At 44.0% G+C, this 71793-nt stretch overlaps 3 protein-coding genes across 4 annotated transcripts in view; 2 read left to right on the top strand and 1 right to left on the bottom strand.

Moving 5' to 3' along the window:
- LOC308142396 (uncharacterized protein) overlaps positions 1 to 27852 on the top strand; it is a 32222-nt gene extending 4370 nt beyond the window's left edge. For both annotated transcript variants that reach the window (XM_080512774.1, XM_080512775.1), the window contains exons 2-8: positions 6332 to 6632; positions 20934 to 21080; positions 21814 to 21857; positions 21963 to 22098; positions 22215 to 22325; positions 22458 to 26711; positions 26939 to 27852. In XM_080512774.1, the coding sequence (XP_080368900.1) occupies positions 6356 to 6632; positions 20934 to 21080; positions 21814 to 21857; positions 21963 to 22098; positions 22215 to 22325; positions 22458 to 26711; positions 26939 to 26997 (5028 nt within the window). In that variant the 5' untranslated portion in view covers positions 6332 to 6355 and the 3' untranslated portion in view covers positions 26998 to 27852. The remainder of the gene's footprint in view (positions 1 to 6331; positions 6633 to 20933; positions 21081 to 21813; positions 21858 to 21962; positions 22099 to 22214; positions 22326 to 22457; positions 26712 to 26938) is intronic.
- Positions 27853 to 32604: 4752 nt separating this feature from the next.
- On the bottom strand, positions 32605 to 46202 carry LOC308142733 (sodium-dependent lysophosphatidylcholine symporter 1-B-like). Its single transcript, XM_080513276.1, has 14 exons — positions 46050 to 46202; positions 44188 to 44316; positions 43511 to 43635; positions 40169 to 40292; positions 40006 to 40084; positions 39770 to 39921; positions 39577 to 39667; positions 38910 to 39028; positions 38108 to 38191; positions 36469 to 36552; positions 35763 to 35875; positions 35529 to 35672; positions 35136 to 35312; positions 32605 to 34486 (listed from the first exon to the last, which is right to left on the bottom strand). The coding sequence occupies exons 1-14, from the start codon at positions 46131 to 46133 to the stop codon at positions 34432 to 34434; spliced, it is 1560 nt and encodes a 519-aa protein (XP_080369402.1). The 5' UTR covers positions 46134 to 46202; the 3' UTR covers positions 32605 to 34431.
- Positions 46203 to 57346: 11144 nt separating this feature from the next.
- Positions 57347 to 60576, top strand: LOC308142160 (protein L-Myc-1b-like). The gene is made up of 3 exons (XM_080512488.1): positions 57347 to 57367; positions 57821 to 58446; positions 59148 to 60576. The coding sequence occupies exons 2-3, from the start codon at positions 57903 to 57905 to the stop codon at positions 59744 to 59746; spliced, it is 1143 nt and encodes a 380-aa protein (XP_080368614.1). The 5' UTR covers positions 57347 to 57367; positions 57821 to 57902; the 3' UTR covers positions 59747 to 60576.
- The last annotated feature ends 11217 nt before the right edge of the window (positions 60577 to 71793 follow it).

Here is a 71793-nt window from a genome sequence, read left to right as displayed (position 1 = left end):
AGCGTCTGCTCCGTCAGCTTCTCTGTGTGACTCACTGCAGAAGTTACAGTTCCTGCCCCCCCACCACCACCACACACACACACACACACACACACACGAACTTTTATTGCTCACATGCACCACAGAGACCAGAGGAAATATTCACGTGAATCCCTTTATGATTGTTTGCCGCGTCTGTGGGCGTCTATTTAGAGAGCTGGATTTCTGCAGATTTTGAAGCATGACCTTGCATTCCAACACATTTTAGTTGCTCCCATTTTTCAAGAAGATGCATATTTAATCGTCTTCTTTGGTGGAGCTTTTTCCTCTCGTGGACCCCCAAGCTGCGTCCAGGTCAAACGGCATGCCCCGTGATTATCCGATACCTTGATCTTACTGCAAACCTCGTCTTCTGATGGGTTGGTGGACCTATAATCATTTAACAGTCATGCAGAAAAGGGACAGGAAACCCATTGCTTTGACGTACACTGAATGTAGATTTCACAGGAGAGTATTCACAACAGCAATCACAAAGCTACACAAGTTGCAAACAGTTCATTTCAAGTTGTCGAGTCCAGATTGTTCACCTTTTCCTGCTGCAAGGACTTCCCTGTTAGTGCCACCAGCAGACATGACTTTTAAGAACACTGTGAATTGTCACATTGGTTACATCTTTGAGAGTGAAAATAAATATATGTGCAACTCGGCTGAAAGGCATATCAGCTTAGTTTGTGTACACATGGACTTTTAAGTGTTATTTTTAGATGCAACAGCAACTGGTGTTCCTTCTGTGTTTCACACAGGACTCTGTGGTCGAGAGGCTGAATAAAACAAAGTGTAAGAGGCGTCAGCCTGGATGTGTCGCATGAATGTATGTTCATGAAATATTCTCTACGGGTGAGGCAGGTGTTGTAGCCAGGGACATGTTGGCCAGCCGCTGTGACTGTGGAGCAAAGACCTAGATTTGCTGTGGAATTCATTTCCTGGAGCTTCTCGACATAAAGCTGTCAGAGCCACGCAGTCCAGATATGTTATTTCCAGGTATGCTGAGCCTCCCAGCTTATTTCCAGACGGTGCGTAAACTATTATCAGCACCCGTTCACCTCGTGCTGAAGTGTACACAACTGCTGCCAATGTCCAATAACCAGTCGGCGCGGCGGGTATTGACACAGCGGCGGCGAGGTTTGCAGTGTCGGAGTGGTATCTCCCGTTCAATACGAAGCCTGACGTCTTTTGTAAAGGATAAGTAAACAGCATGTTGGGACACATGCCTGCTCAGGCAGGATCGGGGCTGGGCTTGATAACCACAGCCGGTTTAGTGTGTGTGTGTGTGAGAAAAAGGCACATACACACTTTTCACATAGACGGTTAAAAAAAACTAAAAATATTTATTATTTTTTTAATCTGAAGAATAATATGGTACTCAGATGTGGTGGGTTGCAGATAATCCAGGACCACAATTAATGATGCAGAATTTCTCTGTGTGTATAGTTTGTGCATCACCCTTTTTTAAAAACTGAGAGGTGTGGTTAGGGGTTTGGTAATTACTGGAACAATGAGGCAGCTCTGTAATTAAGAGTCCCATGCTTTAGTTAGTTTCAGACTTATTTATAGAGCGAAGGCTCGTGACTCTTTATCTAAATAATTCCGCGAATCTGCAAATTGTTAAAAAGAAAATGACCTCAGGAAATACACAAAGCTGTGTTTTTCAGAGGGCCGGGGTTCAGGGCAGGGTGAGGACACTCCACTCTCTGCGTCATCTCATCACATTTGTTTGCAAAACTGAAAATTGCCGGTTGTTTGGCGCAACCACGGCAACAGTGGCATGAGTCAGCTTCTCGTGGCCAGACTGCGCAGACGGCGGTCCGCTGGGTGGTCCCCACCACATCCCAGAGATCTGAGCATCACTCCGGCCCCTTTTTGTGATGGAAGCAACACGGGGACGTGTCGCGCTCGCAGCAGCCCGCCAGCTATAAACAAATGAACCGGCCCTTCTTTCTTAACAGAGGCGTCTGATGATTGCCGGCTTACAGCAGATGCATGGATCTTACTCATGGCCAAATGACTGTTATTTGGAGCAGGAGAAACACGGGGCTAAGTGCAGGGAGGGGCTTCGTACCTCTCTCTCGCTCTCTCTCTCTCTCTCTCTCCAGAAGATGGATACTCAGTCTTGTTATTGTCCTTTCACTGCCACTCACTCCAACATCCTTTCACGTGTGCTGCAGTGCCAAACAAGTTCAGCTCGTCTACATTAAGATAACACACCACTTCAAAAACGACCCACATGTGTTTAAAGTTTGGGAAAAGTGTTTTAAGAGTTCAAGAACTCGTCTTTAGTCTGTCAGACAGCGCTGCGTACTCTAAACATGAACTTGGATGGAAACCTCTCCGTCTGGAGAGACCCCAAAGCTGATTTCTGACTGAAATATCTCCACAATCCTTCAATGGATTCCCAGAAGATGTGCTCATGAGTCACTTTTATTTATAAATCCAGAGTTATCGACGGGTCAGAGTATTGATGGTCGTTACAGTACAGGGAGGGTCGCTGTGTTGTACTCGAGACAGAAAAGTTTAAGACTCTGGGTTTACTTATCAATCTTTGTTTCTGGGAGTGTTTTCATCGCCATTTGTTTGTGTTCTTTACAGTATAACTCAAAGACTTTTGATAAAATATAAGAGATATTATGTAAAAGAAGACGTGATCAGCAGTGCACTTTAATTCCAAGTATAGCAGTGCTCCCTACAGCCATGTGCTGAGCAGGAAACTCTAAACAAATAACTCAAAAACTCACACATGAGCTTCACATGCTCATGTCACGTACTGACATTAGGTTCAGTGCTGAATTATCTGTCTTTTTCACAATGAAGGCTGTTGTTTGCTGTTGACATCGCGAATAAAAATAATTCCATATTGTGTGTAATTGGAGTCTGAGCGAGGCGTTTATATCAGCAAACTGCTCTCACACTTGTTACACTTTGACTTTACATAATGTATTTTCTTTTGCGTTTAACTGAAATAACCCATCACCTTTTACCTACTTTTACCTTTCTTGATATGATTTCTTCCCGTAATATACAGTTCTGATCAAAAAGCCTCACTTCAGAAAGGTAGGATAGTCTAGAACAGGGGTGTCGAGTATATTTTAGTTTAGGGGACACGTATAGTACTTCATAATTTCATCTTGAGGGAGGTGGACTGGTAAAGCAGTGCCATAATAACCTTTAAAATGAAACGTAGCTTTTCTTTGTTGTGGCTCAGAGTATACGTGATGAAAATGTCTATATTTTCACAAAAAACAAACAATTGGTCTGGAAAACGACCACAATAACAACAATTGAAGACAATTCTAAAGAAACGCTCTGGTGCAAAATGCAGTGAAATGTCCAATAAACGTCACCTATGGCTGTTGCATCATGTATGTTTTTTTTGCAAACTCACCCTGACGGCACGGCTCTGAGGCGAGTTTGCTGGCAACGGTGTCGCTTAGCTTTCATGAGCGCGTCACGGATATCTCAGCTGTTGTGTTGTATCCACTACTCTGTGTCAATTAGTTAAAAAAAAATAATCTGATGTTTTATTTGAAATTCTTACCATTCGCTTTATGTCTTGGCGGGCCGAATTAGAGCCTCTTGAAGACCAGCTGTGACTCTCCTGATGTAGTTGGTCTTAAACTTCATTCGTTTTAGTTGCTTAAAAACTTGTTTCCTTAATATATATATTTGTCATTTCATTTTTACTCTGTTTATTTGTCTTGGCTATTGATTGAAGAAACAGTGTAATTAGTAGCCTGTGGGCTGCATGTTCTGCCTCTGACTGTTCCAATTGTTCTCGCTACAAAACAAACCGAGTTGTCTGAATGTGTGTTCCTACAGGGTTTGATGATAATGAGCTGTTTTGGAGAAGTGTCATTTGTGATCCTCGCAGAACGTGACGCATTTCTTTGTGGTTCGCTTTCATGTCGCATCGCGGGACAGCAAAGTATTGTAGTACGAGAAATGCTTGGCAGTGTTGCTCACGCGTTGCTAAAATCTGCTGGCGCTGCTTTCCACGCATGACTGAAAAACACCATGGCAGCCAGAAAGGTTTATGGACTCTCTCAACAACACCAGGGAGTCGTACTCCCACCTCTCCTCGTCCTCTGACCTCTGTCATCCAAGGAGCTCGTTCCTGCTTTTAGCCGGCGATTTTTGGAGATAAGTATCTAATAAAGTTTTGCAGCTGGAAGAAGAATAGGCCAAGCTCTGGAGGTCCCCTGGAGTGGGGTGAGTAAATCTGCCTCAGAGAAGGCAACATGAACTGGGTGAGGTTTGTAGGAGGGAAGCAATAGGATGGTAACAAGCTCATTTGCTGAAAATTACCCCCCCCTCCAAAAAAATTAAACAAAAGGGGGAAGACAAAGAAAATGTGGCACTAATGCTACTACACGAATATTCGAATGGCAACACTTCAATAAGAAACGTCTCTGTGCACAATTGTTGCTATTTCAGTTCTCCATTCTTCTTCCTAATGTCCTGTAGTGCCTGTATGTGAAAGTGCACGAGCGTTCGGGTGCGGCTTGCCGAGTTATGACTCCATGTTGTGGAATGAAGGGAGCGGTGCCAGTTCCTCCTTTGCAGATCTATTGAGTTTGGTTTTTGGAGGAAGGGGTGGGTGCTGTGTGCAGCACCCGCAAACGTATAGACCAGGCCAAAGAATTAAAATGCAACGATATTAAATCTATCGACACATACGTGATTTATTTGTCAAGCGTTCATGGTGTTTTATGAGAAACACTTTTTAGTCTAAGTTTAGACCTGAAGGAGCAACAAGCTTGAGGATAGTGAGCTTCGGTCATTGTTGTCAGGACACTGATTTCAGCAGCTTTTTGAGTCAAAAGGTTTCTTTTCTTGCAGATATCTAAAGGCCGGCACAAACTACAGGATAATCGGGCCGATTTCAGTCCCGATCTCCCCGTCCCGTCCAGAGCATCGGGAGCACAGGCCTGATTGTTGGATGTCGGCACAAAAAAAAATCGTGTCTGATTGTCCTGTGGTGTGGGGAGTGTAAAGAGTGATTTTGTCGGGTCCGATCGGCTCGGATGGTCTCGGAAGCAGAGAGCGGCGATAATGAACATATTCAATATTCAACATAATAATAATGTGCGTTCGAGCCGAGCAGCGGGGGGTCATGACGTCATGAGCACTGGTATGAAAGATAACCAGGCTGAGAGCGTCACTGTTGCTGCAGCCAAAGCCAGAAAGTTACAGACTAGTTAACACCTGACTTCATGAATCTATACGATATTAATTCATAGGACAGTATAAGCCGACCTGCACTGCATGTGATCACTCAGTTTCACTTCCTCATTCCTATACTGCTCTTCTTTAACTTTATATTTTCCATATCTTTGTTTTGAAGCAGCTTCCCCGCTGTGAATGCATTTTGTGTCGGGATATTAATTCCTCACCGTGACGGCAGAGGAGATGTGCGTTCCATAAATCCACGTTTCTGTAGTTCTGTCAGACGTGACCATTATTATTAAGCTTATTATTACAAATCAACCCTCATGGAGCTAAACAGACTTGGAGCAAGTCAAGAACATCCTTCAAAGCCTCAGTGACGGGGATTTGTTTTATTCCATCATAAAGATCGCTCTGAACACTCCGTCTCCACTCCGCTGCGCTCTAATATTCCACAATCCAATACAATCCACGTGCTAATCAGGATATTGTAATCATAGGCAGGTAATATTCCAAGAGATCTGATTCTTCTTTCTCTGCTCTGGAGGAAAACATCAAGAGTGCCGGGGTGATTTATCCTGAAGAAAATACGGAAATCCCAGGGTTAATCAAGAAAATCCCAAGTTGTAACATAGGCATGTTTGTTTACATCGAGACGCAGTATTTTAGACTGAAATCATGTTTGACTATGTGAGATTTGGAATATTGAGCGTGAAGATCATAGACCTATATATATGTAGTGTTATAGAAGTCTATGTTGCAGAGCCTGATACACTGCCGATTAATGGTCTGGGAAGGTTTTAAAAAATCGTGTAGTGTGTGCCAGGCTTTAGATTCTGTAATTTCCATGATCACAATAACATGGTTTGGTTTTCTTAAATATCCCAGATTATGCACAATGGCTGGGATAAGTTACACTTGTCCGACTTCTCCCTGATGGCTGGATTACCTCATTCTGGCCTCAAATTTCCTTACAATACTTTTGATACTTGGCTGGAGTTGTATACAAATGTCAATCACTCCTTGAATATTACTACTCATTGAGCTTGAGTATACACGTGGCTTTAAATGAGCACTGACATTTCATTCTGCCTCTCCTCTCCTCTCTGCTCTGTTTATCTTGTTTTTCCAGGGCGTAGCTCCAGTGTGAGGTGGCATGTCAAACCGGGACTCGCTAGGCTTTGGGGACATGGTTCCCCAGGATGTGGTTGACATCTTTGCCCATGAGAAACCAGGGAAAAATGGGCGGAAAAAGCGTAGTCGCTCCCTGGGCCGGGCTCTGGGCTGGTTGAAGGGTAAGAGGAGGAAGGATCACGAGTCCAACCGGCATGGCCCCAGTCCTTCTCTGGACCTGGCCTTGGACCTGCACCCTGCCGGGCATAAAGGGGGACATAGGTCTGGAAAGCAGGCCCACGGAACGGGAAACAGCCATGGTAAGAGCTCACAGCACATTATACTTTCTGCAATTTAACAAATAAATCCATTGCCTGTTGCCGTCTAATCTCTAATTAACTCCATACTATAGAATTAAAATAGAATGTACACATTTGATATTTAATTTACTGCTGAAGTGGTGATTATTATAACCCTTATGTCACTGCATGAAGTTTAGCATTTTCACTGCAATGTTTCGAAAGCGATGTCCTTTTACTGAAATGATCGAAACATTGAAAACTATGTCTTTGGCATGTTAGGACACAAGTTGGCACCGTTGTTTGTATTTGTAATGTATTTTGTAACGAAACCACACTGTTTTCAGTGGCTCTGAGCACCACTGTCGCATAATCGGACAAGAAAAGCCCGTCGTCGCGTGAAACTATTTGTAAGTGGGGCCTAACCTTTAGTAGTTTTAGTAAATGGTGCCTCAGTTGGGAGCAGTGAGGCGTCATCGCAGGTGAACAGGGAGAAAGTGCCAGGAACCAGTTGAAAACCCTGCTTCTTGGCTCCCAGGCATGTGTGTTTGTTCACTGGGGAGACGTTTGAACGCACCGACTCACCTTTTTGACCTGCAGCTCACTTTGCTGTGAAGAAAAAAAAAAAAAAAAAAAAAGAAATCTGTCCGTCCGGTTGGGTGATACCGTCTCCGGCCTGCGTGGTCTTCAAGTTACACACGAGGTGCAGGTCTGCACCGTGGTCACCTTTCACAGAGATAATGCTGTCTTTTTTTTACTTGTGTGCACAGACCTACACCCACACAGTCAACAGCTTAAGTCAAAGCCAACTCCTCTACAAAGAGAGCGAGAGAGAGAGGGAGAGGGAGGAAAAAAAAAATCACACTCTCCCAAGAAAGTTGAAGCACGTCTCTGACTTTTCCCAGCGTTGTGCTCCGCGGATCTTGTTAGAGCTTGCAGAGGCACACTCGTATATCAACATGCTTGTTGTTGACGGTTTTGTTTTCCAGAGTGGCTCGGTGTGAACTGGATGTACCTTAGTTTTCTACTGAGCTTAATCACACCTAGACTAGCATTAACCCCCGAAACACAAACACACAAACCCTTGTTTTAGTGCGTGGGCTTTGGCGAACACACAAGAGTACAAACGGTGTTTCATTGCTCAGGGGTTGTTTTATGTGTGTTTGTTTGGCAGCACTTAAGCAGTCTTGGCTAATTACTTGACACACAGACGTGGCTCCTCCCGTTTCTTTTGCCGCCCGATCTGTTGCTTCAGAAGGAAAGCTGCCGGGGATTTCCGCGGGATTCATCCCCTCGTCGTCAAGCCGAACCCCTCAACACCAGATGTATATGCATAGACATGTTTTCAGACAGATCCGCGGTTTAGGGGAGCGGTGACCGCGCGAGGAAAACGCGTCGGTAATGAGGAGGGCCTGTGTTTGGTGCGCTACATCCTTCTCTGCAGTTATTGTCGTTGCCCGTAGCGGTTTTGGAGAGAGGCTTTTGTTTGAGAATGTAAAATCTGAAGCAACGGGTCCTTCGCCTTTACTTTGAGTGCCTGCGCTTCATTACAATAGAGAACAAAAAATGCACAATTCTGGCAGTCACAGCTAATATAACATTTGATTGTATACGAGATGCCTCAAGGCGGCCACCCTTCAGGCTACCAGAGTAATATAACCTGTGATTTTACAAGCCAAGGAATAAACGCGTTGTGTATGCTGTACAGATTATTGGTGCTGGCAACGAGGCGGAGGTGGGAAATTCACAAAATGTGTCCATAAGAGGTTCGATCACGGCAGCGGGATGTAGCCCCCTCGCCGAGGAAGTCGAATAACTCCAGCTTAAGCCTCCTGATGATGAGGATGATGATGGTGATGATGATCTGCACTGATGCCAGAGGGGCCTCCTGCCCAGTAACTGCCTGGTATGACGGGCCTGGTGCCAGTTCATTAAAAGCCATGCCAGGACTGTTGCAGTGAGGGACGAACAAGGGGTTCTGTTTTTCTGACCCCTCCACTTGTACTGGTTCACATTTCACTGGTACACAAGGAGGCCATGATGGCGCAGGTATGAGGACAGGATGTAAAGCTGAGACTGGGGACATTAATGACATGCCGGTCAAAGAGAGCGGCACTGGACCTTTTATTTGTTGTTGGTTTTTTTTTTTTAAATGCATGTCAAAACAAGCCTAATGTTACTTCATGTATTTTCCATATGTGATGATAATAAGCTGATATTTAGTTTCTGTCCTTGTCTCATGAAAAGGGAAGCTTGATTATTGTCATCTCAGTTAATTTCGTCTTCTTTGTCTCTCTCTCCACCGTTTTTGTCTTGATCTCCTCCATTGTCGTCTTTCATCTTCTTTTTTTTTTTTTTTTGCATCTTCATCTTCATTGTCATCTCCATCTTTGTCTTCTAACTTTGTCATCCATGTCTGTGCATTTGTCTTCATCTTGGTCTTCGTCTAATTCATCTTTGTCGTCTTCTTGATAATCTCTTGTTTTGTTTTGTTTTTGTCTTCGTCTTCATCTTGGCCTTCTTCATCGTAATTGTCGTCTTTTTCTTCTCCATCTTCACCGTCTTTGTCGTCTTGGTCTTTGTTCTATTTGTCTTCTACTTTGTCTATCTTGTAGTTGCAAAGTTGGACAAAAGAGATTTTGTATTTCGAAGGACTACTACTGTTTCTCTCTAGGATTTTAACTGAAAAATATGAGATTTGTGTGAAAAAAGAGCGGTAGACCTTGAATACATTACAATGTGCCCTTTTCCTGTGAGTTATTAGTTTCTTACTCCCAAGATCAACTCACAATAATGTTTTTTTTCCTGAAGAACAAAAATGAGACGTGGAAAAACATCTATTTATTGCATGTTACCAGATGTTCGTCCAGTCAACTGCGATTGCTTTCACACCAGATTCTGGCTGCACTTGAGCTGGACTGCAGCCGAGATCGTCTCTTTACGACTCTTTCAGAGCGGCCTATCGTTTGGTTTCGCTTTCACACCAGCACAGTCGCATGTCACTCGAATTGAAAGCTCAACTCGTATGACCTGAATACAGCCGGTGTGTGAATCCACTGGTGGAGTTTTGTTTTTGTTTTTGTTTTTTTAGCTGGTGAAAAGTTGTTGTCTCCCCATGTCATGGGGACGACACATCCTTTTGCAGACCTCTTTTTTTTGTGGATGGAATGGAATTAATTTACGGAGCCCCCGAAGGGACATGGAGAGAAAAAAAAGAAACCATCTCGGGATCTCGCAATAACTTTTGCGAGATTTCGCAAAAGCATGTCCTTTCACTAAGCACTGCTTGAAGTTCTTTATATTTTAGACCCATTTAAAAATAAAACTCAATAAAACTCTCCTGCGGGTGGTTGTCCTCCATTAGCTTTAGCTTCTCTAAACAACACTGGGGTGCACGGTGTCTCTGAAAGGATAAACTTAGTCAATCACATACACGATGCGCATATATAACAATATAGTTTTGCGAGATCTCGCAAAAGTTATTCTGAGATCCCAAGATTTTTTTTTCCTCTTCTTTTTTTCCTCCATGTCCCTTCTGGGGCTCCGTATTAATTCAACCGGCTCTGCAGACATTACTCGCTCCACTCTGAAGCTTGTTTGCCGTTGGTGGGCGGATCCTATTGCGGATGGTTGGTTGACAATGATTGACACATTTGTCAAATTGCTCCACATCGTGACTTGACTTAATTTTTTTAATTAACTGCCCGCCGTGCTCGGTCCTGTCGATGCTCATGAATGCGGCCCGTATTTACATACTGCCTTCAGCTAGTTATGAAACTGAATAAATATTCTTTCTGTCAACACATTCTGAGAACTTGATCTGTTTTCACTTCAGTTTGACTTGATGACTGTGCAGGTCGAACTCGATTCTGTGTTTGGGAGGAGCGTCCGGATTATCTCATGATGATGTACTTTTGTAAACAAAGCCGGCGGAGTTTGACCAGGACAATCTGCACAGCCGTGGTTTTGGGTGATAAACACAAAATGGTGGATTTGTCATCGTGACAACCCCCCCCCCTCTTTTTTTTTTTTTTTTTTTGCATAATCGTTGAGATAAATGACCCACATTCTTCTTTGAGTGGTGAGCTGTCTTCAAAAGTTAATTCACTTCTTTTTATCTGATGACTTAAAATGTTAATGTGGGTTTTAGCACACCTGTCGACCCGTGATTAATGTCTCCGTCTACTTGATCCTGTGTAAAAGTAGACGACTGGCTTCTCTTACACTCCTCGGGTTTTCTTTCTTTTCCCCATTTTTAACTTCATAGTGGGCCTTCAAGAGGAAGCCTCATGTTTTTAAATGGAGTCGGGCTTGTTGAAGACTTATTAGGTCATACTGAGCCGACAAGGCTTTGCTCAGGAGGTCACCTGTACGCTCCAAACACTCCCTCAGATTCCTCACATTCCTTACCTTTAAGATATTGCTTTGCGGAAGCTCAAAATAGGGAGCCCTTTGTGTGAGTGTGTGTGTGTGTGTGTGTGTGAGTTTATGTTTGACTTGCATGCCAGGTCCAGATTATATGAGCCATTAAATGTACTTCCTTTGTCGAGTACAGAGCTGCATCCAGGGGTTGTTCAACCACAATGTAGTCACTGTATCTCCTGCCTGACGTTCTTATCGTTGTGCTGGAAGGCCCCGTGAGTGAAAGCAACTTTGTGGAGCGTTCAAGCCATTGTGACATGAGTTTAGATACAGTTGTACATCAGATATGTGGATTTCACGGGTTCATGACCAGGTCAGACTTGTCAATGGGACCCTTTAGATCACTTTACAGATGTGAACAAGGAAAAAAGAGACGGAGCAGGAATTGTATTCAATCAGAAAGAACCGAAAGAGAGTTTTTAGGAACGTGTGAATATGGAGTGACGAGTCTTCAGACTGAAGAGAGTTGAGGAATTAGAGCACTGAAGAGATAAATTGACATGCAATACATCTATCGTTTGTGGAAAATAAAAGGGAGGGGGAACCCTCAGGGACATTTTAACGTAATTTTTTTTTTTTTTCTCAAGAAGAAAATGTCATGAAGAACCGAACAGTGCAATCTGGATCCTTCCACAGTGTATTTCCCCTGACTAATGGTGGATAAATCTTTTCAGAATACAGCAGCCATTAGCAGGCATGTTTCTACATGTTCACTCTCATATTAAGGCTTTAATGCTGACGCTGCTCCACGAGTAGCTTGAGCTGCATCACTGCTCTCTTGACTGGCAGCTTTGTCACTATCTGCTCATCCAGTCGTAACGCAGTGTCTCCCCCTGAGGACAAATCAGAAACAGCGGGCCAGATCGGACAAATCTCAGAGCATCTTGTTCTCTATCAACTCATTCCAGGGGAGTGTTGCAGTGGGAGAGACACAAAGTACTTGTACATGCACAGCTTAGCCATTTATTTGGGCGTCATGCATAAACGGGAGTGTAATGGATTCATTGTTGAAATTGTGCCGTGTCGACATTGGCTGGCGATGTGCACTCTTTCAGCTTGTTGGTACTGAACAGTCTCAGGTTCAAACTTAAGTTGACCAAAGTTCTGTATTTCAAACCAGGGATGTTTCCACCATGATGTTCAAAATTAACTAAAAGTAAAACAGGGCGAATTAATATCTTTTGCCATCAATTCAGCTTCTATACAATTCATATCCTGTTCAAGGCAGCAGCTTCTGGGAGTAAAGTCTTACAGTAGTTTAACTGGCTGAACTGGGGATGTTTTTTTCTGGGTTTGTTAGACCTACTAAAAGCTATGATGTCATATGTCGGTTTCTGTCAGACTAAAGTAAGAATTTGAGGTTTTCATAGTTGTCGTGTAATCCCAGTGACGGAGATGCACCTTTCCATGCACACATTCATGACCTGCAGCCAATTCAGAGTCATCAATCAGGGTTGACGGTCACATTTTTAAAGCCGTTGTGGGAGAGCATGTAAACACCCTGCACAAAGGTCCTGGCTCGGATTTAGACACGTGTCTCTTTCCTGATGGCACAAACCACCCGGAATTTAGAGGAAAAAAAAATTTGTATCTTACCATGAATGACTTTTTGTGACACGAACAGTCACCCATTATTTATTAAGGGCAGGAAAACAGGTTTGTGAAATCTGACTCCGGCGTTTCACTCGTCTTTTGCTTGATAAAAACATGATAAACACCACAATGGCGGAGAAACAAAGGTTATTGCAATGTAGTGGGGATTTCTGACCCTCTTTCCTGTTGCGTTCGATTCATATCTCATAGATTTATGGGGTTTAGTGGGCTTTTAGGTGAGGTTAACCTGTTGCTGCTTTGCTGTGGAGCTCCATCTGCACAACGTACTTGAGTTTCACGTCAAGTGTTTCTCATTCCTCGCAGTCTTCTAATGTTCACCGTTCCCGAACAAAGTGGGGCCGGCAGACGAGAGCACACAGTCGTTATTCCTGTAGTCGTCTGACAGTGTTTCAGTCCTGAGCTACGCAGACGTTTCAGTGGTTTCATACCAGCTGTCGTCACATTAAGGAAAAAGGTCTGTGGCTGGTCTGAGTCACTGTTCACGACCAGATCTGGCAGTTTTGGTCTATTTTGGCTTCTTTTTTTAAGAAGCCTTTTGTTAACGTTGATCTTCCACCGCATTGTTGAGTAAAATGTTGTTTCCCTTTGTTTGAAACATGCTGTCCTTTCTGGACAAATTCAAGGACTGGAGCTGTGATAAGCTTGAACTCGTCCTGTGTATAAGAGCTTCTTGCCCAGTTTACATCAGCAAAGTGCTTTTTTATTTTTAATTGCCTGGATTTGTCAGGGAGGTTTTATTTGGATCTACTTTTAACTTTTTGCGAAGCGATACACTGGAATTTACGATCAACACACGTCTCGCATGCATATTTTCCAGTGTTTATCTGAAGCTGAAATAATGTCTTTAGACTTGGTGGTGGTGAGCCAAAACATTAATACCTGTCTCTGTTGTCTGGGTGCACACTATTCCCTATGCAGTGGCTCTCTGGTTTGATTTGGTTTTTTACATTTTTTATTATTATTTCTAAATCAAACCCATAGCAACAATATTATTCATTAAAAAGAAAAATCATAAAGCGGTAGAAAACTGCTATGTGGAATCAGAGTTTGCATGTTCTCCGTGTGCATGCATGGGTTTTCTCTGTGCCTGCTGGCCATACCATGCCTCTGAAAGATGATCGACTGGTGAAATTATTGTCTAATATTAAAAACAACCTGACTTTTTAAAGACGAAAACTCCGTTATTAAATTCATGACTGAGCATTATTTTGTTGTTAAATAACAAGATGCATGATGGTGCTGTTATGGAATGACTTCTTTTTCTTTGCAAATAAATAAGTTCAAACTAAAACTACTCGCATGGTACCAACACATGCCAACGACTTAATAACAGTTGGATGTCGCAATCTGTTTACACTTGTGGTGTGGTTCCATAGTCCGGATAGAGTTTAAAAAAACGGAAATATTATTGTTCTGCTGCAGTTCTCGTTGTAGTCACAGTTTAACTTTGCAGGCGTCGTCATGTGATGCTGAACATGATCCCATATTCAGCTTTACAGGGAGAAGAAACATTATCCTTGAAGTGTGTGATCAGGATGAGAGTGTTGTTTGTTGGTTTTGCATGATGTGCATCATCTCCTGCTTCGACCAGTTAGGGTTAGGGTTAGGTTTACTGCCATTGTTTTTTTCTGGAAATAGTGTGTGAAAAGTCACGTGGTGACTTCATGTAACAGACAAAAGCTGCAATAATGGAAAGTAATCTGATTTGCTATCTACATGGACTCGAATCGGCCATAAGAATTCCATCAATTGTGCTTAAAAACACTTATCAGGTTTTGCGTTTGGGTCATTCAGAGTTCAATGCTGCATTCATACTTTGATTGAACTGCACTCGAACAGATGACATTTCTTGTAAAAGGCTTGGTCAACTTGTGCTGTGCACATTATATTTCACTTCTGGGCTAGCTCATTTTGATTGGACTGAAATCTGTCCGACGTCACATAATATCACACACGGCTTCTATGTTTCGTAATGGAACGTAAATGATTAAATTACAATGCATGACTCATCCATTTTTACATTAAAAGCCCATTTCAGAAACGGGGGGGGGGGGTTCAAACTCATTTTAAAATCACGCACGATACAGTTTGACCGACTGTCCACACTTTTTGGGTTGAAACAACAAAGAGTACATTATGTGATAACATTTAATGTACTTTTTTCACTGAACCAAATATGAACAACTCCCAGTGGACAAATAAGAGATGGATTTGTTTCAGCTTCCGTCCCTGGGCCAGACTGGACCCTCGGAGCGGCCTGTTGTGGCCCTCGAGCCGTATGTCCGCCCCCCCCCCTGCAGTGCAGAGAAAGTCGACGTGCTTGACTTTTCCTTCAGAGGAGAATAAAATTACCACACAGAGATTGTATTGTAACAGTTGTACACATATTTCCGTCTGAAGCTCATCCCTGGTTAGAAGTCACGCATCAGTCTAGTTTCCAAACAAGTTCACATTTCCCTTTATTTGTTTCCGCAATGATCCCAAGTTTGAACCCAAACCATTCTGAAGGTTCAAATATTGCGTTTTTATTTTTCTTCCCACTTTTTTTTCTTGTCTCTGATCATGGCTGTAAGGAAGTTGTTGTTGGTGGTGGTCTGATAGGCTGTGCTGGGTGCAGTTTGTGTCGTCTGACGGTGAAGTGGAGTGTAACCCTGCCTCCTGCATGATGCAGGTATATCCGTTACCTGCTTTGTCATCCATGTGACACCACGTCCTGCTTCTTTCCTCTACGCCCTCATGTTGATATTTAATTCACTGAGAGCGTGGACACAGTGCAGCACGAGTCCGACATCATGAAGCTGTAGTCAAGTGTTCTAAGGCCATCTTTGAGTTCCATTCGCTTTTTGTTTTGAGGCTGCGGTGTCTCTAGAACGTTGTTGGTCTGGTGGTGCGAAACTAGAGAGGGGCAAGTTTGGACAAGGACGAGAAGTGTGTGGAGGGTATTTGCTCTAGTTTGGTGATAAGAAGAGTCTGGTGCTCAGTCTTATGAAATGCGTAACAATCTCCGCAGTGAAATTTAGCAACTCTCTTTTACCTGAAAGTTTGATTATTTTCATGTATTTAAGTGGTTTTCCAAGTGTCTCCACTTCACTTTAGTGTTTATTTCACTGACAACTTTTTACGATAACCCATCTTCTATTCAACTTCTATATGACTTTATTGCCATATGATTTATGATTGCATCTGGAAAATTTTGTGTCCCCCAATGAACCACAAATGCATGTTTTCAGCTGTATGCATGCAGAGGGAAAACACTGATCCAGCAGTTTGATGTCAGGGTGAAGTGGTGAGTTTGTTTCTAGAGGTCTCAGAACTGTCATTGAAGATTTATTGGTTCTGAAAATAATCAATAAACTCGGCTTCTAAGTCATCCTACAAGCCGCATGTGGCTCATTTATTGAATTAATGAATTGAAAACAATTAGATATAAATATATGGACATGATACATAATCAATTTTTTTTATTATTATTATTTTTGTATAGGGATTTCTTTGTGTTGGTTTGCTCAGTTAAAAATCCCAGAAAAATGTTGAGTTGTAGTTAAAAAAAAAAAAAAAAAAAGAGGAAATATTTGTGGATGATGGTGAGTTTTTAAATCTTTAAAATAAAGGTAAAAAAAAATAGATTCATTTTCAATACACCGTTCTTTCTGGAGATTGAGTATGAAGGTTCATCTTTTCAGCCACTATTTTTTCATCCATTTGTGTACTGAGAGAGGTTCAGGAATGTTTCTCACCTCCTGATGGCTTTCTACCATATAAATATCTACGTGATCATTTTGTCAAGGGGCCACATTTTCTAAAAGATGTCAGTGATTCAAGTGTAAGTTATATTAAGAATATAAATATCTGTTTAGAAGGGCTTTATTAAAAGTTGTTTTAAAGTACACTGCTTGCAAAATGTTGCCTTTACATGTGAACTTAATGTGACCTTGTCCAATTGTCCAGAGTTTCAATACTTTCTCCAGATCTGAATCCAATAGAAAACCTCTGGGATCAGCTCGTCCATAAGTCCACCTGTGAACAGCCCGAGACGTCGCTGTCGAGCTGTAACTGATGCTCAAGGGCACATGACAAGATGTTGACATTTTTGCTGCTGTTAGCTTTTGTTTCAATATTTAGTTTGAGACGAGGAAATCGCCATCACGTGCTTCTACTTAAATCGCCTACTTTCATGATATAATAATGCCGCAGCATGAACTCTTTATGTTTCCCATGAATTTCACTTGAAAGCCAAATATTCAGAACTTTTTTGCGAGTGGTGTTCCAGGCGTCGGTTTACTGAAACACACAAGCTTCAGCATCAGATTAAAGGTGCCTTCTGTTTAAATGCAATAAGGAACAGCCAAACTCCCTCCAGGTATTTGACTTTGTGTGGGTTACACTCTTCATTCCTGTTTCAGTTTGACATACTGAAATTACTGAGTTTTAATATATTGGGTAATTTGAGTGTTGGGTTTTTTTTTGTTTGTTTTTCGCTTGCCTCAAGGGCTTTTAGAATGGGCAATTATGGCCATGTGTAATTATCCGGTATTTAGTTTATATAGACGAATCTGTGTTTAAGGACCACAGTGTAAAGACTCCAGGCTATTGGGAGATAGCTGAATTGTGTTGAGGTTATAGGTCAGCCCACCCCGGCTCCATGCCAGAGTCACGTCATAACTAAAAAGATTTCCCTCGATTGTATTACAGCCACTTCTCATCGCTGCCTTGCTGTTTGTCTACAGTACTGGATGATGCAGCATGCGTCCTCAACCCACTCTGTCTCTGTTTACTGCCGGGGAATTCATCAAAACAATCCTGCCACCAGATGTTTGCTCATTTCAAATGTTCTGTTTCAAATCCCCCCCCCTTTTTTTTTATTTACACGTCATAAAACGTAAGTGTAACTCAGTCCTCCCCCGCCCCCTTCCATCCGATTTCCTTCCCCTCGCTGTAAGCCGGAGCCTGAAAGTTGAACGAACCGCTCACACAGTATGACATCCATTAGATTTCAGTCTGTTTATCCAAATCTCAGCTGTAAACATCAGTAATGGGGCACACCCTCACGCCCGGTAATACCTCCAGTGCCCGCACAATCCGGCAGTGACAGATGGCGCCTTTAATATGTCAGTGATTAATATGGATGCAATTACCACGCAGAGACGGTGATGATACGAAGCCGCCATCAACTTGCACCGCTGCCCCACCCGTCACTCCAGGCCTCTGCAGTTTTCACTGCGTGCCATCCTGGTAACTGACTCCACTGCAGGCGTGCATTGTTTACAACTCGGGCAGTGACTGGAGCAGCCTGTTCTGCCGCGGTGTGTTTTTCAAACTGGTTACTATGTACTGGTGCCACATGCGATTGATTTCTGCTTTTTGTCTGACTCACTCTGTCGGCTCCCGACCATGGGAAGTTTTTCCATTCCTTCAGATGTCGTACATTCCCCGTCATGCCTCCTCAGCTCAACACAAACTGTTTTGTTTTTTTTGTTTTTTTTAAGAAATAAAAACGTTTCTATTCCATTGTGCAGCACCAGTGACAATAAAGATGTCCATGCTGTTGTTTTCTGTGTGAGCAGACGTTTCAGATAAGATTAGACTGTCTTGAATATCAGTTTGGTGCCTCTGCAGATCAGAGAAATCTTTTCTTGTGAACAACCGAGGATTTTACGTTTGTCTCTATCCCGGTTTCATAGTCACAACTTTATTGTGTCGTGTTTTCTCGAAACAGCAGTCTTTTTCACATGTGTGACCATGTGCAGAGCTCTTTTTAAACATGTTTTTAATCTTGTTTCTGGGATTGATCATTTCAATTCACTCACACCCCCTTGTGGCAAAACAATGATACAATATTCTATTGACCATTTTAATACTATATTGACTGGATTTATTTAGATTTTATGGCTGTATAATACTCACAAACTGTGCAATGGGTCAGTGCTTATGCTATTTGTTTCCCCAATATCTTTAACGTTATTGAATTGTTTATTCCTTTGCAAATAATACAATTTGCCGGGTTTTTTTTTTTTTTACAATTAAAGCGACAAATCTTGTGTGAAAAAGGAGCCGAAAGACTAATAATCGTATTTTATTTGTCCATTTTACGTACATTTAAGACATCAAGTGCATGTTTGTTATTCACTTTTAAGCAATATCGCATAGAATAAACACCATAAAGATACATCAAACAGTTTTCTCTATTTTGTTTTATTTTTAATGTATCACCATTCCCATTGTTTCAATAAATATTGCTACAGTGATATATTATGTGATCTAATATTATTACCATATGTAGATTAAATATATTTTTCATTTATGTTGTTATTCGTATTCTCATTACATGACAATTATTTGACAGTGATTTTCTTTATATTAAAGTGTGTTTTTGGATTGAGAGTTTGACATGATACTTAAGCACGCCTTAATGAATACAGTATATGCGCTTTCAATGTAGTTAATAAATGGTCCTAGATATCATGAAAACTGTAGCGTGCGTGCTAAATCCTGGCAGAGAGGAATGAGAGTAAAAGGGGTAAATAAACCTAAAGATCCCCATCTGGAGGTGCACCCTGCTGTCAAAGCTCTTTTTGGTGAAAATGTTGTATATTCCAACAAAGCGGTGCAATGTTGTTATTTACAGTCCTGGAGCTGTAGGCTCTAGTTATTGGGAGGCAGCAGTCGTGTCTTTAAACCTCAAATCCCTGACAACAGCTCTCGCTTTCCTCTGTTTACATGTTTGATTTCATTTTGATCTCTTCCCCCAACTGACCAATCAGGGGCGAGTGTGCCCTCGGATGGGGAGCAACAGTGGGATACCGGGCGTCCTGTGAAACCCTGACACGGGGAGGATGGCGGGGGGTCACAATAGAGAGGGATGGCAGGAATTAGGCTGAGGGGGATTAGAGTCTGAGCTCTGATTGGCCGCGGAGACCTTCTCTGCTCTGCATGGACAGAAACTGGCAATAACAACTTCATCACAAACAAGCAAGATTGTTATCCTCTCTTCCTTATTCACTCATTTCAGGATGTTTTCTCAGCTGATGGATTACATACTTTACCTCTGAGATGCGCAGAGTCTCTCTTTTCTTCAACACAAACTTTGGTGGACTTTTCCGAGAACAGCCATGCTGGTGCTTCTGACTAACAGTCGCAGCACTAATTTCTACTGTTTTCCAGCTGCTTTCAAGAGGAAAGGTGAGCAAAGTGGCACTGGTTTGACTGGTTTGGCTATTTTGGATTATGAGTCAATTGAGAGTTATGAATGGTCTCTAATGGCTCATGAGGCAGTTAAGTAATAAAACTGTAATCTTTTAAAGTTGCCATTAACCATAAAAACCACAATCGATATGTGATATTTACCTGACGTCTGCGACATTCAGTTTATTTTCGCCATCGGTCCTCGTCAGATTTTTAGATTTTGCACATCTATAAATATACAAGTTTGCCTGGATTTTCTATGTGGGAGCACTCATAATGCGGTTACAAGGCAAAAATTAGCTGTGATTACTCGGCACACGCTGAACAAGGCTAATTCCAGCAGTGTCTTACAATGCCGGTGGAGCGCCGGCCGTGGCTAAATGTGGAGCAGCTGTCACTGTTACATAAAAGTGTCCTGACAGGCTGTTAACCCAGTGATCCCAGACTGTGGCCTGGAAGCATGAGGACACCACATGCAAAGCGCCAGGTGGCCTGCATGTGGGAACCGACAGTGTAACATCTTTCACTTGTGTAGTGTCTTAATGGAAATTGCTACTGAGTCTTGTTAAAATTGAGCTGAGGTGCGAAGAAAAATAATTTTTGGGTCTCTTATTGTGGTTGAATGTAATATACGGCTGTGAATGTATCTCAAAAATACTGGACGCCACAGTAAATATTTGGATTGTCTTTTTGTGTTGCTTGTCCATCAATGATTTAACTGATTGACTTTGCATTGACGAGATCTGGCGGTACTTTAAACAGCATTGCGCTCACCGATTTGAGAAGTATTCTTTGGCTGCAGAAAAAAACAACAACATAATACCAGGCATATGCAGCTGACAGGAGATTTTTGATGTGATAATCCCTTTTTAAAGTCATTGTTAGTCTAAGCCCGCTTAGGTGAGGCTGGCCTTCAGTCGATTTTAATGACACTCACACCCCCGCCTGTGTTAACTCTTTCACACATTTACTCTTTCTGTCGCTAAATGTCCCTGACGGGCACCTCTGGCGTTGGCCATATGGCGCCATTATCTACTGTTACACTGACACTGAGCTTTGAGTTGATCCAGGCTGATCCCCTCCTCTCCCCTTCTCTGTTTCAAGCCATCCCAAAGCGAGATAATGACGATGACAAGACCCTGGCGCCTCCGCTGTTCCAGGAGAACGTGTTCGAGAGCAGCAGCAGGCCCAAGTACCTGGAGGACCTCCACACCGAGGCACTGGAGGGATTGAAAATGATGCAGCAGGAAGGTACAGACCACAGGGCCGGTGAATGCAAACTCCCAATGTTACCCATTTGTTTGTATGTGGCCATTTGATGCGCTTCATATCTGTTATGAACATTATTTCATCTTGTTTCCTTGTCAAATTTAACAAACTCTTTCTCAAGGGATCGCTAATGTTAATGGAATATTGCGAAAAGCTCTCACTGCTGTGTCCTCGTGCAATTGGCTGTTCAGTTCATATCTGCAAAATGACAGAAAAATAAGCTATAGTGAACTTAAACACCATGTGGTTCGCTTGTTTTTAATCCAGGGAGGTGAGAATACATAGTTGAAGAGTCCAAATGTGATTAAATCTCTTTTCACAAATAGTTGAAATTCAAGAATAAGCTATTTTTAAACATTGTAAAATACAAAAAATTTCCAAAATGTCATCTTTGAATTTTGCATCAGAAAATAGAAACGATGAGCTGAAATCCTACTTAGCAGCGTTTCTGTTCAGACTAAAATCTTTAATGCTAGTTTGCTTCACAAGTTAGTGTTATGGCTGCTATTCTTACTAAAGCTGTGTGATTCACATCTAATGAAATATAAGTAGAATTGCGGTTTTCTTCTTCATAATTTTTACTTTTTAAAAAGTCGTCCTGTTTTGGCTCGTTTTTGACACTGCTTCAACGGAGAGAGTGCAATAGATGATTTCATTGCTGCCATGAATTCTAAAAACCTTGGATAAAAAGATGAAATACTTTTCATTGTCACAGAAACCAGTACTGGAGTGGAGTACAAGGACAACGTGAGCACGATTGTGAGTAACTCATCTTACAGATTCAGTGTTTTCTTACCCATATTCTTTATGTTAAAAATAATTTTCCTTTTCAAGCCACGAAATAAGTGTTTCTCCTTTTGCTAGTCGACGATGTCGATGCAAACGGACGGGGAATGCGGAGGCTTCACGACGGACAGCACCATTCCGGACACGTCTTCTGTTGCCTCCATGCAATCCTCAGTGTCCAGAAAGTCCTCACGCTCTGGACTCACCAGGCAAGGTGAGGAAAGCGGGAGACGAAGCACTCGTCTTCATGATGAATAACTGGTTTCTTCTTTTGTACTTTATTTAAATTGGACTACTTTTCTGATTTTCCGATTTTGCTCGTCTGTTCAGGATCTACTTTCAGACCTTTGAACTCTGGAAAAAAGTCTGAAAGGTCCAGGTCGAGGAGGAGACACAGGAGGACGGTGGCCGGCATCCCGCAGCACGTTCAGAAGGAGCTCGGTGAGAAGTTTTTAACGTGTCGCCGTCACACGTCTGTTTATTCAATCACATTCAGGAATTTAAGTGTGATGAGAACGATGTGGGAGAAACGGTCTGAGATCAACATTCTAATGACTCCCTGTTTCCTGTTAGGCTTGGACAGAGTTGGCTGGATGATGGCACAACAGGTCGAAGAGGAGCAGCTTTATAATGGGGAGAGTGATTACAGCTCCACTACTGAGGGACCGGAGTCACCTGATGGACCCAGTACAGGTCTCCGGGCCATGAATGTCAATCATCCTCTCAGCAAGGATCATGTGGAGCAGCTTGCTGCGGCCCATGCTGGCCTCGGAGACAATCTCAGCCTGCTCCAGCACCTGGACTCTCAGAGGTCACAGTCCTTGGCTGCACCCTGGGTGAACAGTGCCTCCAGCCTGCAGCAGGAGCCACCCAGCCCTGTCATGTCCATGTCACCCCAGGCGGCTTACATGTCCAAGATCATCCCAAATGCTGTGTTGCCGCCCTCCATCGATGTTGTCGAAATCAGCCGTGGCCGGAGTCGCAACAGCGTCCGCACCGTCAGCAAGAGCAGCCTGCTGCTGTCCAGCCCGGCTCCGTCCCGGGCTTCTTCTCGCGCCTCCTCGACCAGGACCACTTCGTCCAAAGCCTCCACCATCACCTCTCGACACAACAAGCCCAGTCTGTCCGACAGCAACTGGAGCAACTCTGACTCCTCTGACACTTTGGTGTCCAACTCCTCCACCATCTCCACCAGCAGCACCCCCACGCAAAGGAGATCTCAGGACGGGGATGCTCAGGGGGACAAAATTAGTGTTCACTCCAACGGCAAGCTCCTCATTCCGGGAGATGATACTAAAAAGGATGGACAGTTTGGGCGCAGCCTCTCTATCATGAAGCCCAAGAGGGCTCCTCCACCTCCGAGCCGCTCCTATTCCCTCCACACTAAGATGAAGCGACGGTCACGTGACCTGGCAGAGGTCAGGATCATTCCAGGAGAGCCCAGCTCAGCCCAGGATAGGCAAAATGACAAACATGGATCTTCTCCTGTGTCCACCAGTGCTGGCTACAATGCTGACACCAGCTCTCTGGATGACTCCACGGAATCTGGATCGTTCAGTCCCAACACAGCTCTGCCACAGGTACTAAAGATGGCTACGATGGAGACCAAGACGGCTCCACTTAAAGCAAAAAAGCTAAATAATACGATTTCCCCATCCAGTGGCTACTCCAGTCGAGAGGCCTCCTTCCCACAGCTTCCAAAACAATATCTCAGCGCATCTCCGAAGCCCAAGAAAGGCATCTTTGCCAAACTTCAGAGGTTATTCCCTGGCTCCAGTTCTGCTGGCTCATCCACTGCAGCACATGCAGAGACTCCTGAAAACCCCAAATGCGACTCTGTTGACACGGCCATTGTCAGCCCCTCTGTTCAGGCTTTGAGAGAGCTCTTCAACATTCCCCGACACCCCAAAGTCCACGCACCCCCACCCCCTCCCCCTGAGGTCTGGGCTCACAGCAAACGTACGTTCGAGTTGCTCTTGGGACCGCCGGCTCCTGAGAACGTTTATGCCATCATCAAGAAGAATCCAAAAGACAGGAGACAGCAGAGACCGCCTCCCTCTGCGTCGACAGACGGCTCTGTGCGGAGCTTGGTGGGAGAAAGACAACAGCACACTGCGGCGGCAGAGTATGGTAATGGAGCGGTACATATGCAGAATGCGAAGAAAGTTCAAGAAAGTGGTATTATGATGGCACAGATTCACTCTGAAAGACTGGCTCAGAACGTTGACTTGAAAGACGAGAAGGTTAGAGGAAGTGATATGTTAAATGGCATGTTGGCGAAGGCTGTAGAGAAACGTAAAGAAAAGCTAGCAGCGAAGAGAGAAGATGAAATGAAGACATCCACTCAAGCTACTGAGGCAACCACACGCGTAGATACAGTATCTACTATTTCATTAGCACGCAGTTCTCCCTCACCGTCTCCTGCTTCGGGGCACCGTATTGTCCAAACTCCCACCACGCAGACCACTGCTGCAACAGTTGTGGTATCCCCAGAGTCTTGTTGGCCCCCACCACCACCCCCAATGGCACAGGCGAGCTCCGGCGGTCCAGATGACCTCGACTTCCCTCTTCCGCCTCCCCCATTGTTTGCTGAAGGTGCACCAGTTCTACCCGTTCAGGTGCCACTGATTTCTGAAGCACAAAAGCCTGGTACTCCTCAGGAGAACGCACCTCCACCACTAAGCATTCCTCCGCCGCCGTCATACACGGCTCCCCCTCCACCGATGGCGGCCGTCTCTCCCCTCACGATAAGTAAAATCCCAAGTTCTCTTCCAGTGATTCAGGAGGTTATTACACCTCCCGCTGCAGAGCTTTTGGCAGCGAGGCCCAAGGACTCGTCTGCTCCCGTGCTTCATGTTACGCTACCCTTTCTTAAGGACATCACCCCTACGCTGGTCACGGTGGTGGCGCCACCCATTGTTGAGGTCACTCCTCTGCCCCCTGAAGGTGTCCCTCCTCCCCCTCCTCAACTGAATGCTTCTCAGTGGAGTGCAGAGGTAACAAGTGTCGGCAGGATTACTCCACCACAGAGTATTCCACCTCCGCCACCGCTGCACACCCAACAGCAGGCTTCAGATTTGAAGATTGACACCAGCTCCTCCAACAGTATTCTAGCACCTCCCGAAAGTATTCCACCTCCACCCCCCGTAGAGCGTCTCCTCCAAGCGCAGATCATTGCCATGAAAACAAATAATCCAGCCACCGACGGAGGCGTCCCCTCACCAGAAAAGGCACCTGCTGCCCAAGAGGAACCTGCCCCCGTGGTCACCCCCTCCCTTCTGCAGATGGTCAAGCTTCGCTCCGTCAACAGCAGTCCCGAGTCCCATAAAGTCAAGGAGAGGCCGCAGGCTGAGGTCACATTGAGAAAACATCTACCCAGTAATATCCCGACATCTCCTCCCAGTGGAGAGGCTCCTCAGAAGCCCATCAGAAGATCTCTCATTGTCACCTCCCCCACATCCACTTCTCCACCTGCCACAGTCACATCACAGCTGCCTCCACCAGCGTCTGTCATAACGTCGTCTGTGTCTTCAGCCACCATCGAGTCAAGTGTGGAGAAGTCTTCTTCTTCCACAGCGGCTGCTTCTTCCGTGGTTGCACCTGCTTCCACGTCCACAGTCACCTGCGCAGCGGAAACGTCTCCTCCTGCCACACCTGCTGCTCCGTCAGTTGCAGCTCCCCCTGAATCCTTCTCCACAGACACTTCTGGAGATCAGGCCCCACCTGACACAACTGCTGCTTCATCTATAAATCCTGCATCCACAGTCATCTCCTCTGTGGAAAATATTCCTCCTGACATGACCGTTGCTCCAGCTATTGCGGTTTCAGCTGCATCCACGGTCGTCTCCTCTGTGGAAAACTCTACTTCTGAGACGACTGGCGCTCCATCTCTTGAGGTTTCAGCTGCATCAGCATCCACTGTCGACTCTGTGGAAAACCCTCCCCCTGATACAACCGTTGCTCCATCTATTGAGATTTCAGCTGTATCCACAGTCTCCTCTTCCGTGGAAAACCCTCCCCCTGATACAACCGTTGCTCCATCTATTGAGATTTCAGCTCCATCCACAGTCGCCGCTTCCGTAGAAAACTCTCCCCCTGATACAACCGTTGCTCCGTCTATTGAGGTTTCAGTTGCATCCACAGTGGACTCTGTGGAGATCTTGACACCTGCCACCACTGCTGCTCCCGCGGTCCTGCCCATTAAAACCTCCCTTCCTGCTACGACTGCTGCTCCCACCGTCGTGGTTTCATCTGCATCGACATCCACAGTCGTCACCTCTGTGGAAAAGTCTCCTCCAGCTTCTACAGCTGCTCCCACATCTTCATCCACAGTCGCCTCGTCATCTGCAGAGAAGTCTCCTCCTGCCTCAGCCACGGTCCCTCCTGTTGTGGTTTCCCCTGCGTCCACAGCCACAGTTGTGTCCCCGACGAAAAAGTCTCCCTCTGCCACAGCCGCTCGGTCCATGAACCTGCAGGAGGCGATCCGCCTGAGGACAGCAGCCCGATCAAAAGAGTCACCGGCGTCTCGCCTCAGCCTGCACTCGCCAACCTCTCCCAAGGACTTCCGGAAGTCCCCCACCAGCACTGCGAGCTTCATCTTCTCCAAGACCAATAAGAAGATGGTGATTGAGGCCCCGGGGGACGTACAGAAGAGCCCGGCTCTTTCCCCGTTGGCAAAATCCGCCAGTGAGGCAGAGTCACTGAACAAAGGCGTCAAGGTGCCACCGCCTGTTGCAAAGAAACCCAAACCCAAAGGTAAAGAAGTTGAGGGCAGTGAAGGCACGGAGGCCGAGGCAGAGCAGGAAGCACAGCAGGAGACAATCAAAGGTGAGTGAGACTGGCTCCAAAGCATATCAAACTTTATATCACTCATTTTCACCTGACTGGACTCTGTTGTTTTCAGGGACTTTGTGTCTGATAAGCCTTCATCAGTTGATCTGAGAGGCTGTTTTTAAGCATTGCAGTGATTCAACTGGCCGAATAATTGGAACATTAGGATGTTTTCTTGCGCCCGAAGTTGTCAAACTAGCTGTGTCTCTCTTTCCAAACTGCAGACGTTGCAGAGAAGATGAACGGCACAGCAGGTACTGTTGAAGGAGAAGGGTCGACATGATTGTAAAGACTGAAGGAGATCTGGACCGACTTCATGGAAACACTGAACACACAGCGAGTCTTCGTGTGTAAGAGACGGGAACTTTGATGGATGAAACGATTAATTAAAAAAAAACTGCGTTTTGGAGACTTTACTTAACTTTACTGTTAATGGTGTGGGTCTTAATTTCTGAAGAACTCATTTTACAAAGTAAAAACTTTTATTTAGTTTTTTTTTGTTTTGTTTTCCTTGGTCAGAGGAGCTTCTGAGCTTTAAAGTGCAAGAGATGGGACTATACCACCCTCTAGTGTCAAATAGTGATTGTACCACTTACGTCCTGCTGAATCAGAGCTTTAGTCGGTGCTTGTTGGGACTTTTGGGTGCTCATCTGTAAATACATTTTGTATATTTAACACATCCTGTAATTATGGATCTGTTCTACAGACGTCTGCTCTGTATATTCTCAGAGTTTTCACACCATCTATATTTGTTGAAAAAAAAAATATTAAGTTATTTTTTCCTGTCCTGTTCAGAGTCTCTATGGACGGTGGTTTCTTTGAGATGTTAAATCCAAACATTATATAAATTGAGATTGTGTACAATCATAACCAAATTTATGTTCACTTAAAACCCATGTCACGTTTTTGTCTTCTTCAAAGTGCTCCAGGTGTGTGTGAGATGATGACACAGAAAAACACTGACTCGGTTCTGGAACACATTTTTATTTTGCTGCTTTTTGTAACTGATAAACTGAGGCCATGCCCTTTTTTTTTTTACAGTTATGATAAACGGTGGGATATTTCTTTAAACTATAATATATTTCCAACTGGTTTTTAGAAACTGTAAGAAAATCATTTATAAAGAAAATAAAGATTTATGGAGAAATCAGTTTCTCTTGTTGACTGAAAATCATTTCTGCGAACCACCTTGTTTTTCCTTTTTCGTGCACTTTAATGCACACGTAGGGTTAGAACATGCATAATTACAGCTGTACTGATATTCAGCACAACCTCAAATGTGATATTGTTACATTAGAAATATTTATTGGACAACAATGTCCGTTTGCTTTTGTCCCTGCCAGCACAAATACCACAAAACCAGAAACTCTTGATTAGACAACTTCTGCAATGTCTGTGTATTGACGTCACCATTCCGTTGTATCAGTGGTTTTATTTTTACAAAAAGACCAGTTAACAATATTAAGTGTCAGCAAATGAGATCTTTTTTCTTCCAGTTATTGTTAGAATATGTTTGAATTATCAGTCTCAAAGTAACAATTCATAACAGCCATAAAATTTAAACATTTGATTCAATTCTGCTACTTAAAGCACAACATTAAGGAATTTCCTCTAAAGATTTTCAATAGATTGGAGTACTTTGACCAGTCAATTTAGCAGCAGCAAAGTGTAGCTCTTAATTAAAATCTATATTTTTTTCACAGTTAATACGGAGTCAGATCGAGTCAGGGCATCAAACACTTGACTCGCACAATCCACTAATTCAGCGAGCTAAATTATAAGAATAATTTACACTCTGAACTACGAGTTACAGGAGGAAAGGATAGACTGGTGATTGACTCATCACCAACACCTAGTGTACAACAGCCATAACTTCACTATAGTTCCCAGTATCAAGGACGTCACGAAAACACCCCCAAATACCAATAAATTACATAAATATGCAATAGTCATTAGCCCTTCTCCATTGATTTCAAAACGACTTGTATTTGATCTGAAATCAGGTTTCTCAAGAAGACGCCGAACTCCAGTCAGTGTGTTTTTAGATGTAATTTATTGAAACAAGAAAACGAAAAACTATATCCAACATCACCTCCATGTGAAATACCAGGTCTCCTGATCGTCTACTGGACTGCTCTCATTCTTCCACTGCGCTTCAGGAGACGACGTCCCCTCAGTCCCTTCACTTCTCCCTCCATGCTGAGTATTTTCTTCCTCATACTCATCCACCTGCACCCGGGGATGGAAGCTCTCACTCTCCAACTCTTCCTCATTGCTCTGGGAATAATTCACCTCCTCACCAGCTGATCCCTCCTCCCACTCATCCAGATCTCTTACTTCGTAATCATCCCACCAGCCCTTGAAGCCGCCTTCCATCAATGTAAAGTCATTGAGTAGATCGGGGCCTGTCGTCACTCCAAGTTTAACTCGGCTTTCTTGAAGCTGCCGGTTCTCTTCGTCTTCAACAGCATCTGTATTTTTCAAGAGTTTCTCACGACTTTGTTTCTCATTGAATTCATGATTTATCTCCTGGTCTTCTCTCTTCACATCGATGGGCAGGAAGCTGTCTTCGGTCAAAGATGGCTGATCGGAGATCAGTAACGGCATGCTGCTGGCAGAGCCTGTGAACGATGAAAACAACTATTAACAGAAGGTTTAAATAGGTTTGGTTTGGATTGAAAGCTGAAGCTTAAAACTGTCAGACCTTCCATTAGGGCCCTCCGGGTTTTAGAGTTTGCGCAGTGCCACTCGCAGCAGTCACATATGGAGTCGTCGCCGGTGAGGGCCCTCCACCTGAAACGGCAAAGACATCATTAAACACTTGGGGGAAAATATCAAAATAATAACCGTTGGGTTTTACGAAGGCTTGCCCGTTGTCTTTGTAGGTGCAGGACTTGTGTTCAGGGCCGGGGTCGCCTGATGCCACCAACAATTTACAAATGATGTTTACCTAAAAGAAAGGGGGGGGGGGGGGGGGGATTATTATATTTGTGGAAATGTGATTGATAATGGCGTCTCAGCTCTCACCTCGGTGTCAGGGTCGGAGGTGAACTGGAAGGCCTTCAGAGACAACCTCAGGGTTTTGTGAGTCCGGGAGATGAAGTGCGACGCTCCAGGTTCCCGCCGGCCGTCCAGCATGCAGCTGCGAATGAGGACCGATGAAACGACTCGCCAAGATACTAAAACGGCAAAACCTCATTTTGCAAGAGTAGTTTGACTATGAACAATGTCGTACATACCCCAAGTTGTCTATGATGCTGTACTTGAGGGAGGATCTGGAGCCTCTCGATGGCGTTGCATAGCAGGTGCTGATGTAGAGTTTCCCTCCAGGGGGGAGGCGAGGAGCCGACACTTGGACATTGATGGTTTCCCCGAGCTGGTAAACCCGAGACGTCGCTGGACTGGTCCATAAATCTGTGTCCATTCAACATGTCGCAGTGCACAAAGTCACTACCTTCACAGACTATAAACTCAAGCAGGTTTTAGTAAGTGTTCATACTTTACCATTCTGACAACTTTTTTGCAGAAGTGCCGAAAATACTCATACCATCTACTCGAGTAATACAAGTGTAACAACAAAAAGAGTAAATATGAAGTATTAAAAGACTTACGTTATTAAAGCATATTTCCAACTGATTGATTTCATGAAAACATTATACAAATCGGTGGTATATAAAACTTTGTATAAATTGAGAAAACATTCAAAGTTCTTAATTGAAACTTTAAAATATCATGGGAAACTATTTATCAACTGAAATAACAGGAGGCTTACAACTTAGACATTTTTGGAATAAAAACAATATACTCCAGAGGTCTTATGTGTTATACTATTGGAGTTAAATTAGTCATTTTCACAGCTTTTAATGCATCATTAATAAGGGGTCAGCAAGAAAAAGAAATTCCGTGCTTGCTTATTTTGGGCGCGACTTAAATCTTGAGTTAAACCTCTGGTGTACACAGGGTGGCATTTCAGCTCCAGTCTTATTAGACATTTAGATAAACCTTTTTTTTTAATCGCACTCGGGTGATTTAAGCTCTTCTCAATTTCTATACGTCTTTACTTTTAAACCATGTGAGTAGGTCCAACCCATATAAAGTGGGCACTTTTCACCATACCGTCCATCAACGTGATCTCGAAGTCATTGCGTCTCCCCTTGAGCCTCTTATGCGCCACAGCAGTGTCCCAGGTGGGCTGCACGGCCAGCTGGTGCACGTGGTGGTCCCTTGAGTGAGGAAAGACAACTGACACGTTACAGTACCGACCCGAGTGGGTTAGGGTCAAACGAGCGACTGAAGCAGACAAACCTGGGATAGTGGCATTCGACGTCCACGCTGAGCCGGTGCGCTCTGCTCCGTTTGAGCGAAGGCGCGTAATGAAGCGCAAATTTGTAGACCAGGTAACCGTGAGACAGCTGCGAGGAAGACGCACACGTTGTACCTTTTTTTCCCCCCTCTATATATTGATAAAGATAGAGATATGGATTAATGCTTGAACGGGACGTCTTACCTCTCGCACTCCATCGCACGCGGTTAACGGATATGTGAAGAGCAGGTCTCCGTGCGGCTCCAGGACTCCGTTGCTTCTGCAGCTGCGCCCCAACCGCAGCTCATCCGCGTCCGCGCCCAGGCCGTAGAAAGCCGGCTTGACCCGCACCACGAAGTCCGAGGCGGAGCAGCTGACGGAGACGTCCGGTAAGTGACCAAAGTCCGACTGGCTCTTCACCTCAGGCCGCGCGCGTGGAGGAGACCTGCGGCCGGACGCTCGGTCTTCTTGGCGGCGGTTCGCTTTGGCTGCGTCGGCATCCGGTGTGGAAAGTTTCTTCCTTCGAGTAACTGGAGATTCATGGGGTTTCTCTGCACTGTCAAGGAGGCCGAGTAGTAAAACACTCCAGAACATAAAAAGGTACCACTTTGTTTTCATCGCAACACACTGATGTCTTTCTGTCTCTCTCGTTCAATCCGTGCGTAAAACAGCGCGCGGCCACAGCTGGACGCAATTAGACCTGATCACCTGCCGCGGCCTCGAGCCAGGATCGATTCGATTCGATTCTGTGAAGGAGAATAGAACTGTCTAAATCTGTTTATTTATACCCTTGCTTATATTAATAATACATTCAGGGAAGAATGCATAAATGAAAGTCGTTAAAGTGTTTGAGGGTCAGGAGGTTTCCACATCCATCATACTGTTTGATCCTGCTCAGGATTTTGATGAAAATAAAAAAAGGTGGCGTAAAAGAATGATTTAATTAAATCACACATTATTATTGAATTTGCTGGTGATAAATTCAAAATGATTCATGTGCAAAACGATGCATGTACCAACAGCTGCAGTCTGTCAATAAATATATGCAGATAAAAGGGAGTAACGATAACAAGAAAGCATTTTGTTAATATCACGAAATAGCAATTATCCAATCAATTTAAGGTAAAAAAAAAAAAAAAAAGATATTCAGTTTTAAAAATATGTGCAACATAAGCATATGCATTTATGAATATATACAATTACATTTACTGTGAGGTAAATCAGTATCTCTTTACAGGTGAGGGTCAGCGGGACACCTTCCCTGAGCCTGGCTTGAAAAGTTATGTCAAGTATGATTATTTTATTAAAACACCCTTTCAGAACATGTCAAGTGAAAGTGATGGAGTGAAATCATAAACGTTTTAAACTCTGTATACAGATCTTTCAAAAAGAACAACTAAAAAGTTTGATTACACACTCGGCACTAGATATGTATCTGCAAACTAATGTATTCACTGAAAATAAAAAAATTAATGACTCCGAACAAACCATGATTTGACATTAAAATATGCTACAAATAAATAAACCAGTGACATTTTCCAGTCATTGCCAAGAAGTTCAAAAACTTCTCACATCACTTTATTCACAAAGTTTAAATTACAAATGTACAACACATTGATTTCTTTCATCATTGATTTTATACGTCACTCATCAAAGACCAGAAATGTATTTACACTTTATACATACAGCAGCATATAGACACCGAGGACACACTAGGAGATGAAATGTGCTGTTTATTTTTCTTCATTCAGTGCAATTTTAAGGCCTCAATGAAATTAATGAAAAAAAAAAATTAAATCTGATGTGAGATCAAATCATCTGAAGTGAGCAAGAATCTTAAGTGACAAAAATCTTCAAAAGGTTAATGATGTATTGACTTCTGCTTTTCCTCAAAAAAGGAAACCAAAACAATATTCCGATATTCTCAGAATGTCAAAAAACCTACATGTTCACACAAGTCTACAATAATCTGTCAATCACCGGTCATAAATAATTCTGCTTTTTGGAAAGACGACTGATGAGCCCTTCGACAGTCTCTTTCAATAAATACTTAAATAAAGCAAGCCTCCCTGCTCAGAATGAAACGAATTCGCTTGATTTCGCTGTGAGAACTCGGCTGAAACGGGAAACATGAATCAAGTCCTCCGGGTGACGAGTTAAAACAAAAATCTCACTGCAGCCACAAAGACAGGAGGCGTTCATAAGGCGGCGATCCAGTTCACGTGCATCACGTCGTACCACGAAATGCCTTTGCCCTTCAGAATAATTCAAGTACACTCAAAGAGCTTCTGGGTCTTCGTGACATGTTCTGTAGAAAAAAACCCAACATGTAGAAAAATGTAGCAAAGCTCCATGGAACTCGGCGGACTTGCGCCCTTCATAAATAAGGGCTGATAATAAACATTTCCTTCAGAGGATATGGTAAACATCCAAAGGTAACCTCACACTCCAGTCAGTGCAAGCGATGGTCAGCTCTTGTAAACCAACAAATAAATACTTTTTTTTTTTTTTTTTAATATATCCCTACTGGAAAAAAAAAAACACAAAAAAACCCCCCAGGATGTAAGATGTAGTGCAGTCACGCAGGAAATGGGACAAAAAGTAGTTGGATGAATACTTCCATCCCAAAAGAGCCGAGCTGAAGCTGAAACATACAGCCTGGGTAAACAATAAAGCACCACATCTTTGGACAAACATGAGTTTTCTTTGAGAGAAACTTAATGGCGCCTGCCATTCATTCAACCTACGAACAAGCTACTGACAAGTGTGTGGCACTGGAGGTGAAGTGGTTCGAGTCCTCAGTCCATTTCAGTCGCGGAGCTGCTTTCCAGGTCGCTCTGATCTCGAGCATAAACGATGAAAAGGCCCCAGGTTCTTGTTTTGGTTGGGTTTTTTTTTTCAGTCCACCTTCTACGAGGTTACATTGTACAATCACTGCACACATCCACGCCGTTGTTTGATGTGGAATGTCGCGAGTAACAGGAACGCTACACTGCGTTTTGTTTGGGTTCCCCCCCCCCCCCCCCCGAGAGAAAGTCGAGTCGTTCCAAGTTATTCTGAGACCCGAGTCGACGGGGAAGTTACTGAACAAATCGATGTGCTGCACGTCAGACAAACGATATAAGAGAAGCGGTTGAGAGCAAAGCAGTGAGAAGAGAAGCCGACCCGGGACTTTGGCCTCACTGACAAAACAATACACCGTGCGGGTTTTGGATTCCGTGGGCGCTCTCTGGCAGTCCTTAACGCAGATTAGTTCGGACTCGACTGAACGAGACGTGACGCCGTCCCGCCAAAATAGGGGCGAAGTAAACCTGCACGTTTGATGCTGATGTTGGGTGATGCTCAGATGACGGCTGGTCCCTCAATACCCTGTGCAAACATGCAAAGCAGCAGCGGCTGGCTCGTCCTCCACCGCTACACCTGGCTCCCCAGATCCGAGCTTTCAGAGTCCGAGTCTGCTTCCAGGTCTCTGTTCGGAGGGGGGGGGGGGGGGGGGGGGAGAAGAATCGGGGGTTACAAAGAGCTCAGTGGGCACAGTCGAGGTGGAGAAGACATGCAAACGGTCGGGTGAAGCAGATTCAATCGGAATTTCATCATGCTCAACATACATTAATACACATTTTGAACAGAAATTCTGGATCATTTTGGTAGATAACTGGTATAAACCATCATGTAGAACAAACCCACATGGGCCTGCAAGAGAATTCAACTGAACCCCAGGATGATCTTGCAACAAAGACAAACTTTACTATGTCGAAAAAGGCAGCTGCGGTTCCAAAATTGTCCACTGGGGGTCGGACTCAATCAGAAAACAACAGAAGCAGCAGATGGTGCTTGCAGCTGAGAGAAGCGGTGAAAGCAATCTACTTATAGCATTCCCATTAAAATCACACCACGAGTGTGAGTTTGTGGAAACATGCACGTTAAAGGCTGCAGACATCCAAGAAGTGAGAGACACTATCAGAGACTGTAGCAAGGAAGGAGTTTAGACGGCTCTTTTAATTAGAACAGATTTTGAAAAAAATGTGCATTCAAATGTGAACCTTTTCTGGATCTACATTTTATAAATCAAGTGTGTTTATCTGTTTCTACGGTTGGGCGACTAGTTTCTCACTCACATCATTTCCTGCAGCAGTTTGCGGTTGCCTTGCCGCCGCTCTTCGTCGATGGGGTACGTCCTCAGTATCAGCAGCCCCACGGCGATGAGGACCACGGGCACCGGCGAGACCAGCACCTTCAGGGTTAAACCCACCGCCGCGGGCTGCAAGCACTGTCCGGTCTGGTAGCCGGCAAATCTGAGGAAAAATGCAGATTTGAGGGAGAAAAGTTGAGCCGACGCGAGTCGAGTTTGGGGAAATGATTAGCTGAAGGCTTATGCGATTGCCGACCGCATGAGCACCGGACTGATGAGCTGCCACGAGACTGTAATCTCATCGAGGGCCCGACATCACAGTTTGAACAGGTTGGTAACACGAATGTGAGGAATTCATGGAAAAGGCCAGTGCGCTCACTTCAAACTGAGCGTCGAGACGCCCAGAGATAGTCCCGAGGCGAACTTGATGAAGAACACATAGAAGGAGTAGAAGAGGGCCTCGTGTCCGTGAATGTTTGGGTTTTTCACTTTGAAGTCATCGACGACGTCGGGGAGCATCGACCTGAGTGAGCAGATCGAGACGGACGCTTTGAGACACAAAGAAACCACGAGAGCGGCTCCTGCACGCCGACGCAGTGACAGTGACGCTCACCAGGGCAGGAGGAAGGCCGCCGCCACGCTCACGCCCGCCGCCACCGACACCATGTAAGAAATGATCAAATGGCTTTTGATGGACACGATCAGGATCATGAAGGGCACCGCCCACTGTGGAAGGGAGAAAGAAAGACTGTGACATCCACAACTTGAAATTATTCCCTTCGTTTTACAGCAAAGAGTCATGAGAGCCCAAAACAAAAAAACCCAACGCAAGTCATTCTTTCCATTGTTAACAATGCCTCCTTGTGCAAAATACAGTACAATGTTAAAAAAAACCACGTTATTCATTTGCAGGTCAAATATTTCTTGCAGCCAAAAATGCAACTTTGTGCTTTATTTTGTAAAATCTGCCGAAATCTGTGAAATGCAGGCTGCCACAGTGTTTCTCTTCATGCCAATGTGAGTGAGAGAAGAAATTTCGGGCACTTTTTCACAAGTTCGCCCACATCATGTGACTTTAAAGCTCACAGCTGGCAGTGAGGCGGCTCAAATCAGTGTCGAGTCATGATTGCTGCTCCTGGTAAAACTGTGCAATCTCCCTTACAAATAACAGGAAAAAAAAAACCCCAAAAGGTTACTGTTACAGAGGAATCAAAGTAAATGCTTCCTTTGTGCTTCTTATCGGCCGGCCTGAAAACACTCCCTTGTACTATACGTTGAAAACTTTAATATGATTAGTTGTAAAAACATGTTCAACTGACCGAGACGCCAAAGTAAACAGCCGTCTTCTTTCCAAAGCGGGTCAGAAACCACTGCCAGAACGGGATGGTGAGAGCCCCAGAGAGCTGCAAAAGTAGTGATGGAGAAACATTAGTGACGCTGTTCCAGGAAAGAAGAGGTACGACAAGCTGATTTATGACTGAAAACATCTCTGGATGGATTTTCTTTTTCAGATGTAGAAACGCCGTAGACATTTTTTTTGTCCAAGGAAAGGCTGATTTTGTGAGGAGAACTGAACTTTCTTAACCATGTATAGTATTTATACATATAGACAAAGAAACTGTTTGACTCAATGAAAAGTCATCAGACAGTCAAACACCAAGAGCACTCCGATTAAGTCCGTGAAATGAATCCCTGGAAGAGAACCTTAAAAAAAAAACTAGGAAAATAAAATGACTGTTGCTCATGTTTGTTTTTTACCACTACTACGCCGATAATTAGTTTATTCTCTTTGATAGATCTTATGATCAATCAGCCCCTTCGAGTTCCTTCTCACTACGATTATATGCAAGACAACATTAAAAAGAAGACTATGTAGGCCTGGACATGGATTTGACAACACAACATTTCTTTGTGACGAGTTATATTTAAAAGAACGTGAGTGGAAGCAACTTTATTTAAAAAAAAAAAAAGCAGGATGAAGTTTTGGCTACTGCTTCTTTTCCTTTATCAAGCTAAATCTCAGTCTGCTTATAAAACTGTGGCATCAGGTTCACCTGTTTAGCTGCTCTGAAGAAAACCTGTGCCTCTTTTTATATTTATACAGCCTAAGAAACTACGAGAACCTTATTGCTAGTAGACAAGAGGTTTGTAGGGTCACGTGGTGGTGCAGTGGATCGCACTGCTGCCTCACAGAGAGAAGAGTCCCAGTTTAGGGGAGGTTGAGTCTTTCTGTGGAGAACGAGCCGGGATCAGCTCCAGCGTGGATGAAAATGTCTTGTCAGCGTCACAAAAACATTAAAAAAAAAATGTATGTGTATGTGCAGCCTTATTGTGGTTCCCTTTACTCACTGTTTTATGATTAAAGTTCACGTATCTGTACAAACCATGCACTTCTTAGTGAATCTGATTGAGACTCAGGATCCTCACTGGGTTTCACAATGGATTGTGGGAAATGAGGGAGCTGCTCAGAATATGAAAGGTTCCAGGGGGAAAGGGGGGTGGGGACTTCACACCCCGGGAGGCAGCCGGAGTTGACCCTTGACCCCCTCCGGACAAATGGGGTGAACCAGTGTGAATCGACCACACAAGAACAAGAAGCCAATCGAAACCCAGAAGCCTGAGAGCCCGATAACAAATTCTATGTGAACATTTTCGGCCTCCCTCTTCGTCCTCCTCTCTGACTCACAGGATGTTTCTGCTCCCACTCTGAAGGAGCGGCAGCAGACGTAACCACGAGAGGCGGCGCCGGGCTACTTGGGCAACAAACGCTCCTCTGTGTGTCCGTTTGGGAGCGCGGGGGAGACGAGTTCCCAGGAGCCCACACCACGCCTCCTCTCACCCTCAACATTCGCCCTTTCAGCCCCGACGCCACACGGGAGGAGAGACCCTCCGACCGGGTTAGGTCTTCAGCCGATGGCCTGCAGACGCCACCAACAAGCAGGGAGAGGAAACACTCACCATGATGACCAGCAGAATATTCTGGAAGTCCTTCCTGTGGCCGAGAGCGTAGGTGATAAAAAGGGCAAAGTTTCCCTCCAGGAGCTGTAAAAGACAAATAAGGTCTTGAGTCCATGGCACAAGTTTGATCAAATGTTTTATGTGTGTGTGATTTTAACGTCTCACACACACAACGGGTCAGAAACATGCCGCGACTCCAAAATTTTAATTAAACGTGTGTCCTTAATCCTCGCCGCTCTGACACCTTCTCCTCTTTACTTTTGCGTGTGGGAGATGAACAGTGTGGGCGAGCGCAACAGAAATTAGTAGGATGTCAAGTTTACTACATAACATGCATCTATACAATGTTTTTTTTTTTTTTTTTTTAATCAAAGTTGTATGTTTAATTTATAGAACACAGGTGGATATGTTCAAGGATTACCATTTAAATTGCAATTGATAAACTAAACATGCAGAAGAAAGTCAAGAATTTGACAAACCGCGTTTTAACAAAAGGCAGTACGTCACATATGACTTTAATAAGCTTGTTTCAAGTCTGTGTATGAATATGTACTAGAACTGAGTTCACTGTTTCACTTTTCCGTTTTAGAGACTATTGAAGTTTAGCTTAAAGTAAACTGTCAAACATCAGATCATAAAAAAATAGCAAGATAAAATCAGATAAGATAAAAGATAAAGACAAGGCAGTATAAAAATAAGAACTTGGATAAGAGATGAATAAAAGTCATTTAAAATGAGCATGGTCAATGTTTAGGTGTTTACAAGACATATGAATTCCACCGGTGAAGAAAGTCGGTGTTACCATGAAGGCCAGCGAGGTGAAGAGGAAGCCGATGACCAGTTTGACGTACGGCCCGTGACTCATGACGGCACACAGGCCCTGGCTGAAGGTGAGCGCTTCAGACTTCCTCCGCCCGCTCTCTGAAAGGGAAGACGGCGCAGGTGAATGTTTCCGCAGGTGAAGGTTGTGTAACACAAAACAAGATAATCTCCCGGAGGACAACTGGCACAATGTGGCTTCTGCCTGTCTGTTTGGTTTTGCAAGACGAGAAGGTCAAATATTTTCCAACAATACGCGTGACTGATAAAACCGTCTCCGAATACCAAGGCAACATTCTGACTCTGAACGACAGCGGCGTGCATAATGAAGCGGCTTTGACGTAGAAGTTTGAGCTAAAAAGTTTCCTATTGCATTCAGTAAAGCAAACGTTAGAACGAAATGACAAAAACGCCACCTTGTCGACGGACAAGAAAATTATGCCAAAAATGATGACGCAATTGATGCCGTGTTTATGTGGATAGACATTTTTTTGTAAGAACGGCGGGGAGAAAAAGAGTGGATTTGGCTGGCGTGGACAGGGCTGGTCCTAGTGTGATATTTTACCTGTGATAAAAGTCCATGGTTCAGTGTTAGCAAATGTGTGAAGACTTTTTTGGATTAAATAAGAGCTTTACTCATGGAGTCGTACCTTTTTGCTCCTTCACACCCAAAAACAGGACGGCGGCGCAGAGGACGTAGATGACGCAAATGACTCCCGAGGCCAGTAGGTAGGCTTGTTTCTGTGGGCGGAGAAGGCCGCATGAGCTCAGACTTTCACAACATGCGAGTGCTGCATCAAGCGGGGGCGTCCGGCAACGGAGCAAGAGACCGGAGAGGCTTACCGTGTCGTCCAGTGAACCTCTGCTCACGTTGAGTCCCGTCGAGTTGGTGCCGTTGTGGAGCTCCGACTCGTCGGGACACGGGGAGGCCCCGCCCACGATCTGCCCCTGGATGGCAGTGCCCAGCACCATCCCCATCACCTCCACCATCATACCTGGGAGCAACACAGGAGAGGTCAGCGCGTCGACCGGCGCAGGGCGCAGAGCGAGGGAGGGAGAAACGGGGAGACCTGACGTACGGTAGGCGGTGGCGGAGTCCCGCTCTTTCTGGTCGCTGCTGATGAACATGGTGAGGGCTGAATACGGCACGTGGAAGCACTGCGAAGGGAGCGACGAGTTAGGCCGGAGTACACAGGAGAGGGCAAGGAGCAAGGAGCAAGGAGGGGTCATGAAAGCACCAACCGTCTGCATGGACTGGAAGAGGCAGTAAAAGATCAGGTACCAGATCACCTTCCCGTCTTCAAACGGAGGCACGTACCAGATCAGGAAGTAAGTCAGCACTGCGAAGGGAGTGGAGGCAAGGATCCTGGTGGAGGGAGAAAAAAAGAAAAGGAGCAGAAAACAGCTCAGAGAGTGAAGTTTGAAAGTGAGAGAGAGGTTCCACCACGGACAGGTCACCAGGCCATCATCAGGAGTGGAAAAGTCACAGAAACAGAAGAATATGCAAACACCCAGAGGGCTCTAAACTCCAGATTAAAGTTGCTGCAATACAAATGATTAATGTGAATATAAAACACACCTGTAAAATTTAACAAGTACAAGTGGAATATTCCAGAAACATGAATGAAATGTAATGGTTATATCCCTCATTCTGGGATTTTACCCTCAAAATGTAGGATACACGCTCTCAGCTTAACTGTTGTGCCCCAAGGTATTAAAGAGTTTCCTTTCTGCCCCATGTTACTGTAGCATAACCCCCCCCCCCCCCCCCCCCCACCCTCCTTTTCCTTTTTCCACCTCGCAGTCACTTCTTTTCATCTCGCTCCCTGCCTCTTTGTGAATAATCCCCCCCTTAATCCTGGCTTGTTAGAGCTCGTGTGTGAGGAAAGAGCTCAGTCGGGGCTGCCTGGGGAGACGACGGCGGGGCCAACCCAACGGCGAGGCCGCTCGGGCCGGGCTCGCCGTCACGCCACTCCACCTCACCAGAGGCTTTTCAGCTGTGCCGTAACCTCCAGATAACCTCCGGTCCAGCTGAGAAAGTGGACAAAACTTCGTCTCTTCAGGGAAACTTTCAGGATGTGAATCAAATAAAACACGTCTCTTGACGGGCAACGTATGATTTTTTTTTTTTTTTTTGCACAGAGGACTTTGTGTTGCGCACTGTGATATGAAAAGTCCAATATAAAAGGCATTTGCTGAGACACATTTTTCTGATTATGGCACATGCATGGGTGAGCGCATGAAGATCTGCAGGAACCTTCATTTAGATTTACAGCAAACTGTGGGGCGGCATGGTAGCTGATATTGTAAAATGAAGGGAGAACTAAGGATTGTTACGTGAAAACACACATTTCAGTACAGAAATGTGAAAATTAATGGAGAAAAGTTTTCATGTAAACTCAGAGTGGGAGGATTTACACCCCTTCCTTCACAGAGCTTCACAAGAGCTAGTGCCACAATTACGATCACATTTGTTAAAGCACAATAAACCCATTTTACCTTTTTAACATGCCAGACAAACATGTATTTTATTTGAGTAAATAATACCATAACCCTACATTTTCTTTTCTTTTTTTCCCCTTTTAGAAACTGCTTCTTCTCCGGCTGTGAGAGTTAGTGGAACAGATGAGCCAATAAATCCAAACAGGGTGACCCGATTCTCGTCTCCTGTCACCACACTCAACACGCAACGCTTCCACCACAAACAGGAAGTACAGTCATAAAAAGGCATCTGTTCTCTGCCATCAGGACGTGTTGCCTTTTATAACAATGACCTCCATTATTTGGATCACACATTCCTTTTGACCCAACGTAACCTCTTCCTGCTTCAGCCAAACAGTCCACGACACCAAACACACACACACACACAAAGAGGGACACACCCCCCCCTTTGGTTTTAAACTGATGGTGTGTTGTGGGTTGGACCAATGGCAGCACAAGCCGGCAGCCCCCCCCGCCCAGCCTACAACCTACAACGTGGAGCTTGAGCACAGCCGGCATTTTTTTTCTCTCACTGCGACTCCCACCAGTGTGCCGACAAGGCTGCGAACATCATGTGAGGAAAAAGCAGCCAGTGAGAAAACGACGCCTCCATTATTTGAAGGGTAAATATTCTGTTACGCTGCCGAATCATATGACGGCAACGCTGTGAAGGTTTCTGAACCAGATATTCCCGTTACAATGTCAAACAGCCGCGAGACAATGAGCTGAACGCCAAGGTCGTCTTTCTTCACGGTCCCACTTCCTGATGAATAAAATGCTTTTGCAATCCATGTTTTTTGACACGATGCACAACACACACGCTCACATGTCTGCCATGCCATGAGGCACACGGGTAGAAAGACAGCAATAAAAACAGAAGGGCATATAACAACTCGGGGGGGGGTAACCTGCTGTGCTACCACTGCAGGTTGTTCATGCGTCTTCTACTGTTTTATTTGGGCTTTACAGGTACAGAGACCACGTTCGGTCATGTCTGATTTTTTAAAATCCAATACTGGTAAATCGACGTCATTGTCAGAATACATGGTGATGAAATAGAGCTAAACTTTGAGTGTGTGATGCTTTAGTGGGGCTTAACGTACTCTTAGTTTACCTGACTAAAACGTTCAGCACATTATGATCGCAGAATTGATCATAAACATAACGCGGCATGTTGAATTGATCTCATCTTCAGCAGTTCTTCTGTTAATTCCACGTTCTCCTTGACGGCAAGAGCAACCCAAGGTGTGCAAAGAGTGTCTCCAACTTAGATCTTTCCTCAAACGTAGCCGTTAATTGTGAGTCGGTCACTCAAATGATATTTTTGAGCCTCATTTTGTGACAAAAGACGAGGCGCTCTCAGAGGTGCTCTTGTACACGCTAGACTACAAGCTGACAATCCCTTCCAGCTGGGTCATTATTTTCCTCCAACCTGGATCATTTTAGCTGCCGCTTCTGCGCAGTGTCAGTTTGTGGCGCTGGTCCTGATTCAGTTCAGCCTCACTGCCAGAGGAGGTTTGTATTTCCGAAATTCAGAAAAGAGGCCATTCCGAAGCATGCGTGCATCACACCGTGTGCCTCGGCTTTTCCATGCAGTCATGTCTCGCCTCCTGCGCCGTGTTAATCGTCTCCTCAACCCTTGAGTCTGGATAAAACTGCTGTTTAAGGGATGAGCTTGTTGTAATGAACACTATATCATAAAACCAATGCAAATTGCATAGGATGATTGCCCTTTAACTATTTTTTCCATGTGCAGCCACTTCAGCCTTGTTTCCATGGTTACAGCCACGAGCTATTCTCTCGCCCATGCATTTGCCTCACAGTTCTCCTCCCTACACAAGATCACGTCGAGGAGCCCATTTCAGCGGTGGAGCAGTGGTTCGTTGTCTCGCCTCACAGCGAGAGCGTCCCTGTCCGAGTCCAGTGGAAGCTTTTCTGTCTGGAAGAGGTCGTGTTTTGACGCCGTGTGCATTTTCTCCCGAGGTTCACTGGTCACTCTGAATTCACGGTGTGTAATAATGAGTATGTGTGACCCGCCTTCAACCAGGTCCTCTCTGGACTGGATGAAGCAGTCGGGCGGAGCATCTCGTCATAGACACCTACCAGGGCATCATGCGTCCGATACCCGTCCACCGGCTCCGGCTCACCAGGAAGCCCACAGTGGGGTCTGTGATGGCGTCCCAAGCCCGGCCCACAAAGAGGATGATGGAGGCATAGAAGGCATCCAGCTGGAAAGAAAGAGTGAGACTTGAAACCAAAACAAGAGGATGCCAAGCACTACCTCATATGGCTGCGCTGGGGAACGGCTCAAAGGAGTCACGACACCAGTGAGGTTATGCAGACACATTCTGGGTCATTGTAACTGAAGCACAAGAGCGGCGCAACACGCTTCCCTTAAGAACAAAGTTGTATTGAAGCCCGGTCTAATGACCTCATCTCCTGTGCTTGACTAGCCTTTATTTAAGTTCCTGCAGTGTACACAAGTCTTAATTTGTTAATTGAGTAACAAAGCAAAGCGGTAGGGAGTCCGGGTTAATGCGCTTGACCGACTCCCGCAGGACGGAGACGATTAAAGCGATACGAGGCTTAGAGGAGGGAACGCAAACTTTGACCTTGAAGCCCATCAGCGCATATCGCTGTTAAAAGAATGTAAGTACAGCAATCCGAGCTCAGGACTTGTACACCAACAGGAAAGACGAGGCATTTTTATGAGGAGGAAACACTTGTTGCCGATCTGACATCTCTGACAAGCCTCGTGCCGAGTAACTTCAGTGAATCACCTGCGCCACGTCGAGGAGGTAGATCTGGAGGAAGAAGCCCAGGGCGCTGCCGGTGATTTGGTAGGGGGCACCACCGAAGGCATAGCACACTTTACTCCACACAGTCAGACGGTTTCTCCGCTCCTTCGGCTGCAAGAGAAGAGAGGAGGAAAGACGAGGCGGTGTAGAGTGTCAGAACGGCTTGTTTGCCTGGGCTTTATTACGGGGACGCTTCACGTTCACCACAAAGATATAAAACATGATCATCTTTAAGCTGCTTTTAATGCTCCTCAAATGGCACGCTCAGAACTGTGAGAGAAACTGATGCTGTGCAACAGCCTGCGTCGGTGTGACACTGTGAGGTTACTTCAGTTCACACACGCCACCTCCACCACACCGGCTTCCGCGCAGCCATTGGTTGCGGCGATAGGATGTTGGAGGTAGTGTGACATTTTGTGCTGAGTAGTGAGCAGCCAGCAGACAGAATGGAGTCTTATCAAACGTGGCCAATCACCTGGAAGAGTCGGGTGATGTCAGCGTGGGAGGGGGGCTGAGGAGGAGGGGGGGGGGGGGGGGGGGGGGGGGGGTACACTGACTCACTACCATCTCACACAAAAGCAAAAATCACCTCTGGCTGATGAGCGAATCACAAATGAGGGATGAGCAACATCCCATCCCCTCCCATCCCCTCGGCGCCTCACCACACCAGGCTGCAGTCGCATTGGTGTGCGGCTAAAAATAAATCCAAAGCTAAATAAAGGGACGCAGCATGCAGATATCCTTTAATGACTTGTGAAAAGCTCCCTACAGACTGCAACAGTGTTTAAAGAAGCCCTGGACAACCGATTCCAATCATCGAACACAAAGATGCTGGAATTGAAACTCTTGCTTTATAATTTATAATTTAATACACCCCAAAGTCACACATAGAAATTCTTGTTTCCAACATGTTCACTTGGAAAAGAGTGAAATGTCACAAGATTCCAGCGTTAAACATTGAAATTATCTCGTTAAATCACACATGAAAGGAGCTGTAGATCGACTTCATGTGACCTGACAATGTGAATTAGATCTTTAAGTCGAGGTTAAAATATCAGTGAAGCTGCAACCGAGTGAAGAAATAATGAAACAGTTTTCCAGATTTTTGATTGTGATCATTGTGGTCGTTGATTAAAAAAAAAAAAAAAAAAAAAAAAAAAACTAATTTGGGGGATATTCTGAAGACCAGCATGCAAAAATACTTCGAATTAATCCAATTAACGTAAAATACCTGGAATATGTCGCGGAAAAATAATGACAATAAACTACTTTTCTAGTGTTTCTTAATTGGTTCTTAGAAGTAAACATGTCTTAGGCAGTAGATCTGTTACAACATCTAAATTAATGAATCATCTAAGGTTTTCCAGAGTGGCCAGCTCGTTATTACAGCCTCCCCTGATAGGCTGACGTGGTTTTGTGATATTCCGGGATGAACCCGCACCTGACCAGGTCACTTTGACCAGGTCAGGTGTGACTCGTGTCCCGCAGAAGAAGAAGGACCACGTCAACCTTTGCGCGGCGCAGCGTCCGTCCTCCGCTATATTTACGCACCGCCGCTCGAAAGACGTGCCGGTTTATTTAAGATGTGGTCCCTTTAAAGCCGGTATGTCAGCACGACACAAACCCAGCCCGGGGAGCAGGTGGACTGAGCCGGGTGAAATTCAAATCCTCAGCCCCTTGTGTGTGTGTGTCTGTGTGTGCGTGCGCGCCCGTGTGTGTGGAGGGTTATGCTGAAAGAAAGTCTTTCATTGATCCTTCAAATTTGAGCGTGTTTTTACGCATTTAATTATATATATTTCTTATTAAATGTTTCTTTTTTTAAGAATCCAGGAAAAGCATCTTACCTTCACAGTCTTGACCTCGATGTTGATCGGTTTCACTGACAGTAAACTCGCGGCGCACTGCTCCGCGCCTTCTCCTCGTGCCATCGTTGCCAAATGATGATCGATCGATCGATCGATATTATAAGATGTGATGAAATATCTCAGAGTGAGGGGAGAAATCCGCTCCTCGGCATCACACAGTGTGCGCGCGTGTGTATAAAGGGTGTGCGTACGAGCGCCTCACTCTCTCTCCTCATTCAATAAGGCTCCACGATGTACACGTCACGACCATGTGACGTAGGCATCGCATGTTCGGCTCCCTTCAGGGACCGCTCTGAAAATCAGGCTTCCGGCAGTCACGCCGCGGCTCCTGTAATGAACTTATTCTAAACTGTCACGATTAAGCGGTGAAAATAATGTCAGAATTCTAAGATGACCAGAAAAATAAAGCCGAGCAAACCTTCCTCAACCTGCCAAGCAAAGTACCATCAAATGGGTTTTCAATAATTGTTTTCCAAAAGGTATTAATTATAGGAGGGATAAGCATCATATAGGTAAAGTGGGGGTATGAAACATAAGGTCTGTGGGCCAAACACCGGCCCAGAGAGGCTCCAATCCGGCCAAACCTCCCAGCAAATTGTAAGAATTTCAAAGGAAACACAGTTTAAGAACACATTTCTGACACAACACTGAGATATCATATCAGTGAAAACTATCATGAGCCTCAAAGCCCTGATGTTGGGCTGAGAACATGCAGAATGCAACAGCCGTAGGAGGAGGTTTTGTTTTTTGGGGACAATTTGGGGAAATTGGCTTTATGCTGAGATTTGAGGAATTTTTCCATCGTAATTGTTTGCATTTATGAAAATATTGACAATTCCATTACCATACTCTGTGCCACAATCAAGAAAAACAGTGATATTAAATGTTAGAGTTTAATATGGAGCTATTTTACTGGTCCGGCCCATTCAAGATGAAATTGGCTGTATGTACCCCCTGAGCTAAAATATTTTGGTTTTGTTCATTTTGCCATGCCAACTGGAGATACTAAACACCTTCTCTTTGATAAAAAAAACCAATTATAATAAACTTTTTTTTTCAATCTATTCTATAATATTCAGATTTTAATCTTCACCGTTTTCACCTTTTTACTTACACATATGTTTAAAAGTTTCCCATGGGAAAGAATTTCCCTCTGGAATTAATTCTATTCTATTCTATTCTATTCTGTTCTGTTCTGTTCTGTTCTGTTCTATTCTATTCTATTCTATTCTATTCTATTCTATTCTATTCTATCCTCTCCTCTCCTCTCCTCTCCTCTCCTCTCCTCTCCTCTCCTCTCCTCTCCTCTCCTCTCCTCTCCTATTCTATCCTAATTCTATTCTGTTCTATTCTATTCTATTCTATTCTACTAGGCAGAGTGTAAGTTGCCATTTCCCCAGTGTTAATTGGAATTGCAGGACACCGAATCTTACAATAAAATACAGCAGAGCTCCGTCCTTCACTTTTGTTAACAATTCGTGTCCAAATACGACACATAGTGGGCGCTTGTTTATATTTACATTTGGAAATTGAAGGAACATTCCCACATATTTAAAGTGGCCAATAAACACATAACATGAGATAGTGAGATATTCAGAGGAACACAGGGCTCTTTGTATGAAAATCCTCTAGAGCCACTCATTTTTATAGCTGAGGGTAAAAAAAGGGTCAATGAAAAGCTACAAAGTACAAATGTACAGTACGCTTAGAATACAATAGAATAGAATTATTCTATCAATTCCAGAGGGAAATTCTTGAAGACTGCTTCACAGCTGTTCTTTTGAATGTTGGTTTGACTGATTTACATGCTTTTTCTGTTTAGGAAACCAAACATCCAGTTGCTATTTGTTGCGCTTCTTACCTTTGAATTACTTTTTCTAATGCTGTACTATTGACTGTTGATTATAAATGACAAAAGTCCTATGAGGCCCGGGTGGACGTTTCATATTTGTAAGTGGTCACAAGAAAGTCTTGTGATCACTCAGGGTCCGGCTACAAAGAAATCTCAGTTCCCCTGCATGTCAATATATACATTAATAGAAGGCAGTGTGCTGCGCAAAATTATTAGCACAGTGTTTCTGGCATATATTTGTCAAGTCAAAGGTGATCTGTTTTCCATAAACTTGAGCCTACGACCTTATCTTTGATAAATATATTCATGTTTATTGTTAAAAAAAAAACTTCTCATTCTGTTTCTCTTGATTTATCATGAGCCCACACAGACAGTAGGAAACTCTTACAAGCAGATAATGATGCGACATTGCAGGAGATTTCAAAGGCACTCTTACAGCGAACATGCTTCATCTTATTCGTTCTTTCTTTCTTTCTTTCTTTCTTTCTTTCTTTCTTTCTTTCTTTCTTTCTTTCTTTCTTTAACCGGGATTAAATTAACCCAATGAGATTAAGAGCTCTCTACAAGGGTGACCTGTCCAAGATGTCCGCGGCACATTGTCGTGTTTACAAAACCTGACAAATGCCAACAGTTAAAATGATTGAATGCAGATTTATTATAGACAATTTAAAGTGATCAAAGTGTAGATCGTGTAGGCAATTTTACATATAACATATTCTTAAATGTAATGTTGTTTCTATAGCTACTAGGACCGATATAAAATGAGAAGTGTAAATGTTCCTACACTTTCAATTTCTATTCAGTATCGCTACGCCGAACCCCATGTAACATGGATTTACCTCTTCCTCCTTCCTCTTTCTTTTCATCACGACTATCTTGGTGGAATCTTGTTCGAAGAAGGTGTCTCCTGTCCCCCAGATTTCTACTGCTCTGCCTCCTTGTTCAAACTGTTGCTGCCCATCCCGTGCTTTCAAATCCACAACTGTCGGGCTTTTGAATGCACTGACTTGGAACTTATAAATCTTTATTGAGCGCTCAGTAATAATAATAAAAAAAACAAGGTGGTGACATGTTCACACTTTTACTCTCAACATTTTGTCTTGGCGCTTCCTTTCTCTTACATATTCCTTGACAGCGTTCCCTCTGTGGAGTCATTGTTCCCTTATGTCCATGTAAATATACATAAGGGATAATCATCCCCACTATTTGTGCACACAGAAGGTTACGTTTGGTGTTTTCTTCTCCTTTTATTTAAATTCGTGTTGCTACATACAAGTGCAAACTCTCAAAACAAAGTCTCAAGTTGAGTGTTTAGTGGAGCAGTGTGTCACCGTGAAAGTGAAAGCAGATCTAATCATAACGGGAGACAGAGTTCAGAGGTGATATGAGTTGTGCTCTTTCACTGCACCAGTGTGTGAGCTGTTATGAAGGATACTGCAGATCTCCCCATATCACAGTCTGCTGCTTCCGCTCGCCGTATGCAGCTCGAGGGAAAACCAGGCCACATGAGTTGAGGGAGTTTAGCTGGTCTCATGACATACAATAACCTGAAGCATCTTAATCCTGCAGATTTATTTCCAGTGTGCCACAATAGCTTAAGGCCCTTTATGTAAATGAATAACTCTTAACGACTGAGGGCAGTTACATTTACTTATATAGCGGTTATATAATATATAACCTGCCGCTTTTGCACGACTGCTCAGATTGTGCATTCATTTCTCTGTCTTGCTTCTTTGGTTGGAGTAAAACTGTCACATTGACACGGAGATGCAATGACTTCTTCTTTTTCAACGGATAACAACTATATCAGGAAGAAGGCATTGTGTCTCAGTTATATTGTTCTCTTTAACATCCGCTTCTTCAGTGCAGCGAGAGAACTGAAGATATCGACCATTGTACTTCATCATATAGGTTACATTTCAGGTTGCATTTCTAGTTTTCTATTCCTATTTCCTCTTGGTGGTAAATACAGTGATGGGTGGCAACTTTATACAGCGATTGTCATCATTTCAAACAAGGACTCGGGGCACTGCCACTTAAAGCAGAACAAACAGAAAGATTCTATACAATCATAAATACAGTAACAATAAGTGTAAGTGACAAAGTTAAAAGATTAAAGTAATCTTTCACTATTTGATTTTCTTAAATTATATAAGTGATTATTAGTCTGTATTTTTAATGATTATGTTTGTTTGTCAGGTTTTTCCAAAAGTTAAATCAAATATAGAATATTGACATTTAGAAGAAAAATGGTCTCATGATTTCAGCTGAATAAAATGGCCTGTGTAACACTCTATGGGTCTATAAAATCCTGTTCAACTTATAATAAAGGCTCATTTGTGGGACTTAAACAGCATCATTAACAGACTTGGGCAAACAAACAAATAACTTTTAACCCAAGATGACTTTTCTTTAAAAAAAATAAAAAAATAAAAATCTTAATGGCAGAGCTGAAGATGACTTATATGACATAACAGCTCAACAGAGGAGCTTATGAATTCCTTTATTCAAATAATCTGAAATTTTCCACGCATGGCTGGTGTAAGTACCTTGTGATCAGAACTGAACTGATGGAAAATCTCTTCACTCAGTGATGAGAAAGTGAATGGGTTCAAGTGGAAAATGTTCTTATTTCTTCTGCGAAATTCTATCAGGTGTAAATATGGAATAGAAAAAGGCCCTGTTTAATGGTGATATGGTTCGTGCCCTCACTTAATATCAGTGGATGGATGGATTCCTGGTCGTGTTTAGAGGAGCGACTGAATTTTCTTCCTGCGCGTGCACGAGACTCTCTCCAGGTGCTTTATTTTGAACCCATTCTCTTCGTTCGTAACATCTCCAAGTGCTTCCGAGAATATCACTAAGTGCTCCTCAGAAGACTCTTAACTCTTCCGTTCAACAGTAGGAACTTTAAGTTGCCTCGCAATACACAAGTTTTGCTTTGGCTCTATCTAGTGGAAATTGTGGTAAACTACAGGTACCAGGTAAACCTGACGGACAAATACCAACATGTTATTCTAATTAATTAATTATTTAGTATATGTAATCCTTGTTCACTCATTTTGCACCAGGGATTAAGTTGGATATGATTTTCTACATAAGTACACGTTGTCTCTGTTCTCTAAGTTGAAATTCTTTACTGTCACTGTTATTGCTCAACTCTGCAAATGACCCTGTAGCTGTTTTGTATATTTATTTAAACAGTGTAAATATAAACACAGACATTCTGCACTCATCAAGGCACAATGTTGCAATATTACATGTTCCTGAAAACACCGTAGCATAAAATGTTTTTTTTGTTGTGAAAGAATTTCCCTCTGGAATTAATCAGACATTCTATTCTATTCTATTCTATTCTATTCTATTCTATTCTATTCTATTCTATTCTATTCTATTCTATTCTATTCTATTCTATCAATATGTAAATAGACACACGATGGTTGTTACACTGAGCCACCACTAGGTGGCAGCGTGAGCAAAGATCTGCACATAAATAATCCGTCCAAAGACAGACGTCTTTGTCATCGTTGTTATTAAATACATTCGTTCTTGTTTTAACAGCAGTGCAGCACTTTGACACTTGGAAATGGGTATTAAATAACGTGTACAAACATATTCAAACAATGCCCTAGTGTGGTGGCTGATGCAGTGACAATAGGTTTTTATTTGCAGCAGAGTGGAGTTCAGGAACTGCTGATAAGATCCTATCAGGTCTGAATCTTTGCTTCTCTTCAGTGAGGAAATAAAATCGAAGAAGAAGAAAAAAAAGAAGAAGAAGTGTAACAGTGAAGGCCTGATCTGACGCATGTGATAATGAGGACCTTTGGTATGTGAAGGCGGTCAGCAGGTACACCTCCGGCTGTATTGTCATGTCGCATCGTGGTGTTTTACATCCCAGGGGGCCAATAACACCAGTGTGAATTATTTATGTCGCCTCTCTCATCTACATGGCGTTTCTGTCTGTGCCGGTTCACTGGTCCTATTTTTGAACCTGCCAGAGAGTGTAGGGTCAGGGGTCAGGGTTAGGGGAGTCCGGCATGTCATGGAGGTCGTGGGGAAAAGGAGGACGCCCCCCCCCCACCCCCTTTGTGTCGGACATGAGGACAATTCCACAGACGTATCCTGGAAAAAACAACCAAATTCCTGCACTGCTTTGTGCTGGATTGTCTGTGGGTGTTACAGACTACATGAGGGCTCTGCTGAGGTGGATCTCAGTCCCACTGCGCCCTCTTTTACCACCCTCACACATATGCTACTTCAACAATGAACAACAATGGTGGCCACTAGAAGTTAAGCTGTGAAATGACTCGGGGCTATCTATTGTTAGTGGTGTTAAGAATTGTTTACCCCCCCCCCCCCCCCCCCCCCCCCCCGCCCCCCCCCTCCCATCCCACAATACCCCCCCTGCTGAAGAAAATTTGAATGCAGCAGCTCATCTGAATTTTATTGGGCCATTACTTTTTTTTCTTCTTCTTCTTCTTCTTAACTTTTCTTCTCTTTGGCACAGATGAAATATTCCCAACATAGCACACTGAGGGCTGGTCCACTGTGTAATTATGGGATGTGAGGTTAGAGATGCAAAGGCCGTGCTCCTCAGTCTGTGCTTAAAAATGTCCAAAGCTACATGAAGGAGCATGAAAAGGAGTGGATAGGTTTCATTTTGACTGCAGAAAAGGAACATTTCCACTACTACACGCTAGCATCACTTCCTTTTATTCAGCCGTGACATTTCTGTCTACGTTTTTTTTGGTCTTCTTTTTTTCACAAAGAAGGAAACAGTTTTGGGAAAGTTCCAAAGTCAATATCTTGTCATAATATATAAGTACTCTTGTGACCATCTGGGTATTATTTTTTATTATTAAAATTTTTTGGGGGGGTGTTTGGGTGTTTTCTTTATTCCTTTTTTTAATGTAAATCAAACTCATGTGTGAACACTGATTTGTTTTGATATATATCTGCTAAAATGGCGAGACGCTGTAGTTAAATATGATGCTGCCACTGCTTTCAAATAAAAACATGTTGTTTGGTGGTACTGTACTTTTTTTTTTTTCCAAACAGGTTTTAGGAATAATTTGTAGAGTGACGCTTCCCTATTTCCTCTTTAACAAAATGTTTCCCGTTACTTTTGTTGTAAATGAAAACAGTTAAAACAGATGTGGAGCTGCCGTCTGTCTGTCTTACTGATACACTCACACTTCCTGTGATGCATTTAAAGCCTTAAGAAACATTTTAGCTCACCTTTAAAAGAGTTATTTGCATGTTAATAAATTGTAAGTGGTTTTACGTCAAGTTCTGTTGCACTGATAAAAACTGCACTGTCCTTTGGGAGCACATGCAGTTGAAACAACTTAATTGAGCAACTAAAAGAGATCAAAAATAATGTGTCTAACGTCATTTAATTTACTGCTAACTGACATCAGCTAAACGTAATGAGGCAGCCAGTGATTGGTGATCCACAGCTCAGCTAATGTATCACAGAAACACAATCGCAGAGCTGGTGTGCGGATTGAAACAAACAAGAAAGCAAAGAAAACACAATTTAAAAATGAGCTCTGTGGTGAAATACCATGCATAAACAACTGGTCTCTGTTATAACACCTCAGCAGTGGCACCTTATTTAGCTTTTGTGCCGTTTCCTGTTTGGGGTTGTGACACTCTTCTTTTGTCAAAATCCTCCTGTTCTGCATGTCCCCCCTCACCTGCATGGACGTCCATCCTGCAGCATCTTGTTCCCACCACAGCTCCCATCGCTCCTCTTCATGACCGAACCAGCTTACTTTTCCACCAAACTATACAGAGAGCAGGATTCTCTCTACAGTCTCTATATAACATCTGGTAATATTCCCAACGAGGTTGAGTTCAACGTAACTTAATATCTAATATTTCTGAGTGAGGTCACCCACTGCTCTATGAAAAGGAAAGCGTACATACCGGTAATCAATTCTACAAGAGGTTCTATGCATTTGAAAAAGGTATTAAACTGTATGAATGACGTGATATTTACTCTCAACCAAGTTCACCCATAATTCTGGTTAGATGCTAAACTGCATTTCGTTGCACTTGCAATGACAATAAAGTTGAATCTAATCTAATCTAATTTGAATGTTTGCGTCGACGAACAGTAGGGAGAGCAAAAAACTTGCAAAAAACGTGCCTGCAACTTCCTCCAGCTCTTCCGCCACCAGACAAAAGCAGATTTAACATCTCCAATATTCTCTCCTAGACCAGGGCTGTCAAACACATTTTAGTTCAGAGGCCCCGTAAAAACCCAATTTCATCTTGACCGGTAAAATAGTGCCATAATGACCCTTAAATTCAAACTTTAAAGAGTTTCTTTGTCACGGTGCAGAGCGAACATGATGAAAATGTTTGCATTTACACAAAACCAAACAGTTACAGGTCAGAATGACTACAATCTCAACGTAAAGCCGACTTTAACAAAACCCTTCAGGTGCAAAACACAGTGAAACAAAAAAAAAAAACTTCTCCCGTGCCTGTTTTTAACAAACTCACGGCTCTGAAGCTAATGCTAGTTCTCTCACAATAAACTAATTATCTGTCGTGGCAGCATCACTGATATCTCAGCGCAGGTCAGTGGCGTGTTGGTCACGAGGGAAACTTTATGAGGAACGAAGACGGAGCCAGTGAACTCACGGCTTTGATTTACAGCTCAGCTGAGTCTGTGCTGATCGAACCGTCTGTCCTCACATCATCACGCTGTGGTTCACAATATTGCAATAGACTAATTGTGCCCTTAATGCACTCCAGCCACATGGGGGGGGGGGGGCATGTGCTTGACCTGAGGCCGGCTGCTGATGGCAGATGTTTGTCACTAACCACAGTCTAGAACTTGGCCTGAAAAATCAAATCAGCGATTGCATTCGTTTCGGCTGCTTAAGAAGGACATGACTCTGACCCAAGCTGATCCATGCTTTCAACCGGAGGTCTATGATTTTGACCCCGTGTCTTGTCACCAGACGTCGGTGACCTTTAACCTCTACGAGTGGTGCGGTGGGCATCGCGCAGTCTTACAAAGTTGTATCTGATGATCACATGGGTCAGTTTGATTAAATCCCGTGCGTTGACGTGATGAAATCTTTTCTCAGGAGTTGTCTGATTGAGTTAATACTGTTGACTTTAAAACAAGAGCAAAGGGGCTCCTGCTTTTTTTTTTGTTTGAAGGCATTACCATGTTTGATGCTAATGAACTCTGCCCTCCCTGGAGACAGGATTGCATGCAAAATGTTTTAACCGGCCATTGATTACCCCGTTGTGCTGTTTGTGTTCTTAAAAGTAACTCACTCTAAACCACCCCAACAGCCCGATACACAATGTCTTATCTCTATCAACACAAAACACTGACTAACAACTGTATGTCTGTGATCGTCACCCAGATACTCACTATGGAAATGTGGCCTTCTTCCTATTGAACATGGTCCTTTGTAACACAGATGAGTGTCGCTATTGTGAACTTGTAAATGTGTAGTTTGTTTCAATGTATTTGAAAGTCCCTGAATTTACATGAAAGATGCAGTTTCACCAAGGTGTTTGGAATTAGAGCTTTGTGCAGCCCCTCCCCAAAATAACAAAAGGTACGAAAACCAAAACTTGAGCCTCAGTATAACATACTTTGGTTTTCTTCTATTTCGCTCTCTGGTTGCTTTAAAAATAAAAATTTTTAAAACTGAAACTGGTCAGTCATGCTCAATATATTTTATGAATTGTTTATGGCCACTTAAATGATAATAACGACATATAGTATATTTGTCACTGCTTCATTGAAAAACAACATTTTCTAAAGTCTGATATTATACCTGATTATATGCAAGAAATAACACCAATATCATAGTTTTCAAATACTTTAAAAAAAATCACTGTTAAAATGGTGTTTGTGTGTAAAACAATGCAGATCAAGATATTATGAAATTCTCATAAGTATGTGCGAGGAGAAGACATCATGTTGAGAATCACACAATAGTGATAATCACATCAAGATAACAAGAAGAGTGACCAAAAACGTCAAAATGATCTTTGTACGTGGAAATGTTGTTGCATAAACTTTATGAAATAACGTTAAATGCGGTGAGTTGAGAAATTTGAGAAAACAGTTGTTTAATTACTTAAAACATTAAGATTTACCATCAAATACTGTAAGTGTCACAATCATGTTCATTCATTGTATATTAAAAAAAAAGAATTAATGATAAAATGCAAACAAACACAGACAGTTATAAAATCAAAAAGAACAATGATTCTACATAAACCTAAATAAATTAAAGAACGTTAATAAACCCACAGTTGTGAATAATTGAATTGCATATGATAGATAGATGGATAGATGGATAGATAGATAGATAGATAGATAGATAGATAGATAGATAGATAGATAGATAGATAGATAGATAGATAGATAGATAGATAGATACTTTATTTATCCTGAGGGATATTCAGGTATTCAGCAGCCTCAATGCAACAGCAAAAAGAATATACAAACAAAACACTTCTCTAAATGTATACAGACTGCGTAATACTAATATATATATAATTGAATACAGTATTTACACATTTCAAGGCACAGCTCAGGCGCAATCACTCAAATGATCGCGGCTGATCATAAAAAATGTGTCACTATGACGTTTCATTGTGTATTTTGTGGTGACACTTGTGTCTTAAAGTATGTTTTCAAATTAAATTAAATTAAATTAAATTAAATTAAATTAAATTAAATTAAATTAAATTAAATTAAATTAAATTAAATTAAATTAAATTAAATTAAATTAAATTAAATTAAATTAAATTAAATTAAATTAAATTAAATTAAATTTAATTAAATTTAATTAAATTTAATTAAATTTAATTAAATTTAATTAAATTAAATAAAATATGTGAACGATTGAATGCAAATTCAAAAAAATTACAGAATTGTGATCATCCTTTCTTTGATGACTTGCAGCATTGATGACAGGATACGGTGGATGATGGAGGCGCTCTGCCCGGGCGGGGCCGTGCGCCTCCCCTCCTCCCCTCCCGGCTGTGATGCAAATGAAGGGGCTTACCCGGATCTACCGCTGCAGATATTTCCGAGGCTCCTCCCTACACTTTTTTTATCGTCTTATAACAGGATCTCTCACTGGCGCGAAAAACGCACTGTGTGGCTTTCTGTTCCTCTCCGTGGGGCGGACCGTGTGCCTTGCTGCGTGCGCCCCGGCGTCTTTGCTCCTTCTTTTTTTTTTTTTTTCCCCGGTTCCTTCTTCCCACCCCGTACCAAACTAAACTGCAACAAAAGTACCAGGACTGCGTTTTGTTCTCCAGACACGGACAGTTTCCCCTGAACACACCGGAGGACTGTTGGCTCTTTTTCTGGATGTACATGGGATTTTAAACGCCCTGAAGATTCACGTGGAGGAGGAGGAGGAGGAAGGGGGGAAGAAACTGCCCACAACCGGTGAGTGGCTTTAATGCGTCTGTGCGTAAAAGTTAAGTTTTAAATGGACGGTGTGGAGGTTTGAAAGACACTCGGTGGCCACGGCCGCGGACTTCACGTGTGTGAAACAAAGCGCCGCCTGCAATTTAAGGAAATACAGCGTGGCGCTTTTACTTTTACGCAGTGCTTTGATTCACAGTTTACGCCTTTTAAATAGAAGTAGATTATCCGATAACCGCGTGTGTGTGTGGTTGTGTGTACGTGTGTGGATAGCTTGAGTCTATTCCTGCAATGAGAGCATCCGCAAGATGAAATCAATTATTAATAGAGTCCCATTTGGAGATAGTCTGCTGTTAGGAGGATGTAGTAGTGTCCCATTAGATGGATACTTGTGACCATGTTCTCTGCTTTGGAGCGACTTTATAAAGATCGTTGTTTAATCATTGTGATGTTTCCTCCCCCCGGGTTGTACAGGACGTTCCTCGGGAGTCATTTCTGGGAATAATCTCTTGGGTGGATTTTTAATTTTTTAAATTTTTTTTAAACATCTGCGAACATGGAGTTCGACTGTTACCAGCATTATTTCTACGATTATTACGACACCGAGGAGGATTTCTACAAGTCAACCGCACCAAGCGAGGACATATGGAAAAAGTTCGAGCTGCTGCCCACCCCTCCCATGTCTCCCACCCGGACCCCCTCGCCGGCAGACCGCCTCAGCTGGCTGACCAAAGTGCTGGGTCAGGAGGAGGAGTGCGAGGCGCCGATCCTCCCGGAGACGCAGCAGCTGCTGGGGAACCTCAGCTCGCACATCATCCAGGACTGCATGTGGAGCTGCTCGTCCGCCAGCAAGCAGCTGGAGAAGGTCAGCGGGAGAGGGGCGTCCGCCGCTCCCCCGGCGGCGCAGACCGTCGCTCCCCCGGCGGCTCAGATCGCCGTCAGACCCGGCAAGGCGCAGTGCGTCTCGCCCGGCGCGCTGCTCGCCACCGCCGCCGCGGCGGCCACGGACTGCGTCGACCCCGCCGCCGTGCTCACCTACCCGGCGGCCGGCTGCAGGAAGTCGGCGTCGTCTGGCTCGGAGTCTCGCTCCGATTCCTCCGGTAAGGAAACTTGTCATGCCCCACCCCGCCCTACCCCACCCTGCCCTGCCTTGCTCCTTGCCCCTGCCCGCCCCGGGATTATACAGCCCGCTAACAATGCGTAATTTACAGAGCCGGGCTGCTGTTGCATAACTGTGGTCTGCGTTGCAGAGGGGTTATCAAGTGCAGCGCAGTCAGTCACCTCAAGCCCGGCTTTTTTCTTTTTCTTTCTCTTCCTTACTCTTGCGTTGACGATGCGCCGCATGCTTCTCCCTAATACCCACTCATGGCTTTTTTTTTTTTTTTTTTTAAATAGCGCCCCTATCACTTTTACTTGTATCCCCCTCTCTTTCTCTGTCTCCTGCATCAGAGTGCGGTAGAGGGGCGGGGTGACCCAGTCAGGATGATTTATTGCTACTGCTATTACAAGCAGTGACAAACCGTGAGAGTTACTCTTTCACATTTCCCAAACTGGGGGGGGGATTGCCCCTCCCCCCACATCCATTTAAGTTGTAGATGGATGTGACAAACTCCTCAGTTCCTTAACTCAGATGACCACTGCTGTTAACACCACATTTTTTTTTTTTTTTGCTTGCTTGGTTATAAAATGCTCTTCCTTGTAGCCGGTTCAGTGACATTTTCACCCATCCTGCAGGAATGTGGGGCTTGTTGAGCTGTGTGTGTGTGTGTACTGATGAGTTATTCTCCCCCTGTGACGACAGATGACGAAGAGGAGATTGACGTCGTCACGGTGGAGAACAAGCAGAACCGGGTCCGACTGGTGAATGTCCGCAAGCCCGTCACCATCAGGGTCCGCGCAGACCCCTGCCCCAAGCGCTTCCACATGTCGGTGCACCGGCAGCAGCACAACTATGCCGCCCGATGTCCGGACAGCGACCCGGAACCTGAGGAAGATGAGGAGGAGGAGGAAGAAGAAGAGGATGAGGATGAGGAGGAGGAATACGGGGAGCCTCCAAGCAAGCGCATTTGCACATCGACTTATAAGACGAGCTCCTCGGAGCCCACGTCCCCCTCGGAGACCCCCCAGAACTCTGACTCGGAGGACGTCGACCGCCGGCGGAACCACAACTTCCTGGAGAGGAAGAGGAGGAACGACCTCCGGTCTCGCTTCCTCGCCCTGCGCGACCAGATCCCCGGCCTGGAGTCGGCCAAGACGCCCAAGGTGGCCATCCTGACGCAGGCGACGGAGTACCTGGTGGAGCTGCACAGCCGGGAGAAGCGGCAGCTCCAGGAGAAGAAGCGCCTCCGATCCCGGCAGCAGCAGCTTCTCCGCAAGCTGTCCGAGCTCAAACGCTCCTGAGACGAACCCCCCCAAACACCCCCCCCCCTACACGCAAAAACAGCCTGATACAAATTTTAAGAACTTTTACCCTCACTTTGCCTGTCACTTTCAAAGAGATGTTCTTTTTTTTTTTTATTTCTTAGAGAACAACATGCCTCATGTATAAAGTTTTTGCAGATTGCGTTTGTACGGCTGTGGGCTTCCTGTGAATTTCCTCTGCAGGCCTGAGAACCTGTCGGGACGCCTTGGATCCGAGTGCTGTCTCATGGTTTCTTTTGCACAGTGTTTTAGTCATGAGCAGGTGGTTAAAGAATTATGGTATTACCGAGCCGCTTCCTGGGATTGTGCTCGGTGATGATAGTTTACAAGGATGCTTGTAGCCTTCAGGATGTGTGCGGAATTCACTTGTGGTGTTCTTCATTTCATCACTGCACATATGCTATGTGTGTGTATGCCTTTCTGTGTACATACGAGTGAAGATTGTTTTTTTTTTTTTTTTTTTTTTGAGTGTGTGAGTATGAGTGTGTGTGTGGCTGTGTTGTTTGATGTACAATAATTTGTGTAAATAATAGCTTATCGCTCCTGGTGAAGGAGGCCAAACCAAGAATTGTTGTCGAGCTTCGCTCCTCCGCATGACGTGCCGAGAGGCACAGAGACGATTTATTTTGATAGATAAACAGGAAAAAAAAAATTTTGAAAATAAGTTGCACTGCTGTACTTTATACGTCACACACGTCACTTTTCAATTTCGACGCTTCTCCTGATTTTGGTTGATTTGTTTTTTGTTTTTTAAATTTTGTTTGATTTTGTTTTTTTTTTATAAGCATGCTAATATACAGCATCATTAAATTTTTATACCTTATTTGCATAAATGCTTGTGGTGGTCTGTTTTTATTCCAATAGTGCACTAATTCCTGATAAAACACAAGTGGGGCCGGTCTGGTCTCTACAAATATAGTCATAGAATTGCAGCCAATAACTATTGTGAACAAGTTGCATTTTTTTTTAATATATATATATACCTTTCAAGACACATTATTTCTGTTGCAGGTCATGTGTTTGTCATCGCTGACCTGTATTGTAACTACAGTACAGCCTTGATTGATTTTCTTCAGGTGCAACAACAAAACCATCACATGCATCAAACTGATAGTCCTGATTCAGATGCGCCGCCTCCCCTCTAAAATCAGCTGTAGAGGAGGAAACGATGGCTTAAAAAAAAACTACCCAACCCGCACAATCCTCAACCTCCGTCTGAGTTACTTTGCGGTATCTTTTCACACCGGTGCGCCAGCTGCCGGTCCACACGAGGTTAGACCGAGCTCGTCCTTGAGACTCGTCCTTGAGGAGAGTCTGTGTGATACCGTGAGTGGATCCTCCCCTCTGCAGTGGCTGCTACACGCCGGGCACCTGATGTGCTCTGAATTAGGTCACAGTCGCGCACTCTAAATACAATTGGTATCTTTAGAACAGTCCTGTGGGTTTGGAGATGGGGGGGAGATACGGGGGGGGGGGGTTGTGTGGACTTGCTACTTGGATCCAGTGAAGCTATTTGCACATGTATGCGGTCGGATGGTCACGCTATTGGCTGGACAATCGCCTCTAAATTGCCGGCTTCTTTTGTCACGCTTTATTACTGAATCAGTTATTTAGCAGTCCGTGTAATTGGTGGACGTCGCATGACGTACATCAGACGGGGGCACGTGTGGTTAATGATGGACCCGAACCAGCCCACCAGCAGTCGGTGAGACATTAGTGAAGCAAATGAAGAGTAAAGTAGGAGATGCACGCAATACAATTGCTTTAACTTTCATTTGAATATGGCAGCTTTATGATTAATTTATGCTTATTGGGAGTACTTGTTCATGGATTACAATTTGTATCAATGTAATCAGGCAAGGAAATGCAACGACTTGACTGATATGGAATCACAACAGTCGATTATCAAAACTATTTAACATGCAAGTGTAGATAGAGACATATTGAGTAGAATTTAGTTGAAGTTATTGCTTGGCCCTTTCATGTAGCCTCCTGCTCTACATATCGCTGCTACACTTTTACATTTAATACTAAAACAAAAACTTTTTTCCTGCAAGCAAACAAATTTGGTGACTTTGAGATTGTTTTCCAGAAGCTTAAAGTCCAGGACAATCACAGGAAACATGATTAACAGTGTGTGTGGGTGTTATGTGTATGATTTGCTTCATACTTCTTCTAATGACATACAAACTTTGATGTAGAAAAAGTACTTCTTGCGTTTAGCAAGTGTGTCTGTTTGATACTGTTTTTTAATGCAAGTATGAAAAAAAATGCATCAATATATTTATGGATATTTTCTGTAAATACATTTTGAAATTGCAGGACAGTTTAGATATGAATCATAAAAAAAAGAAGTGTGATTTTAGATTTGAACGTATCATCCAACAATACGTTATACCGGGGATTTTCAGTTATTTGAGAGAATGTGCCTTCAGGGGATAAATCAAAGTAGCTATTTTGAATTTATAGAACACTTTAAGCTGAAATACCTCTATTAGGCTCTTAGTGGGTAAAGCAGTGACTTTTAAAGCATAAAATGTCTCTATTTTATTTCATCTTTAGAACCACAGTTGACCTGAAGGCCCGGTGCGGGGTGACACGGTTTGATGCCCCTGCCCCGTTAATGACCTCCCCGACACGACAGGTCTCAGCAGACCTGCGTGACTCAACTTTGAGCTCCACTCGTTTGTCTGATAAACTTAAAGCCAGCGTTTGTTTCAAGTCCAGCCTGACAGACGAGCCAGGCACACCCTGAACTCCAACGGTCTCGCACTTCGCTCTCCTTTGTTCGCTGGTGTCTCACCTGCCTGTTTTCACTCTCTGGGCTCCATTTCGAGCCCCGAGGGCACCGTTTTCTGGCACAACTGACTAAATCTCCTTTATACGACATACGTTTTGTCTCAGCTGAAGGAGTTTAATGACCTCATCTCGAAACAATACATGAAATTAACTGACTTTAGAAAGACGTTTCTCCATGGACAAACTTTTCCTATCCTGAAAAGTGAAAATAAGTCAACCAACTAATTAGCAAAGTAAATCTAGACAAACTACGGGTACATTGAATGACAAAAAAGTCTCTTTAAAAGTTGTTTTTTTCAGTGTATCTCTGGAACTTGGATTGCACCTGAAAGTGTGGGTGAAATTCACATTATCAGGTCCTGGGACAGACAGGACTAACCTGTCAGATATGTTTGCGGTTATTTTGCAACCACAAAAATCCACACAACAGAGAGAGAAAAAAAAAAAAAGGAACTAATTCACTTACCACAATGTAGTGAAAACCGGCCAAAAAAAACAAACAGGGTAGTTAGTAAAACGCTACAATTTCAACCCAGTGAGCCACAGATGATGTTTTCAGTTCATTTTGTTTTCATATACATTTTTTTTTAAGCCGTTTCGTTCAGTCAAGACATTCACTTAGATAAACAGCATGGGAACAATTTCAGATGACTCACTGTAATTGTTAATAAAACACACAAATTAAGCCTCAACACCAGTTGCATGTGGACAATAAACGCCCGGCGGTTATGACGCGCCTATGTTTGAGAGGCACGGGGTTTTTCCCTGAAGGAAACAATGAGGTAAGAGGATCTCTTTGTCCTGAGGGATGCTCTGCTCCGCTCTTGACGGTTAACTTGCCAGACCGGATCGTCTGCTCTGGAGTCGCCCACACCGAGCAGCTCCTGAGAAACACGTGCGATCACTTTTAAGCACACGTCCACGCCGAGGCTGCCTCCCCGAATTCAAGTTTCCCTCTCAAATCAGTTGCGACACCTATTCTATTAACTCGGAAAATAAAAGAAATCCATGCGTACAAGAACTGGGAGGGGGGGGGGGGGTAAACTATTACAAGTGGTAAGTGGAAATCTAGAGAGTCAGAACCGTCTCTTCCTCAAAGGACTGACTTCTCTACTGGTGGCCAGACTGAATTATGTGATGAGCGCGATCAGGGTGGGACTGTGAAGAATCGATGATGTGGCTGGGTGGAGAGTGGTCTCACCCACTGATTTACACCGCTGGACACCCCCCTCACTGATACGTCCTTCGTTTCTGAGCGAGTGCACGGGCACCTTTAGTGCATGGTTAAAATATAAAATAAAATAAGGCCTTCCTATGTGAATGAAACCTCAGAGACTGATGTTTCTGCGAAGCAAGGAGAGCTGGCAGGCGCCGCAGCCTGGAAAAACCTGTTGAGTAATCACTGACCATGATGATTGGGCTAATTTAATGACTGATTCAAATGTGGTTTGAGCAGATCAGATCTGTGCAGCGGGGCGAGATAACACAGGGACGTTTACTGGAAGACGGTGGTAGAAGGGTGTGAACTTTACCCATTCCACTTTCTCACACAACAAATCGGCGCAATCCACTCGAGTGTATGTCGAGGGCCAACGCCGCGCATGTTTTACCTTTTGCCTCACAACAAATCCCGTCGGAAACAAATGACTCAACATGTGAAAAATTGGCGAGAAAACACTGGAGCAGATGAGCACGGTTTATCTTTGGCAGGTTTCCCTCGACAACAAGTCTGTGCTACCAGTCTTACTCGCCGCGCTGGAATTTCTTGATGATGAAAAAACTAAAAAAACAACACCTTTTTAAGTGAAAGGAGTGCAAATCTTGTCTTTGTAAGCGCCTCTCACTGACCAACTCAGACAGTGCTGTTATTATAAAGTCAAAGGGTCAACTTTCGCAACATCCTTCAGCTGTCGCTGGGATGACACTCCTGCCTCTTCTCTTTAAAGAAGAAGAAGGAAAAAAAAAAAAAAACCAGGCTTACGGGTCTATTGAGCAATGTATCCACTATGTGAACTGGTTGTGTTCTGACTGGCCTAGTTTGCATGGCATGTATACATTTCTCCACAGCGGTGCAGAGGAAACGGTCTATAAACACGCACCCTGCACTGATTTGTGATTCTAAGAGCGTGGCAGGACTGGCTGCTTATCTCTGACCTACATGTAGGGGGGGTATAGGACATGTAATAGAGACAGAGGAGAGGCAGGCCTATCAGAGGTCAACCTTGTCATATTCCGTCAGCGTGAGCAGTGGCGGGATTGAACGAGCTCCCCCGTTCGAGGGGTTTGCTCAGGTTGTACCGGGGAGGGGGGGGGGTGGGGGGGGTGAGTGGGGGGAGATCCTGAGCTGCGACAGGCTCAGAGGGAAGTCGACCGGAGAGGGAGGAGGAGTGGAGCCACCGCCAGCACTTTTCTTACTCAACACTCATCACACACCCTTCCCCTTATTCTATTTTCAAGTAGCTGACGGTCAGGGGAGATGTGGAAAACACAAGCGGGAAAAGAAACACACACACACACACACACATCTGATTGGGGAGGGCACACGCAAAAACACACACACACACACACACACGATCAGAAATTTACTTTCCCTGGTGGCGGCTCTAAATCTTCCTGCCTACTGACCCACATTCCAGCCCGGTTGTGTCACTGGAGCTCAGAGTTCAGTGACACAATCAGGCGGCTTCTGTGTGACTGATCCTAATGAGGCTGCGTATCTCCTGAAAACACTGGCGCGCGTCTTTCTGTACGCAGAGTTTTTCCTGGCTTTCCCACTGTGTGTGTGTGTGTGTGTGTGTGTGTGTCTCCCCTGACTCGCTTCTTTTCTGTCCACCCTCCCGCCCCCCCACCAGTCTGCAGCCCCCCCCCCCCCCCCCCCCCTCCCCCAGGTACTTATCACAACCGTTTGCTGATCTAGGTCAGTCTACTGAGGCCGGTCCCCCCCCCCCCCCCTCATTGTGTCGCCGGCCCTCCCCATCCTCAGGCCAGTGTTGCGTAACACAGATGATTCAGTATGAACAGGCTGTATCTACGTTCCACTGGTCGGACACATCTGGACCCGGCCGACTGCCCTCGGACTCCTGCTTCCCTCCAAACCTCGGACCGTTTGGGAAATGGGTCAAGCCTCAAAACTCAATAAACACTTCAAGCGTCACCAGGTCCTGTGCAGCACCTGTTGCGCAGCACAAAGATTTGCAATGCTTTTGTTCAGGCCCCCCCCCCCACAAGCACCCTTATTACCATCCTCTGCAGATTGTTTTCTCATCTGCTGTAGGCTAGTAGTATCGGAGTTACCTTTCGGGGAGGGTGAGCGTCGGGCCAGGCGGACGTGTCGTGTCAGCCCGAGCGGGCCTTTCAACTCGCCCGTCTAATCTGGAGGTAATCCTAATCCCGTTAGTGTAAACACCGGTGCCATCTGGGACGAGACGCACCACGTCTCAGATTATAATGAACTCATCAGAAGGCCCTCAAAAACCACCATCGTACGCGAGCTCTCGCCGGCGCCCGCTAAACTCTTTGACCTGAGCCGATGACACAGTCACGCCGAGGACGGACCGTCCAACTGTTGACGAGTCAACCGACAAATGCAGAGTCAGCACTTTACACAGTTGATGGTGATAAATCTTCCAATTAGATTGTGAAAAGAGAGAAACAATTCACATTAGTTGTGCTCTGGAGAGGCAGATTTAGTCGTTAATTCTTAATGGGTTTTTTTTTTTTTGCATGCAATGCTATTTGTGTATGAAGCAGCTCTGAACAACTTCATCACAGTAAAAATTGCTTACATTACTGACATTTCTTTGACTCAGTCAAGCACAAACAAGATAGCTTGTATTCACTGCAGCATGTTTTTTGTGTTATGTCTGCTAAAATTCAGACAAAGGATTTGTCAAGGACACGCATTGTTGTGTACACGGGGCCACAATCTCAGGATGACATGTTCCTCTGTGTTTGCCTTCTCTCTTTTTTTCTAACATGCTTCATATGATTGGCTATCTTTAGGAGTATTTTGTTTTTCCAGTCATTAATTGAAACATTTTACCGCTTTTTGTTTGTAACTCTGCCTGCAAGCGCAGATAATTCATACGATGTGACCCCTCTCATGTTTATGTTTCCCCTCAGGGTCCTTTTCACAACCAGGATATCGTCACCAACAGATTAGACCAAATATAGAATTTTTTTAATGTAAACGTTGTCTTTTGATGTAAGCAGAAGTGGCAGAAGTTCATTGGGGTAACACAACCTGATATGTTGAACAGATCTCTGGCTGTAACACCAGAGATCTCCAGCTTCCCCCCCCCCCCCCCCCCCCCCCCCCCCCCACAAAAAAATGGTTATGCCTCAGACTGTTAAATGTCCATATTGTATTAGTATGTACAAATCTAGAAATATTTTTACCCATTTTGCAATAACTTCAATCTGCATTTGAACATTTTTGAATTTTGTTTTTTCCTCCCCCAATTTTATGCTCATATAATCTCTAATCTCAGCATTATAGATGAACCTGTTGCCACTGCTGGGGTGGTTTATTATTATTATTTTTTTCAAATCAATTTTAGCATGCAACTACTGGTGCCCTCTCAGCAAACAGCCAGCTTTTGTCAGCCAGCAGATGTTCCATTGTCTGTCTGGGTGGTGTAAGGTTGCTTCAGTTGAAGTTGGGACACTTGCTGCATCTTTTGAATCGAACCCCTTTGAGTGCCGTCACCAGCCAGTCGCTCAAGCTACTCAAAGAGGGGGCTTTACCCCTCCCCCAATCCCCTTTAACCCCCCCGACAGACCTCATGTAGCTGTTGCCCCACCACCACCTTCCCACTACTACAACCCCCCCCCCCCTCCCTTTTTAGATATCCTTTTGTCTCTCCCTCTTGGTCAGGCCGTCTCTAATCAGCTTCCCCCACCTCGCACCAGAGCCGATTTATTGACCAATTACTGCAGCGTGGGGTCGTGTATGCAGAGTATTTGCATCAGTATACGTGTAAAACGCTTAGCCGCAGATCCACACACATCAGCAGCCACTCAGCATGTGTTGAGCGATTGCCTGCAATCGGACGGTGGATGTATAGTGTATAGGCTCTCTGTTCGTCCTGCATGGTTACAATTCCTTCTTTTCAGCTCCCGCATCTGAATGTGACTGCTGTTGTCATCGGGGGCCTAAGTGACCACCACTGTGGAGCTTATGTAATAATCACTGCCTCTGTTTCCCTCATCTCCACAATGTGTGAGTGAAACACTGACACATAGAGAGAGAGAGAGAGAGAGAGAGAGAGAGAGCGAGAGAACAAGGAAATGCACACACATGCGCACACACACACACATCACAGGCTTCCTGTTTTTGTGTTGAACCCACTGGAGCCAGGAAGTGAGAGGAACTGCTGCTCTGCTTTTTTTTTCTGCTCTTTGACGGGTGAATTTTGTGCTCAGTCAGGTCCCACCCAATTACTTATGCTGCTGATTGAGAAAGGGTGGAGCAGCTCTCTGCGCCGGCTGTCTCCCTCTGAAAGCTTCAATAACAAATCCAATTATGTCACTTGAGTGCAGTGTGGCTGCTGTTAGTGGTCTGCGATGCTACCTCAGCAAGTGACCTTCATGTGAGTTCTGCCCATGGAAGGTCGCCAGCTCGCGTTTCAGCGAGAAGAGGAAGAAAGGCCTCTATGTGTGTGTGTGTGTGTGTGTGTGTGTGTGAGTGAGTGCGTGTGTTTGTGTGTGTGTAATGTGGGTTTTCTAAATGGAAAATGAGGAAGGGCTCAAGCCAAACCCAAGCAGAACCCCAGTAAGAACAAAGAATCCGGTTGTGGTGAACATGCCTGAGTGGCTGCTTTGAAGGACTGATTAAGGTTATAATAGTCATCTGCTTTGCCTCCAGGCTTCAGGCTGTGTGTTTGGGGGGGTGGGGCTTGATAAGAGGGAGGGGTGGGGGTCCATGCTGTTACCCTCTTTGTTCTGGCCCGCTCTACTCATGCCTCCTTTTGTCTCCACCCACAGTCTACCGCCGAGAAAGCATTATCTCTTCAGCCGTCTCGCGCCAAAACAGGGAGGGAGGGAGGCAACGGCGTGTTGCTGTTTCTTCGCCTCCTTCTTTCTCTTTCCTTTTCCCTCAAGTTGGCTTTTTTTTTTTTTGTTGTTGTTGTTGTATCTGACATGTCACCAGGACAACTTCAGGTGTTCGACATTGCACCAAAGCTCCGTGGGTCCAACCCCCGCGCAACTCTTCTCTTTTCCCTCCCTCAGTTCATCGGTGTGTTTCTTTCTCTGGAGCTTTTTCCCGCCACGGCAGGGTGCACGGGGAGGGGAGGGCCCGGGGAGTGGTGTCACAGCCGGCATGAAGAAAGGCTGGATCACTCTGAGCCTGGCGCCAAATGCCAGCGTTATTCAAATCAACTCAGTGGGTGCGGCCCAACTGTCTCCATGTCCTGTTAACCCCCTCAGAGACTCAGGCTGCAAACACAAAAGGCCGGCGCAAGGAAAGGCCGAGCGCCGGTTCCAATAGTGTAGAAGTATCAAATACTGAACATGGAGTCTTCTCTTCTAATCCGAGCCGCAGAATGTGTAACTTTATTTTGTTTCAGAAAATTTCTGGCACAAAATGTACACGATTTACCTTACGTGAAGCAATACATTTGCATATTATCATCCTTGTTTAATCAAACATTGTATTTAATATATTCTATTATTTTATACGTATAACACCACCGATGGATTAGCTGATATTAAAAAAAAAACAACAACCTTGAAAACATGACTTTTTCCAACTCCAGTTACAAAGTGTAAGTCTTCAAGCTACTAAAAAAACCCAAATGTTTTCACTTCAACTTCCTTTCTCACACTTGCAGAGTTTCTCTTCCGCATCCTCTTTGTCTACAACGCCCCAAGGAATGAATGAAATTGGACAATTCAGCAGACAAAGAGGGCTGAGAGGCTGAGTGCATCTCTGCTCCACTCTAGTGGCTGCGAGCGTCACATGCAGGAATAGTGTGAGGAGCGGTTCACCCTCTGGGCACCCAGAAAGCCAATTCAGCTGATCCTTATTCAGTACTGCAGGACAGGAAATGTCAAATCAGTATTATCTATTGTGTTATTTTATTTTGTTTTGAAGACACTTTGAAATAAATGAAAATTCCCTTCAGCTTTCTTCTCCATAACACCTGGGATATAAATAAACACGAGTTTAGCTTTTTAAAAGCTCTCTGCATATTTGTAGATCACTTAACTGCATTTCTTGCTCTTTGTTGTGCTCTGTTAATGTGTCTGATTCAAGAAGGGGTGTTAAGCTGAGTTTTTAATACGTGCGAGGAACCAAACGCTCACGAATCTCAACCCGATGACGCCCGGGAGCATGAGCCTGATCCGACACGACGTCTTCTGCTGTTTGATGTTTGTTTTCAATCTGCTTGAAATGTTGATCCATTTGAGGCTGATTGAAAAAAAACCCAACAAAAAACATAGAGAAGGTGAGACAGAGTTTTATTTAGGTTTCTCTGTTTTATAGCAACAAACAGCAGTAGTTTTTAAGGATTTACAACTTATTTCACTCCACTTAGAGCAGGAGATGCAAAGAAAAGCTACAAGAAAAATGACGCTGATTGCTGAACTCAAAAGAGGAACGCAGTGTCAGCGCAACTCAATTCAAGAAAACTTTTGAGAAACTTGCTCATTTGAAGAACCAGGTTGAGGTCAGTTCGAATAGTCTTCAAAAAACTGTAGTTCCTGTTCACAGTGTCTGAGTCTGATGGGAATAAATCCAGTGAGTTTCAAAGACACTCAGTCTGGATTAAATTGAGTCGTGTTGTAGTTCAAAGGCCAAGTCGTGTACAAATCTGTTCTAAAAGGTGCTGTTTGATGAGTGCAAACCGTTGAAAATGGTTTTAAGAGTCTGTGCTTTGTTGAAAGAGTCTTTATCTGTCAGCACAATGTTACTTGAAGAATCTGGGTCTGCCTGTATCCTGGTGGAGATTAACGCTTTGAACTCCAGTTTAAAGTGTCTATTCTGAACAGGTTCAGTTTAAAAGTCCTCTCGTGCAGTCAGCCAATATTTATCACATGCACTAATCAGCAATATATAGCAGCAGTTTTATGATATCCCCCTTTTACCTGGGTGTTCACCTCAACAATAAACTGGACTGGTCGCACAACACTGACGCCCTGTACAAGAAGGGCCAAAGTCGCCTCCACCTTCTGAGGAGACTGAGGTCCTTCGGAGTAAGCAGGCCTCTGCTCAGGACTTTTTATGACTCTGTGGTGGCCTCTGCTCTCCACTATGCTGCCGTGTGCTGGGCCCCGGGCAGCACAGAGCGGGACAAGAACAGACTGGACAAGCTGGTCAGGAGGGCCAGCTCCGTCCTGGGCTGCCCCCTGGACTCTGAGAAGGAGGTAAGCGACAGGAGGGTGGTAGTTAAGGCCACCTCCATCATGGACTGTAGAGGAGCTGAGGAGCTCTCTCAGTGGCAGCCTGAGACACCCTCAGTGCAGGACGGAGTCCTTCATCCCCACTGCTGTTAGACTGTACAACAAGACTGTAAAGTAACAGCAACAGTATGTGCAACAACCCCTGCATCTATACCACTTTATCTACGCCACTAATTGACCACTTGTTAGGACTGACCCTGCACTGCCAACACTGGTATTATTTTTTTTACTATAGTATGTTTATTGTGCATATCCTACACTTTGCCACCCCCCCCATCATAGTTTATTTTCCTTGTATCTCATCCTACTGTATATTTTGCTACCCTTACAACTACTTATACTTTATTATAGTTGTGATTTGTATCTTATTTTTAGTCATTGTATATAAGATACCTCTATTCTTAACTAACTGTCTGCACATTCCTTGTCTTTCCTTTCCTCATGAGTGTCCTTAAGAGCTGAATGTTATGAGTAAATTTCTCCACTGTGAGATCAATAAAGACCTATCTTATCTTATCTTATCTTTTGTTTGGTTCGGTTCACTCATTATTATCAATGGCTTCAAATCTGTCATCACAAAACTGTAATAAAAGTGGCTGAGATAGCTCACTTTGAAAGACAATAGCTTTGAAACATTCTGCATCATTTTCTTTGTGTGGTGTGAAATCCAGATTATTGTGGAATTCAGACTGGACGTGAAGTCTATTGTTACTCAGTAGGTTTACATGCACAGCTGGTCAGGCTAGAGTTGCAATTCAAGAAAGCAGTTTAATTGGATTATTGTCTTTCTCTAAATATACATTCTCCAGCATACAGTTTTG

This window comes from Blennius ocellaris (genome assembly GCF_963422515.1).
Source record: "Blennius ocellaris genome assembly, chromosome: 17".
NCBI classification, from domain to species: domain Eukaryota; kingdom Metazoa; phylum Chordata; class Actinopteri; order Blenniiformes; family Blenniidae; genus Blennius; species Blennius ocellaris.
Note: the sequence above shows the minus strand (reverse complement) of the source record. Positions and strands in the feature narration are given on the sequence as shown.

What these genes read in the sequence shown, in the direction of transcription:
- LOC308142733 (XM_080513276.1), bottom strand. Translation starts at nt 46,133, where the DNA reads ATGGCACGAGGAGAAGGCGCGGAGCAGTGCGCCGCGAGTTTACTGTCA. An exon ending in GAGGTTCACTGGACGACACG is followed by an intron (nt 39,668 to 39,769) that starts GTAAGCCTCTCC and finishes CTCCGCCCACAG; the next exon opens with AAACAAGCCTACCTACTGGC. An exon ending in CTGTTTACTTTGGCGTCTCG is followed by an intron (nt 35,876 to 36,468) that starts GTCAGTTGAACA and finishes TCCCTTCCACAG; the next exon opens with TGGGCGGTGCCCTTCATGAT.
- LOC308142160 (XM_080512488.1), top strand. Translation starts at nt 57,903, where the DNA reads ATGGAGTTCGACTGTTACCAGCATTATTTCTACGATTATTACGACACC. An exon ending in GTCTCGCTCCGATTCCTCCG is followed by an intron (nt 58,447 to 59,147) that starts GTAAGGAAACTT and finishes CTGTGACGACAG; the next exon opens with ATGACGAAGAGGAGATTGAC.